We start from the raw sequence: 70953 nt of genomic DNA, 5'->3' as shown, positions 1-70953 counted from the left end.
CTTTGCAAATGGTGTTGCCAACATGAGCTTCCATATGATGATAAAACCGTGTTTTCAGCCTCAATCATCCCCAAATTGCACCTTGTAAACTAGAAGATGGGTAATATACATATGCATATGTTTAAGAACTGTGGTTTGATAACTAAGATGTTAATACTACAGACTATAAGTGGATCAAACTTAAGAACTATAGACTCATTTTAAGATGCTCTGTGGACCCCTGTTTCTCTGTTTACAAAAGCTTAACTGAATGTTTCATCTCAGCTCTGTTTCCCTATAGCCCCTGACTATGAGTGTTCGGGAGACTGATTCATGAATGAGAAAGAAGAGGAATTTTAGATATTCCCAAGGATCCATTTGCCCGACAAAGATATTTCTACATGAAAAGAACAGTGCTCCCCAAGGGCCTGGGAGACAGGTAAACAAAATCAGTTTGTGATTTCCACCAAGGGAGTTTCCCGGGATTCATGAAAACAGTAAATAGACCAGGTCTGATGGAACGGCAGCGGCGCAGTATATTTAAGATGATGATCTTTGGGGACCCTTTTCCAACAGAATTTGGTGTCAGTGCGTGCCTTTCACTGAGAGATTTGCTTCTCTGTGCAACTTTGTTTCTGGGCAGGGGGACGCCCAACCGAAGCTCAGGGAAGAAGATAGTTCGGTAGACTAAGAGAAGCATGACTGGGCAGGTTTGTTTTCGTTTTCAGTGTAAGGCGTTTCCTGCAGAGGGCAGAGGGCCAGCTCTGGGTTCGATGCCGTAACAGCACATGTCATCAAGGGACATTCAGCCTTGCAGTGAAGGCAAGTCAGAGAAAGAACCCAAGCAACTAAAACAATTCAGATGCACGAGAGAAGTAGAAGTGCTTTGGAGGTCAGAGGAAGATGCCGCATCTGGCTCTAGGGATCTAGAATGGCCTCAGAGGGAAGGGCGGAGCATGCATGTCCACGTGCAAGAGCTTTAGCAAAGACATGGAGAAAATGGTGGTGTTTAAAAGAAGGAGTCGAGAACGGCAGAGTTGGGGCAATTCGCTGGAGACATGTCATAGGGGTCTCAAGTGCTAGGCTCGAGGCGTTCTTATTTTCGTAGAAACAGAAATGCTCGAATAAGGGAAGGGCGTGAGCAAGAAGTCTGTTTTACAACTGCAGCCTGGGAGCAGCGAGTTTGAAATGGAAATATTAATTGAGCACTTACAGTGTGCCAGATATTTTAGGTACTTTACCCCAAGTACGCCCTCACGCCCTGAAGCAGGGAACATCCCTGCTTTGGTAATGGGGCCGGTTAAATTGAGAGAGCAAGAAATGAAAGTCACAGAGGCAATAAGCGGCAGAGGTGGGACTCAAACTCCACGGCCCCCTTTCCTTCTGCGGCCCCTTTCTACCTAGAAGGAAGGACTGGAGGTGGAAAGGCCATTCAGAAGGCTTTGCAATAACCCAAGCAATAGAGAATGACAGCCAGAATGAAGATTATAGCTTTGGAAATGGAAAGAAGGACAGAAATTGAATAGGCATCGAAGGGGAATGGCAAAGAAAGTCAATGCCAGGGAGTCTAAACACTTGCCTTTAAGCCCAGGCTCAGAAAACGATGATGCCGTGAACAGAGCCAAAGAGGACCCAGCCGTGTTGGAGAGAAAATGAAGTTCTGGGGTTTTCTTTGTTGTTGTCATTAAAGTTTATTTATTTATTTTGAGAGAGAGTGAGAGCAGGGGAGGGGAGGGGCAGAGAGAAGGGGAGAGACTGAATCCCAAGCAGGCCCCATGCCGCCAGCACAGAAGCCAGTGCGGGAGTCGAACTCATGAACCGCCAGATCATGACCTGTGCCTAAACCAAGAGTCAGATGCTCAACCGATTGAGCCACCCAGGTGTCCCAGGCTCAGAAAACGATGATGCTGTGAACAGAAACAAAGAGTCTGCAGAAGGACCCCACTGTGTTGGAAAGAAAGCGAAGTTCAGTTTTGACCAAGTCGATTTCAAGATAGCCGATAGGCAGACAGTCTCAATTCAAGGTGCAGTTGACCTCTGCACGGAAGTGAGAACCAAAGGCATCAGATAAATGGTTAACACAGAGAAAGATGCAAGAGAAAATTAGAAAATGCCCAAATCTTGGGAGTGAGAGCATAGAGGAGGCAGACTCTTAGAAGATCCTCAATGTGTAGCAGCCACCAGAATCAAAAGCGGCAGAGAACTTCAAGGGAGACCCACAGGGCTGGGAGCTGAGCTTGGACGCGCTGGTGGCCTCACACTGTGACGAGAGGGCATCCTGGGCAGGGGTTCCTGGGAGCCCAAGGGCACACACCAGACGGGGGCACGGTGAGTCTGGAGACAAGGAGAACAGGCAAGCAGCACTCCCAAGGTGATCATGTGTGTTGGTGATCAGAAGAAAGGAGCGCAGTGGAGACAAAGAAGGAAGATGCAGGGCGCCCGGGTGGATCGGTTGGTTGAGTGTCTGACTTTGTCTCTCAGGTCATAATCTCACAGTTCGTGAGTTCGAGTCCCGCATCGGGCTCTGTGCTGACAGCTCAGAGGCCGGAGCTTGCTTCTGATTCTGTGTCTCCGTTTCGCTCTGCCCTTCCCCCGCTCACGCCCTGTCTCTCTGTGTCTCCCAAAAAATGAATAAACGTTAAAAAAAATTAAAACAAAAAACAAAAAAAAGGAAGATGCTAGAGAGAGAACAGATCATTAGTGGAAGCAAAACCCACTGTTGGGGGTCCTGAGGGTGGAGGGAAACAAAAGTGATTTTTACTTTTTTTCCTTTCACAACCACAGAAAACCCTTTTTTGTATCTATTTGCTGCTTCTTTGGGGGGAGAGGGGCAGAAAGAGAGAGAAAGTGGGAGAAAGCACAAGCAGGGGAGGGGGAGAGAGAGGGAGAGAGAAACTCCCAAGCAGGTTCCATGCTCAGCACAGAGCCCCACGCAGGGCTCAATCCCACCATCCCGGGATCATGACCTGAGTCGACATCAAAAGTCAGACACTCAACTGACTGAGCCACCCAGGCGCCCCTGATTTGCCTCGTCTTAAAAACTAACATTTATAGTACCATGTACCCCCAACCTGGGAAGGAACCGGCAGGCCACAAGAAGTCACCATGAGCCCTTTTCTGAAACCTGTTTTAACAACAAAATGCTGCTGTTTGGCAGTGAGGTCTGCTTGCGTTTAAACTGGCAGGGGGGATGGCCTAGAACCCCTCCATTTGTAACCTGGCTGTGGAGTTTTATTATTCTTTAAAGCATCCCTTGCAGTGAACTATGAAACCAAAATGTATGCTGGCTACTGTCGTCTGCAAACAAAGTGGATGTTCAGTAGCTCTCCCTAGCCAATCCTAAGACTGGGAAGGATTTTTATTTTGGTCGTCCTGAGCTTACTGTAACTGGGGCGGCTGGGTTGCTATGGTGATTTCTTCCCCAAACAGCGCTTTGCCGCAATACACGGAAACAGCAGATAAATCTGCTTTATGTTGATTTGATCGCGACATTAATTCTGGTTGACACATCCCGCGTGCCCCCCATCAGGACTTGTGTGTAGGAATTTTCGATCGGGGCCGAGGAGGCCTTGTCTAAAAGAATAATAGAAACTTCGGTTTTTTGAACCTGGGCCTTCACAATTCATGCGGCTGAAGATGGCTGGCTCAGGGCCTAGAGCCCGACCACGGGGGTGGGAGGGATGGGGGTTGTAGCTGGAAGAAGGTCCATCGCTGAAGCAATTATGTGGTTAATCGCTCCAGTGTGGGCATAGGCTGAAGGTTGTGACTCACGCCCGACTCTGTCACTAATAATCGGGGGTTGGGCAGGATGCACAGAAAACTCAGCCGTTCCTTCCCGTTCCTCTTGAAAATCTGTAACTTCCTACAGGATCTGTCCGTCCTTGGAGTGGGGCGAGGAAGCAAGGCCTCAACTCCGGGACGCGGCGCTCCCTGTCTCCACCAGTAGGGGTCCCCATCGAGTCACAGCTCCTTAAACCAGCTTCGCTGGAGTCGCTGGACGCTTTAAGGCCGACCACACTTTGAATGGGGGTGTATCTGCCTCTGATTCTTGCCTAACCGTGACATGGGAGAGAAGAAAAGTAGCTGCCTGTTTCCAGCATGACTCATTATAAACAAACGGAGGACAGATCGACTGCCTCTTATCAGAGCCCGAGTATGTGCCCCAGGCCTGAGGGTGAGTCACACTGGAAGTCGCAAGTCTTTTGTTGGGTCGAAGTGATTTTTTTTCCCCCTTGCAGAAGAGGTGATTTCTTAAATACAATCAGTGACCCCCCACAGTGAGCCCTGGGCTTCTGGGTGAGGTCAAGTGCTCCCCCCACAAAAAACCAAAAAGGCTTCCAAATAAAACTGGCCGCCTGCACAAGGACCCATTTAGAGTTGATGATGGAAGCATTTGCAATCTGGCACCAATGGTTTCACAACATACACACCTGCCAATTAATCATCCAAGGGTGCACCTTAAGTATGTGCAGTTTATTGTATGTGAACTACACCTCAAAGATTTTTTTTAAGTTTTTTTTTTAATTTACTTATTTTGAGAGACAGAAAGAGAGAGAGCGTGCACAAGCTAGGGAGGGGCAGAGAGAGAGAGGGAAAAAGAGAATCCCAAGTAGGCCTTGCGCTATCGGCACAGAGCCCTACATGGGGGGTAGATCCCAGGAACCTTGAGATTATGACCTGAGCTGAAACCAAAAGTCAGAGGCTCAGCCGACTGAGCCACCCAGATGCCCCTTCACTGCAAAGATTTTTAAGAAGAAATACAGTTAACAAGTTAGTGAGGAGGGAAAAAAAAAAAACCTGGCCAACCCATTTTTATTGTGAATTATCATGAAGCTGCCTGCACACCCCCTCACTCCCTTATCCGTACCCTTCTGTTGCTTTGCATTTCGGCGCAAACCCAGACAGGGTGCCCGCACCTGAACGGAACCTCATGCTGGTAGGCCGATCCCAACCCTCAGAGTGTGTGTTGGTAGGCGAGTTATTTATTTCTCCCGAAGGAAGGCGGTAGGGAGAGGTAGCACTGGCAACAAATTTGGAGTCGGGGCAGATGGCGGGGAGCAAAAGGAGAAATAAGCACCCTCGATGTACCTGCCCCTCACCGCCTCCCCGGCTGCCAGCAGAACACAGGAGGCTGTTTATGCCCTGGGTGCCTTCATATTTCAGCCCATACAAGTCAGGTCAGGCCAGCTGCATGACTGCAGTCGGGAACTCCACGGACAGGCTGTGCCGACAGATCCCGCACACGTGAATGACCTAACATTTGGCCCCCAGCGCACGAGGGAATTCAGAGGGAAACGAACATGCATGTGCTTAGATGGTGGAAAAGAACCAAGTAGCCGGGCGGGTGGGGTGAAGCCAAAGAAAGCAGCGAGCAGAGGAGGGGTGGCCCCGATATAAAAGCCGACGACCTCAGCTAGGAAAATAGGGACACATGTTTGCTCGTGGGCTCGCTGATGAATTTCTTCCAAAAAGCAATTGACATTTTTCTCCTTTCAGATACTATGCTCTCAAGTGGGCAGGAAAAGTGACTCATCTTGCAAATACCTGCTTCTGACTGCTTAAGGAAAAGGCCTTACCTATTTCTTTCATGTTTCCGTACGTCTGTTCCTGTTGCTGTCTTTGGGTGAAGAAATTCAGGTTACACATCAAAGTCGGGGGATCCGGCTGTCATCTTTAACAAAAGGGTCATTAACGTTGGCAGGGGTTGTCTTCATTTTCTAATCTCTCAGTCAGTCGCTGTCACTAAATGTGTGTGTGAGAGACTGGGGGGGGTGGGGGAGAGTCGTGTGTGTGTGTGTGTGTGTGTGTGTGTGTGCATATGAGTGTGTACGAGATCATTTGAGTATGTGTGTGGGGGTCGTGGGTGGTGGACGGGTATGTGTGTGTGTGTTATTTTCTGACTCCCTGGATTCTGTGTATACTTTGAAGGTACGTCTTTGCCCACAGCAGCTGATCTCATATATAATGGCTATGTGTGTCCTTAATCTCCAAAGGCAGAACCAAATTCCAACAATTCGTTTTGCTCCCGTAATCCCATACTCCCATACATATGTTCATACCTTTTTAGATCTTTTTTGTTTTTGTTTTTGTTTTTGCTGGATAAATACAACCTGTAGGAAGAATGTTTCTCCCGACAGGTGTTTTCTCTTGACATCCAGGGTCTTCATGTTATGATTTGGCAAACAATGCCAGTTTCCTCAGCAAATGTTCCTGAAGGGCCTACTGTGTGCCAGGAAAGTGGAACGTGACCCATAGACTGGAGTTACGGGACGTTTTTTCCCCGGCTTGGAGTCCAAAAAGCAGAGCCAGATTTTGTATTTATAACAATGGAATTACGGTAAAGTGTTACTTTTATTAAAAACAAAAACCAAAACCCGCTCATTGCCTGGAAATGACCGAACCTTCAAAGCGCTGTGATATGCATTACCGAGTTCTGGGCTGTGGGGAGCACGGGTTCCAGAAGTGGTAAGACTATACATCGTGGCACGTTGCCAGGCAAAAGGCCTTATTTCACATTTAATGCCTTGTAGGAATGAGATAGCGTGAGACGAGTCTTTCGAGCAGGCAGGCGAGAGACTTTAGTTGTCTTGAAAAGCCAAGGACCCGCGTCCGCATTGTTTGGGATCTTTCCGGCTAGATACTGGTGTCGCTGAGTGGTGCCAGAGGGTACTTTTGAAATGGGAGAGAATTGTTACAAAAGGAAAGACGTTCTCCAGGTAGGTCTGTTTAACCTTTTACTCCTTACGGCCCTTTAGAAGATACCTTGGTAATGCGGCTCTTAGTAGGTGCTCCTAGCCTTTGCTCTCTGTCCCTTCCAATGGCATCTTCAGTCTGTCATCCCAATCCAAGCTTTGTGGGATTTCTCTAATTAATAATCTTGTTTCTCTTACCACATTCTAACTTTTGTTTAAAATAGATGGTTTTTTTTTTCTTAACTGGATTCTCGCTACCCAGAATTGGAGTAATCATAATCTTGGTTTATGAAACACACTCACCACCGATCCATGCACAACTTGCTTTGACTTAGATTGTTATTTAAAAAAAAAATTTTTTTTTAACATTTACTTATTTTTGAGACAGAGAGAGACAGAGCATGAACAGGGGAGGGTCAGAGAGAGAGGGAGACACAGAATCTGAAACAGGCTCCAGGCTCTGAGCAGTCAACACAGAGCCCGACACGGGGCTCGAACTCACGGACCGCGAGATCATGACCTGAGCCAAAGTCGGATGCTTAACTGACTGAACCACCCAGGCGCCCCTAGATTGTTATTTTTAATGTTTATTTGTTTTTGAGAGAAAGAGACAGATTGTAAGTGGGAGAAGGGCAGAGACACACACACACACACACACACACACACACACACACACACACGGAATTGGAAACAGGCTCCAGGCTCTGAGCTGTCAGCCCAGAGCCCGACGCAGGGCTCGAACTCACCAGTGGTGAGATCATGACCTGAGCTGAAGTCGGACGCTTAACCCACTGAACCACCCAGGTGCCCCGACTGTTATTCTTAATAATGCAGAAAAGTACTCACGAAGCTACCGTCCCTCTTGCAAAATGCTAGAGCTTTGATGAGATTATAACCTACGTCTAACCCTATAAGGTCCACCCTCCTGACTCTATGACCCTGCTCCTCCGAAACCAAAATGAACCCTCATCCTGATTTCTGCGTTCAGTATTCCCTTGCTTTTCTTAAATTTAGTTTCAGAACTAAACTAAATTTCTCATGTGCATTATATGTATTCCTAAAAGTGTGGTGTGTGTGTGTGATTCTTAACTTCATTAAAAAAAAAAAAAAAGATACCATGTCGTATGTAACTTGGTGGGACCTATGTTGGTAAGATCCAACCTGCTGTGCATGTTACTGTCATTCACTTGTTTCTGGCCTCTCTGTGGTATTGCATTCTCTGAATATACCCCAGTCGACCCCACCGATCCTCTCGGTACTCGTCGTTTGGACTGTGCACCGATGCTCCATATTGTAAACAGTTCTTTTACGAACATCCTCGTACCTGGTCTTACACGGGTACAAACATTCCTCTTGGGTACGTACCTCGGAGCAAAACCGCCACGTCGGACAGTATATGTATGCTCAGCTTTAGGGCACAATGCCAACCTGTGTACTGAAGGTGTGCGGACCCACACTTTGTGTCAGCAATGTGTATGCCAGTGGGTGGACCCTCACCCTCCCTGACACACTGGACTGTCACTGCTGGAGTGCATATGAAAAAGAACCTCATAGGGTCCTGACTGGCATTTTCAACTACTATGCGATCTGCCAAATATGTCTCATATCTCCTGAGAAATATCCATATTTTTTCGCTCATTTTTCTCCCATTGTATGCGTTCTTCTCATTAAAGGAGCCCTTCATATAATCTCATGCTGAGCCTTTGTACTTCTTTTCACTTTCTTTTTTTTTTAATTAATTAATTTATTTATTTTTAATTTAGATCTTTTCACTTTCTTTAAGGTATCTCTTAATGAATCCAAGTTCTTAATATAGGAAAACTATATCAGTCTCCTATAATGAATGCCTTTCACTTAAGTCCTTTAAGGGGCACCCGGGTGGTTCAGTGGGTCAAGCATCCGACTTCAGCTCAGGTCATGATCTCACGGTTCTTGAGTCGGAGCTCCGCATCGGGCTTTGCACTGACAGCATGGAGCCTGCTTGGGATTCTCTGTTTCTTCCCTCTCTCTTTGCCCCTCTCCCACTCCCACTCTCTCCCTGTCTTCTAAGAATAAATAAACATTAAAAAAAAATACAATGAACTTCTGCTAACAAAATTATACTTAGAGTCTTGTGCAGTTACTAGGAAGTAAGGGTAGGCAAAATGATGTCTAATTTGACTAGCCAGAATTATGATTTCTAGCATTTTGATGTGTATTCTAGACTTTTTATATCTTTCCTTACATATGTATTATATTCCATTAAAAATGGAATCTTCTTGTAGATGCTATTTTTTAAGGGTTTTTTTTTGGGGGGGGGGATTGGTTATTTTGCTTAACATCGTATCCCATTTTCCCAGTGTAAGAAACATTTTTCCACACCATGATCTGAGGGGTACAGAGTATCTCCTTTTGGGGGTAAAATCGAGAATATTCACCAAGTGTGCCTCACAGCCACCAACCAATCCTAACGGATGCTGGCTAGTGCTCTCACACACTCCTTTCACCCTTGGGCATTATTAAACCAGTTCCATACTGTTGACCCTTACATTTCCAATTACTCGCTATAAGAAGCAATGCTGAAATGAGCATCTTTTAATTACACTAAAACTTTGCACACATCCATGATCATGTTCTCAGGATAAATTCTGTAAGTGGGAATTCCTAATGAGTAAGAACATGTTTTTACTTCATGATACTTACAGCTGAATTGATCTCCAAAAAGGTTTTATTCACTTATATTCACATTAGCAGAATATAAGATGACCTATTCTCTCCCACAACCTCACTAACAATAGTATTGTTGTGCCTTTTATCATCAGTACGCCAAGTTCAAGTGCCATTTTACTTAGTGCATATTTCTTCAGTGACGATGAGGTTCAGTTTTTTCATGTTTTCTGGCCATTTGTTCTTGAGTATGTATTTGTGTGTGTGTGTGTGTGTGTGTGTGTGTGTGTGTGTGTGTGTGAATTGTGTATTGGTGTCGATTCCCCCTTTTATCCATCAAATGTTCTTTCTCTTATTTATTTGTGCAAGTTCTATCTGTGGAGGGTTTTAATGTTCATGAGCATTGCGTACATTTTTCTAAATTTGTCTTTTGTCCTTTTTTCTATGCTTTTTTGCCTTTCAGATTTTCAAAATTGCCTATCTTGTCAAATCTTTCAGTATTTTCAAAATTCCCTTTTCATTGGAGAATATATATCCCAATATATAGGCTTTTCAACTGAAAGCCTAAATTTTCTTCTGGTATTCTTCTTTCTTTCTTTCTGTCTTTCTGTTTTTCTTTCTTTCTTCCTCTCTTTCTCTCTTTCTTTACATTTCCATCTCTGTTCCATTGACAACTCATGTCAGGTGGTGATGGAGCTAACTTTGTTCTAAATGGCTAGCCAGCTGCCAGCACCATTTGTTGAAAGAATATTTTCTTGCTAGTGCAAATTAGCACCTTTGTCCTCCTGTATTTATGTTTATATTTGAATATGGTCTGTGTTTCTAATTCTGTTCCTGTTATGAGGATTGTGCCTATATAGGACCTTGTGAGTTTAATTATCGTTTCATAATAAGTTTGGATATACATTTTTGGACAGATACCTCCCTAACATTATGCTCTTTGGAATTTTTATTGGCTAACTGGCCATCCATAAGCACTTATCCTTCCGGATGGACATTTGGGGTCAAGTTTCCAACAAATGCCATGTTTTGATTTTTATTAGAATTACGTTACACTTATGTTCTTTGGGTGATAATAGACACCCTTACAATGTTGGGAAAATGGCTCGTTTTACTTTACTTGTGTCGAAGTCGGGGTTTTTATGGTTCTTTGGTAGGATTTGGTGGTTTGAGTCCTATAAATCCTTGACGCATTTCTTGCCAAGTTAATTCAAAGTTATTTGTTGCCATTGCAGACTGTGATTATACTCCCTTTCCTCCCCCCAGCCTCTCATCATTCTGCGGCATTAACGTTTACGGCTTTTATAACTGGCTACCTCGCAGAGCTCTAACTCATCTTAACGTTTTCTCGGCTGGTTCCTTTGGATAATACAGGTAGGCCATCATTGCATTCAAAAATAATAATAGTAGGGTGCCTGGGTGGCTCGATCAGTTAAGCAGCCAGGTCTTGACGTTGGTCATAACATTGAGCCCTGTATCGTTCTCTGCCCTGAGTGTGGAGCCTCCTTGGGATTCTCTCTCCCCCTCTCTCTGCCCCTCCCTTACTCATGCACTCTCTCTTTCTCTCTCTTTCTCTCACTCTCAAGATAAATAAACTTAAAAAAAAAATTGCAACCCCACCCAAGAGGAAGGCGCTGGGGTGGGTTTAAAAAATAATAATAATAATGGTAATTTTTTCCCCTTTTCAATATTTATGCCTCCTTCTCTATTTCTTATCTCTATTTCTCTATTTCTTATTCTTACCCATTCTCCAGCATGGGTTGGAGAATTCAGATGCCCATGGGCCCAGGCAAGTAACATTAATGCGTGAATTGGGCCAAACTGAGGCCTTTGGCAAACAGAACACAGATCTTTTCTCAAGGGGGAAGTCCATACTTGGCTCCGGCCAATTTTTGCTGTTTGGGGAATAGCTCTCATGTTGACAGATGGTCAGATTTAAAAAAAAAAAAAAAAAAAAAAAGTATGCCAAAGATCATTTCTAATGTGAAATCTGTAAGAATCTTAAATGTTGAAAATGAATTCAACGTTTTTAAACATCAGGCAAGTCAAATGTAGACTGACAGTTAGGTTCAACCCAGGCTCACAATGTGCCCCACTTTAGCTGAAGCTTCCAGAATTTAAGAATATATTGAGTTGGACTACTAGACGTTCTTGCCTTATCTTTTATTAAATTAGCAAAAGTGCCTCCAGTTATTTGACCAATTAGCCTTTTCGTAGTCTCTTGGGTTTATTATTCTTCATATTAAGCCTCTGACTCTGTCCAATTAAAATTTTTTTTAATGTTTATTTTATTCTTGAGAGAGAGAGAGAGAGACAGAGCACGAGTGGGGAAGGGGCAGAGAGAGAGAGAGAGAGAGACAGAATCCGAAGCAGGTTCCAGGCTCTGAGCTGTCAGCACAGAACCCAACATGGGGCTCGAACTCACAAGCTGTGAAATCATGACCTCAACCAAAGTCAGACACTTAACTGACGGAACCACCCAAGCACTCTAACCTCTGTCCGGTTTAATAGGAGTATTGCAAGAAGAAAGAAAGTTGACTTCTGTTAGCTGATATGGTTTTCTTCTGTGACCTGTGTGATGAATCCATACATTTTCTACTATTGAACTATCCTTGCATTTGTGACTGATGGAACTAAACTGTACTCAGTCATGTTATATCATTCTTTTAAATATACAGTCGTGTTCCATCTTCTGTTTTATTTAATGATTACGAAATAGGAGGCACTCAACTGTTTTTTTTTTTTAGCAGCAAGATTCACCTATTGCCCCTCTGTCTCATACTGCCACTGTCCCCTCCTTGATTTCCTCTGGTAAATAGTGTAATATGCTGTTTTGAGGGAAGGGAGGGGCCGTCACACTTTATCACACCCACTAGATATGCTTGTGCATTGATAGATGATGGCTTGGATTTTGTTTTGCTGGGGGAATGAGGTTAAAGCTAGATTGTTCTCCATAAAGAAATCTTATTTTGGGGGTGCCTGGGTGGCTCAGTCAGTTAAGCGTCCAGCTTCGGCTCAGGTCATGATCTCACGGTCTATGGGTTCAAGCCCCACGTCGGGCTCTGTGCTGACAGCTCAGAGCCTGGAGCTTGCTTCGGATTCTGTGTCTCCCTCTCTCTCTGCCCCTCCCCGACTCATGCTCTGCCTCTCTCTCTCTTTGTCTCTCTCTCTGTCTCTCTCAAAAATAAGTAAATGTTAAGAAATCTTGTTTTTTAGAGGCTCTGTGATTGGGAGAAGACCTTAAACAACAGGACAGAGACCTGTAAGAGTATCTGCTGTGGCTTGAAACGTGGTTCCTTTCTCTGATGTCCCACCAAACTATTAATGAATTATCTACTTGTCTTCAATGTGCTGTTGGGTTGGATCTTTTGGGGCAGTGTGACAAAGTGCTAAGCAGCCACTCCCTTAGACCCGGGCCCCGGGCGGCTTTACAAGGCTTTGCTCCATCCCTCTTTTCGCCACACTCCTCCCCAGCAGGTGGGGACACCACAGGCCCTGCAAGTAAGCGCAGACCTATCTGGGTGGGGAATTCTGGGGGCCTGCATGTCCCCTGCCTTCTAGACCATGTTCTGAATAGCCAGGACCCAGAATTTTCTACCTAAATGGTGCTAGCCTGTACCCAGCACTGGTGCCGGCCTCTTTCCTAGGTCCATCCTCCCCAGGGAGAACCACAGTACAGACATTTGCACCCCTGGGCCTGACCAGTGACCAAGCACAGTGGGTTGTGTGGAGTACAGACGAAGCCCGGACACGCGGGCTGGAGTGTCCGCAGTATTCCCACAAGGCCCGTTATGATGTAGGAAGGAGCCAGGAGCCATGAGGAAAGGGCATTCAAGTGTCTTTACAACAATAATATTTCAGACCACCAAGGAGCTTGAAAGAATTATAAATCCAAGCTTGGCTCCCCAAGTGGTTAGGAAAATACATTCATCAACGGAGAAGTAGAACAATTTTTTTTTAAGTTCTTATTTATTTTTGAGAGGAAGAGGGAGCGCATGTGCAGGAGGGGAAGGGGGAGCGGCAGAGAGGAGGGGAGGGGCAAAGAGAGAGGGGGAGGGGCAGAGAATCTGAAGAAGGTTCCACACTGCCGACAACAGAGAGCCCAAAGCGGGGCTTAAACTCAACGAATCGTGACCTGAGCCACAGTCAGACACTTAACTGACTGACTGAGCCACCCAGGCACCCGGTTTAATAATTTTTAAACACAGTTTTATTTATAGCTTTAAATACTTTAGCCATATGGCATATGGCCCCCTGGCCCCACAGTTGCTTGGGGGAAGCCCACTGCTGAGGCTACCCTTCGAGGCCATCTGGGCGAGACCTCAACAGGAAGCAGTGCTGGGACTTTTGTAACACAAATAGACTGAACTCACCAAAGATAGGGGAATCCTTACCTCCCTATCTATACGGGTCTCCTAGCGCTGCCATAACAAAATACCACAAACTGGGGAGCAAATATATGCTTTGACAGCTCTCCACAGTTTGAAGGCCAGCAGTCCAAAATCAGGCCGTCACCAGGGCCGTGTGCCTTCCAGAAGCTCTAAGGGAGAACCTTCCTTGCTTCTTCCAGCTTCTGGTGGCTGCCAGAAATGCCTGAAGTTCCTGCCACATGTCTGTGTCACTCCAATCTCTGCCTCAGCATTCACATGGCCTCTTTCTTCTGTCCCCGTGTGTCCTCTCCTCTTCTTAGAAGGACACCAGTCATTGTGTTTAGGCCTACCCTAATCCAGTAGGAGCTCATCTTAATAACTATGTCTGGTGGGGGGGGGGGGCTCCTGGGCCCCCCCCCCTCGGTTAAGCATCTGACTCTTGATCTTGGCTCAGGTCATGATCTCACGGTTCGTGAGTTCGAGCCCTGCATCAGTCTCTGCACTGACATTACAGAGCCTGCTTAGGATTCTTGCTCTATCCCTCTCTCTCTCTGCCCCTCCCCCTCCCAAAATAAAAGACCCTATTTCTAAATAAGGTCACATTCTGAGATTCCGAGTGGATGTGGATGGGGGGGGGGATGGACACCAGGCAGTGCAGCCCGCTATCCCTACGTAGGTTTGGTCTATAATGTTCTCGTTCTCCATAGCGTTTCTGTCTCTCTCTTCCTCTCTTCTCAGTATTTGTTTATCAGGGTTGGGTTAGATTTGTAGAACTAATTAGGACACTTTTAAACTTTCTCAGTCCCTAGGAACAACTAAGTCACGTAGAAATTATCTCTTACCTTGAGGTTTGCCGGAATTTGCCCCCCACCCCCCAAATCATGGGAGCGCACACGTTCCATCACAGTGCCCAAGACTTCTTTAGCAGTCTCCTCTATGCCTTTTTGTCTACTTGGGTTTTCTCTGCCTGCTCTTGAGTGAATTATGTGGTCTTATTTTGGCTAATATTTTATCAGCATAAATTTCAACATAGCAGGCTCTTCGTTAGCTTTAATCTCCTTCCATGTCTTTGTTTCTAGTCCCTTTTAGACTCAATCTAGCACTATTTATTTGTATTTTGTTTTCCTTATGCAACCTTGCCAGAAGTTTGTCTCTTTTATTGTCTTTTAAAAGAATTAGGTCTTTGATTTTTCTTACCAACCCCTATTGTTTTTCTGTTTTCTAACTTACTTACATCTGCTTTTTTTACTTTTCATTCTTTCCTTCTGCCATCTGTAGATTTATTTTCTTCGTTTTTTTTTAATTTTTTAAGGTTTATTTAATTTTGAGAGAGAGAGAGAGAGAAAGACAGAGCGTGAGCAGGGGAGGGGCAGAGAGAGAGGGAGACACAGAATCCAAAGCGGGATCCAGGCTCTGAGCCATCAGCCCAGAGCCTGACGTGGGGCTCAAACTCATGAACTGTGAGATCATGAACTGGGCCGAAGTCGGACGCTCAACTGACAGAGCCACCCGGGCGCCCCTATTTCCTTAGTTTTTATCTCAGGGCTTAATCGCTCACTTTTAAACATTGTTTTATTTAATTACAAAATCATTCAAGCTTTCTCTTTTCTCCAAGGAGTAGCCAGAGAGATGAACACACTGTGAGAATGTTGTAGGTGGGGAGAAGCGCCTGGAAATAGAAACGACCACGCGCGCACTTCTCTGATGGGGACCTGGCTGTGCATCCAGAAAGCCGGGTGAGCAGATAATGCATCACTGCTTTTGTGCTGGTGCTTCCTGCTAACCAGAGGGCCCACATGGTCCCTAATTGCTATAGATTGAATGTTTGTGTCCCTTAAAATTCATAACTTGAAAACTAATCCCCAGGGTGCCTGAGTGGCTCAGTCCGTTAAGCGTCCAGCTGTTGATTTCGGCTCAGATCGTGATCTCACGACTCGTGGGATTGAGCCCCCGCCTTGGGCTCTGGACAGACAGCACAAAGCCTGCTTGAGATTCTCTCTCTCCCTCTCTCTTTTGGCCCCTCCGCCACTCATGATTTCTCTCTGTGTTGTCTTTTAATTAATTGATTGATTGATTGATTGATTGATTGATTTTTTTAAATAAAGAAAGAAAACGAATCCCCAGTGTGATGTAGCCCAGATGGGATCTTTGGGAGGAGTCTAGGTCATGAGGGTAGAGCCCTCATGAATGGGATTAGTGCCCTTAGAAAAGGGACCCCAGAGAGCTTTCTCACCCCTTCTGCCATGGGAGGATACAGAGAGGATGACCATATATGAACCAGGAAGTAGGCCCTCACCTTACACTAAATCTATCAGCACCTTGACCTTGGACTTCCAAGCTCCAGAACTATGAACAGTAAGTTTCCATTATTTATAAATCACCCAACTGTGATACTCTGTTATAGCAGCCTGAACAGACTAAGAGTCTAGTCAAGGACGGGACTCCCATCTTTCCAGCAGTTGGTACTGTAAATATCCCCTACGCCTTTTGCAGGTAGTGGTCAGTGTAGGGGAAATACAAAGTTTGGGGGTGGAAACACAAAGGTCAACTGCCAGACCTCCCTTCTTCAGTGGATGTAGATCTTTACTCCTCATCAGTTCATTGCAGAGTCTCAGACCTAGACTCCCGTTCCTAAAATGATACATAATAACAAACGTCTACTGATCTTTCCCTATGTGCCAGATACCGCCGCTTAGTTCATTTTTTTTTTAACAGCTTTATTGGAGTAGAATTTATATACCGTTAGATTGGCCCATTGTGAGTGTACAACTCACTGATTTTCAGAACATGTATAGAGTTGTGCAGTCACTATCACAATCCGGTTCTAGAACATTCTGTCACTTCCCAACACCACCTCAAACCTAATTGCAGTCAATTCCCACTCTCCCTCTCAGTCCCAGGTGACCACGGAACTGCTTGCCGTGTTTACAAAATTGTCTTCTCTGTACACGTCAGAGAAATTGAATCTTTCAATCCATGATCTTACATCTGGATTCTTTTCACTCCATATGTTGCCGAGGTTTGTCTATGTGGTAGCATGTATTGGCATTTTGTTCCTTTTTTATTGCTGAGTAGTATGACCTTGTAAGGATAGACCGCGTGTTGTGTATCTAGGTACCGGATGATGGCCATCTGGTTTGCTCCAGCTTCGTAGCTACCATGAATGACACTGCTGGGAACACACACACATCCAAGCCTGTGCGTGGACATACCTTTCATTTCTTTGGGGCAGATACTTTGTTGAAGTGCCGGGTGGTACGTGAGCTTATGTTTCACTTTTTAAGAAACTGTCAAGCTGTTTTCCAAAGTGGCTGCGCTATTTTACATTCCCGCCAGCAATATAGGAGGCACCGGCTTTCTCCATATCTTTGCTAACACTTGCCGTTGTCTGTTTTCCTGATTACAGCCATTCTTGTGGGTGCATGGCAGTATCTTAGTTGTGCTTGCTTTTTTTTTGTTGTTTTTAATTGAATCCTCCCTCCCACCAACAGTGTATTAGTCAGGATAGGCTAGGTGGTGGCAGTAAGAAACAACCCCCAAACCTCATTGGCTTAAAACAACAAAGATGTGTTTCTCACTCATGCTACGTATCCAGTGATGATTAGAACCAGGGAGGAGGGGTGGTGCTCATCACAGACACTCAGGGACCCAGGCTGCTAGGAACCCCTGAAGTTAAAAAGCAAACCGCACACCAGCTTGCAAAGCTTCCCCCTGGTGGCAGGAAATCACTGTCATCATTTCACTGGCAGGCAAGTCACATGGGTGTGGCTCGCTTCAAAGTGCATAAAAAGTATAATACTGATTTTATCACATACCTAGAGAGGAAGGGGAATTGGAATATCTGTGAACAGATTGATGGCTTTTCACAAATACTAAGAGGAAGATACTATTATCACTATTTTACCAACCTCAAAGGTCAGAAATGAAGTGCGTGGGGGGAGGATTCATAGCTAATAAATGGAACCAAGGCACTCCGACTCCCAAGCCTGCATTCGCAACTACTACATTAGTTTCCATTGAGATACTGTTAATTATGGATAGATTTTTGAGACATCCCCATTGGGGGAGGAGGTGAAAAATTTAGGCACAGGCTTTACTTGATGTCACAGTGGGATAGATCACAGGTCTAGAGAGATCCATACTGTGGTCACCAAGTTCTTTTTTTTTTTTTTTTTTTTTAATGTTTATTTAGTTCTGAGACAGAGACAGAGCGTGAACAGGGGAGGGTCAGAGAGAGAGGGAGACACAGAATCTGAAACAGGCTCCAGGCTCTGAGCTGTCAGCATGGAGCCCCACATGGGGCTCGAACCCACGAACTGTGAGATCATGACCCGAGCTAAAGTCAGACGCTTAACCGACTGAGCCACCCAGGCGCCCCTGTGGTCACCAAGTTCTATTGGATATTGGCTTCTGCTTCAGACTGGGGCCCATGTATTCCCATCTCAAATGGTAGAGAAGACCCATATCCTGTCACTACCCTTATAACCACAGGTCGTATCCTTCTGCCCACGCCCCAAGCAAGTTCCATGTTTTGCTCCAGAAAAATCAAGACCCAAGAGCCCTGTGTGATTGGATCCAATCGAATAAACTTCTTGGAAACCAACAGAAATGCTGATAGAGGGTCCGTTTTAGTGAGTAGGCATAGAATCAGGTAACTCCTGGCAGGCTTGGTGCGAAGGTGGCTGGGGGGGTTCTAGGCATGTGCTGAGTGCCTTATGATGCCCAGGCATGCAGGCTGTAGGCTCAGACCTCTGTTGGCTGGCCATGAAACCTGTGCAAGGTGCTCCAAGCCTCAGTTGCCTCCTGTGTAAACAGGAATAATGCGCAGAAGGATCCTTTCCACAGGGCTGCAAGGATTTAATCAGAAAACGTATCAAAAGTATTTAGCATGGGGCCTGGAACTTAGTAAGGTTCAATGTTGTGTTAATAATACCAATAGCGTCTTGGGGCGCCTGGGTGGTTCAGACGGTTAAGCGTCTGACATCGGCTTAGGTCATGATCTCACGGTTCATGGGTTCGAGTCCCACATCGGGCTCTGTGCTGACGGCTCAGCCTGGAGCCTGCTTCAGATTCTGTGTGTCCCTTTCTCTCTGCCCCTCCCCGCTCATGCTCACTCTCTCTCTCTCTCTCAAAAATAAATAAACATTAAAAATTAAAAAAAATAATATACCAATAGTGTCTTAAGTCATCATCAAAGCTTTGAGGTAGATGGAGACAGGAAATTCTCCAGATGTGGTGCTCAGGGATTCGCTGGTCTTTGAAGCATGTTCCTGACTGACGTCATCCTTGGATAACCTTACCCACCTCTGATCATACCCTGCTTCTGTCAACACTGGTCCAGGGCCATGTATGATACATGGAGGCAAAGGGAGGTAATTTGAGAAAAATAAGATAAGAATAGGCAGGAGAGACAGTAATTTCCTGGAGTGTAGAAACAGCATAGCACTGTGGTTAAGAACGCAGTTCTGCCTTTTTACTAGCTCTGTGACCCCGAGCAGGTCACTTACCCCGTCTGGCCTTCTATCTAGGAGAGCTCATGAGGTGAGGCCATCAAGGCAACTTTACTTTTGTCGCGTCTTAGCTCTTTCAGATTTCAGTGGGGTACATCCTTGTCCTGGCCGTGCATGAAAACTTCAGGCAGGCACCATGACTTTGCTTTTCATGCCTAATTTTTTAATTAAAGTCCTATGATTTCTAGGTCACAGATTAGTCTCATTTCCCAAATCAGAGTGTCGTGTCCAGTACGTTAATCAACACTTCAAACTTTATTTAAAAATAAGCCTCCTCTCCTCTTCCTCCACCTGAGGCCCACCATAATGGGCCACTGGCCTTCAGGAAGAAGGAAATAGACACTGTCTTCCCCTAAAATGTACACACAAGAGGTTGCAAGAGAGAAGATGTAAGGCAAAATGAGGGTGGGTGAGTGGGTGGAGTACCTACTTGACTATTAGAACCCAAAGATGGTGTCGCCCCCTCTCGGTATGCTCAAGTATCACATGGGGTAATGGGCGGGTGCTGGACAGTCCCCAGCATTGACAGGGTAACTCACACCAGGGACTCAATAACACTCCTCCGAGTCTGATGATCCGCCTCCAGCCTCTGTGTGATGAGGGCTCAAGGCCCTTCTAGGCTGCCCTGCGAGACACTCTCTAAGGTGAACCATTAGGCAGCTTGCTCACGTGAGGCCGCAGGAAAACATGTACAGTCTTCGCCAGCATGAGCGTTGGGCTCGTAAACTTCCTGGCCATGTCTCTCACCCTCGGGACTTCTCAGCAGTGAGTCAGGCACGGTTCCCTGTGTCTCCATCTCTGCAGCAACAGGAAGGCTCATCAGACTCTCCATAGTATCTCAAAGAAGCCACTCTCCCCAGGCTTGAGATGCACAAATAGGTTAAACACCCCCACCTTGCTCACATACGTGTGTGTGTGTGTGTGTGTGTGTGTGTGTGTGTTAGGAGGTGGATGACAGCATGGTATTTGTAAAAAAAAAAAAAAAAGTAGTAAAATCCTCTCTTCATACCTATTGAGTCTTTTACATCTTCTTTGTGGTTTAGGGGTTTGTGAAGGAGGGATTAGTATTTGAAACTGGTCGTCAAGTCTTTGCTGGGAAAAACCTACATCCACATCTGGCCACTCGCTTTGCAATTTCTGTTCAAATCTCCGAGTACCATCCTATTATGTGTCCAGTGGGGATCTCATTCGTAGCTGCCCTGTAGGGTTTTTTTTAGGAGACGCAGCCACATAAATGCTCAGTGCCAAGCGCTGAGCGGAGTGCCCGACGCTTGGAAAAGAGCTCAGCTACGTGCTGATGGTCTTGGCTCTGAACCCCCCTCGCCGAGCTGAGCGCGTGCGTTCAATGAATGTTAATGATGACTTGTAAATAACTATCTCAAGGCAGAATAGGGTAAGGGCTAAGTAAGCACCTAAGTTCCATACTGTGGTAACCAAATGAAGCGGTAGGTGATTCTGATGGATACCGTGGGGGAGGCCTCAGCAGAGTGTTTGGGATTTCAGTAAACAGAGAAAGGAGCCATTGTGCAAGTGCACAGAAGCAGGCTGGTACGTGTTTCTGGAAGATTCCAACAGGGCGAGGAAAGAGCTCTCACTTGTGGGTGGGGCTGGGCTGTTGGTTTGGCCAAATCATGCTTTATTAGGGGCCGGCCGGCTCGGTTAGGGACTCTGTCAGCTGCACATGATAGGAAATCAGCCTTGACTGGCTTACAACAGCAGAGGGGAGATACTGGCTCCTGAAAGCTCAAGGCTGAAGGGCTGGTCCGCAGCTGGACTCAGGGTTCGAAGACCATCACCAGGACCTGTTTTTCTCAGTGCTGATTTCGTTCTCAGCCACGTTCCTCCTGGAGCGGCCAGATGGCTGTGGCCCTTGCGAGGTGCCCACCTCCCCTGCTGATCCGCAGGGAAGGTCCGTGTGTCTTGTGCCTAGCATTCCCAGAAGAAGTCCTGAGATTCAGGGTCATTGGCCCGACCTCGATCCCATGCTGACAGGGAGTTCCGGGCGTGGTCCGGACCCAGGCGATAAAACTGACAGATACAGACTCTGTGCACTTAATTTTGACTCCAGGAGGCTGCTCTTGAGCTCAACTGCCTGACTCCCCATCCTGACTCACCAGCCGTCTGACCTCGAGCAAGGTAATACTCAACCGGTGCCTCACTTTCTTCATCTGTAAAATAGAGATCATCATGGTCCTTAAGTCATAGGGGTTTTTAGAAAGATTAAGTGAGCTGTTGCGATGTTCTAGAACAGTGCTTGGAATGAGCCGGCCAAGTGCCGATTCGGTGATCACTGTTGTCCCTCCGGTGATTTGACTTGGTTGCCCCGTTGCTTGATGTCTCTTCACAGTTGTTCCAGGTCTTTCCACCCCAACTTGTCTGTCACGGTGATGTGATCACTGCACAGCTCGAGCGCACTACCCAGTGAGAGGCAAAGCAAAGCCATAGCAGGCTTGGAACACAGGCTGCCTTGCTCCCTACCAGACAGGTCCCCATGCCTGAGGACAGTCCTTTTAATTCGTAGCTCCAGGTCTGCCATGGAAACCCTAGCCATCTCTGTGTTTGGCAGCATGGGAGAAACCAAGAGGAAAGTCTACCATTTGGTCCCTTCCCTTAGGGAGTTTGCAATCTAATCTAAACGACCAGAACACTCTGTCAAATACAACCTGAGCCAGGACCCATTCCCCGAGGGAAATGCCAAATTGTCCAGCCAGGGCGTTTATAGAGTGACATCCTTCCTCTCCGGCTCCCTCTCAGTTATAACGTGAATGAGAGTTTAGAAAAAAAGAAACGAAGGAGACAGAATCAGGCCAAATCCCAATGTCTGACTCACCTGCTTCGCTCCTGGACCACACTTAACAAGAAAAAGGACAACCCTTTTTCACGTAGTACCAGCGGGGTAACCTGAGAACATCCATTTAGCGCATCTGTCCCTGTGAAAAGGACCTTTCAGTGACACTGAGCTGAGTGTATCCTGCTCTATTTATAGGCACTGTTTGTTTAATTTGAGTCCGGTCTCTAAGAATAAATAATGAACTCATCCTGGGGACAAGCCAGAACCTACAACTCTGAGGCGACCCGTAAATCCCTTATTCCTTTCCTCCTGGTTCTAGAAGGGAGTTTGTAGTTCAAAAGTGAGCCACCTTTTGCTAGCTGGGGGGGGGGGGGGGGGGGCTTGACACACAGGCATGTTTGGAGATTTGGTTTTATGGAGGTTTTTCATGGTGGGTTGGGAAGGAGATTTTTTGGTATTTGATTTGGGGTTGGCGATTGAAGAATGAGGTCTTGGAATCTCTGTCACCTCCGAAGAGGGACAAAGACCAAATAGCTTGAGCCCTTGGTTGGTTAAATGTCAGATGCAAAACTACCCATTGGGACCCAGTTGTCCACTGCAGACCCCAAAAATCAAAGTCAGAACCTCAACGTGCTGGTGACTCAGAAGAACCCACATGTTCTTAATTGGAGACAAACTCCTCGAAGCTACCGCTGAGTCTGAAGGGGATGACCTAAATTAAACCATTGGGTTTGATTCAGCACATTTGCATACTATGGCTCTCTGCCCCGCCCCACCCCCCATTCTCCCTTTCCAGGAATTTATCCTTAAGAAGGTAACCAGCTTCTTTGGGAAGGGAAAGAACAGTGTCCATTCATTGATTTATTCTTCCACCGTCTGCAGACTCTCTATCCTGTGGTAGATACTATTCTAGGCACGGGAGATGCCTTGAAGGAGAGGACAGGGTGGTCAGCCAGTGACGAGGTCTGATTCACTTTGAAAGATCCAGCCTCTTTGCTGTCTTCCAGCTGAGTCAGGCCGGCTGTAACGTGCTTTCCCAGCAGACCCCGAGTTCCATTCGCTTTTCCCCCCTCCCATTCAAAAACTGTTTACGAGGCTCACTCTACAAGTTGGGCAAGGGGTTGGTTTACTTACACCACTGGACACGGTAGTGAGGTAATGAGATCATCCCCGCCTTTCAGAAGTTTGGAGTCCAGTGGGGAAGATGAGTCTTACTCAAATTATCACCTAAATATAGATATTATTACAAATGTTGGGGAGTCCAGGAGAACGAAGTTCAGAGTGTCTTGTGAGGGCCTAACAGAGGAATGATGGATCTGTTTGGGTGAGCGGAAAACCATCAACAGCAGAATACTTGAGATGCTCCAGAAGGCATGCTGTCTGCGGAGTACAGGAACAACCGAGGTCTGTCTGCCGATGTGCTTTTGAGTTCCCGTTCTCTGGGCTGAGCCATCCACACTCACCGGACTGTCCTGAGGACTGTCACAGACGAGCAGGTCTCGGTAGCCTCGAGGAGCGTTTGTGTCCATCAAGAACATGCGGGTTCTTCTGAGTCACCAGCACGTTGAGGTTCTGACTTTGATTTTTGGGGTCTGCAGTGGACCAGGCGAGACATTCTTCTTCTTCGGGGACATTCTTCTCTCTCTGCCTCAGTGGGGAAAGGAGGAAACAATTCCACCCCACGCTGTTTTGTGCTTTTACTTGTGAATGGTGGTGTTGCCACCATACTTAGACACCTGGATGGACAGGTGGCCCCAGGTGCCTCTCTACAGTTTCATGCCCTCAGATGGAAAGAAGCCATTGGTGCTACCCAGGTCCCTTTCCCTACTAATTAGGGTGCGACTTTGAACACATCGCTTCTGCTGCCACGTTTTGGCAGGCACCAAGTTAAAGCCAGGACAAATGTAACAAGTTGCCCTGCTCTGGAAACATTTACAAGGTCATTCAGAAAAGACTTCTCCTTCATTGACCCAGCAAATATGTATTGAGTCCCTCCACTATGGCAGACACAGAAGGAGGAATTACGAGGGACACACATCAGTAGGACCAGCGCAGTGCCTGCTCTGTGGAGCTTACAGTCTAACAAAGGGGGAGAGATACTCAAGCCATCAAGGAACACGGTAATTTCAGATGGTTTTTACGCCCCAGGTGGGTCAGAGAAGGCTTCCAAGAAGGTGTGATGTTCAAGCAGAGTCCTGAATGATGAGATGGGGCCAACTCTGAAAAGACTTAAAGGAATTCTAGATCCAAGAGAAAGAGCAAGTGGAAAGGCTCTGTAGGAATAAGGTGACTGATTGACTTGTCTAAGGAATGATCGATAAGAAGCCTGGAATGGCTGAATGTGCGGTGAGTGATAGGGAAGCCAGCGTGTAGAGTGTGAGTTTTATTTTGAATGCAGAGGAAGCTGGGGCACCTGGGTGGCTCAGTCAGTTAAGCGTCCAACTTCGGCTCAGGTCCTGATCTCACGGTCTGTGAGTTCGAGCCCCACGTCAGGCAGCTCGGAGCCTGGAGCCTGCTTCGGATTCTGTGTCTCCCTCTCTCTGCCCCTCCCCCGCTCATGCTCTGTCTCTCTTTCTGTCAAAAATAAATAAACATTAAAAAAAAATTTTGAATGCAGAGGAAGACTTTGGCAGGTAAACAGATGACCCTTCAGCCTGTACCTCCCCGTCTACCTGGGGGAGAGTCTGTTGCCTTGGTGCAATTTTGGGAATGATGGACCCAGGATTCGTAGAACTCAGAACCTCAGGTAAACGTACAGACAGAAAGAGATGTTGTTGTTGGCCTCTTTCTGGATAGGAAAGAACTGTCACGTCTAACCTCAGGGGCCTTCCTGAGTAGGGAAGGATCAAACAAAATGAATAAAGTGCAGAACAGCCTCCTGCTTGCTGCTCAGCAGATCCATTCCGTCGCCTTTTGGGTCCAGTGCTTGAAATCTCCTGTGGGAAACCACCGCTTCCCTGTTCTTGGGAATCTGGTTTGGCTTAATCGGATCAATGTGTATTTCACCTTCCTGCCCCATACCAAAATGATTGGCTTGGGGATGGTCATATAACCCAGTCGTAGCCAACGAAACACAGGAGGACACTTCTTGGTAACTTGTGGCAAAAAGAAGGTTCCTCTCTCTTCCTTGGGAGCCACCAGTATGAGGATGTGAGGTCTAGACCCACTGCTGCAGCCATTTGTGATCACGGGGGAAGATTCTAGAAGTGTTAAAGGTTGTTGGGGAGCACAGAGTGGTGCCCGAGGTTGAAGCCAACACCACAGAACACGGAGCCGAGAGAGGGAGAGAACCGAGTCTTTGGGACGGCACAAAAAACCCCAGGCTCGAACCCTACCCGAAGCCTGACCTTTTGCTAGGCCTTTCGGTGGCCTCAGCCAATTAAACAATCTTTATTATATAACCCCATGTAAGTAGGGATCTCTGAGTCTTGCACCATAAAGAACCGATTTGATGCAAACCTTAGAATAGGTACCCGACAGTTCCAAGGGCCTCCTCTGCGCCCCGGGGCCTCTAGGAGGAAGTGAGCCTGTTCCAGAACCCAAATAAAAGGTCTCACTTCCCACTTCTCTATTTCAGGGTTTCCATGCCTCCCGTCTCCATAGCGCTGTGACTCTCTTGGAGAGGCGGAGGAACCAGAGAAGGAGAATGGGGCCTGTTTCCAGGCTGCGCTGCCACGCTGAATGGCTGGGGAGGCTGGGGGGCTGGTGGGAGAGGCGGCTCCACGCTTGACATTTCAGGATAGAGATAACAGGGTAAAAATAAACCCCCAAGCGCCTGTAGCCGAGCTCTCGCTTCTCTCCTTCACAGTTCTCATCTCTCTTGGCTTTGGGGCCAGAAAGGTTCCTTTCAGGTCACGCTGGGCCTGTCTCTCCACAGCTCTGGGGTGGGGGGGGGGTGTGGAGGGGGAAGTACAGGGAGTCCGTTTACGCCCGTCCACACCTGCAAGGCCACCTCCGGGAAGTCCAGGGATTCCCTCCATCCTGAAGCCCCCCTTTCGATGTTTGCAAATGATAATCCTTGCCATCTTTGTCCTCATCTGATGCTCGGGTTGCTGGGTCACATGAGCAAGGCCAGGAGCCGGGGTCTCCATTTCCCGAGAGGCAAGAAGGGCTCGTCGTGAGCCCCACAGCCAATGAGTACTGATGGGTGCTGATGGAATCCCGGGGCCCTCTCTGCCTTTCTGTCCTCAGCCAGAGGTGCGAAGAGCTGGAGCCCTTTCTGCAGGCCTGTGTGCACCCCGTGACTGCCGGTGTTGGGGGCAGATGGAGGCATTCGTGCCACCTGCTCCGTAAGTATCACCCTGTGCCGCCTGACAGCCCCGCCCATTGGCCCCTTCCCTGTCCCACATCCCCAGAGTCTTGTATGTAGCAGTGAGTCATTTCCTTGTTTACTGTAGAGACACGGCTGGGACGATACGGCGCTAAGTGGCAAGCCTTGGTTCTGCCCTGAAGGTCCACAGAGACCCCCTGGACCTCAGTCTTCTCATCTGTAAAATGGTGCCGAAAGCGGACAGCCGTGTAGGACTGTTTCCCGGATGAAATAAGCCGTTTCGTGCAACACACTCAGCCTGTGGCTACTACTTGTTCCTCTGAACTTCGGAGCTTTCATAACTTTTCCTGTGCCCATGTTTGCGTAGGGTGACGATGCCACTCACCTACGTGGGTACTGCAAACCCCTTGGGTTCTTGCTCTCCCAGCGGCCAGGGATTTGCACTGAGCCATTGCATCAGTTAAGACTCGTGGTTGCAAGTGACCGAAGCATTGATCCTTACTAGATTACATGAAAGGGGAATTCGTTGGCTCCGTGGGGAGCTCTAAAGGCGGCCAAGGGTAGAGGCTGGCTTCAGGCACTGCTGGATCCAGGGATGGAACTGATACCATCAGGATCGGGTTTCTCTCTCTCTTCATTTCTCACCGCCCCCCTTCCCTCGTTGTTGGCTCCCTCCCCGTGGTGGCAGAAATGGCTCTAGTCTCATCTTCTCAGGATCAAGGCCAGGGGGAAAGAGCCAGCCAGCCCCAGAATTCCCAGCAAGAGTCTCCATGCATCTCTCTGCCCTTCCCGGAGCCCATCCATCGCTGTGGCCAGAAGAATGGGATGCCCAGGGGAAGCCAGGCTCAGATGGCATGCCAGCCCTAAAGCCACCGGGTAGGTCTGCTCTGCTCAAACCCCAGATCCAAGAGGACAGATCGGTGGTTGTCCAGAGGGAAATCAGGTATGGCAGCCACCCACACTCTATGGCCGTGTGTCCCCAAGTGGACCTTGAGGAGCTGACTTCTCGAATCTCAAGAAACAGAATGGGCTGCGAGTGGGTGCCAAGCCAGGCTGAGTGGCTCCGAAAAAAAATTAAAAACTCCCATCTGAGCTTCCTTGGGGGGCCAGCTGCTGACCAACTCGACCAGCTGACCTTGAACGGGATCCTTCCCTCAACTTGACCCACAGCCTGCCAGGGGGAAAGCTGGCCTCCTGGATGGAGGGGCTGACAGGCTGGAGACTTTTCCAAAGCGTTTGTCATTCGGCAGGGTCCAGCAATCACTTTATTAGTTACTAATTATTTGTCTTTCCTGTAAAAAGGAACCAGCCTTTAGTGCAAAGTCCCCCTCCCCCACCGCCCCCAGGGCTCACAAAAAAATAATCACAATGGGGGCGCCTTGGGTGGCGCAGTCTGCTAAGGGTCAGACTTCAGCTCAGGTCATGGTCTGGTGGTTTGTGGGTTCGAGCCCAGCATCGGGACCTGTGCTGACCGCTCAGAGCCTGAAGCCTGCTTCGGATTCTGTGTCTCCCTCTCTCTCTGCCCCTGCTCCGTTCGAGCTCGCTCTCTCTCTCTCTCTCTCTCTCTCTCAAAAATAAATAAACCTTAAACAAAATTTTTTTAAATAATCACAATGAAAAACAGCCCTAGTAAATTGCAGGTAGTCGCTCTTACTTGTTCTCAGCCTGGGGATTGCCGTTTGCCCCGGTCAGAAGGAAGGTTAGCAAGTTTCCGGGAATGTTAAGGACAGACCCAGCCCCAGCTTGAGACTTGATGGACTCAAGACAAGTAACACCAATTAGAAAGGGAGTAACTTCCCACCAGGCCAGTCGGGTGTTTAGCGCTAGCGAACTGCCTTTTGCATTTGTTGTCTGCACCATCTAGAGCCCTGTCACGTGCCAGAAGCCGGTGGCGTGTGGGTCCCACACTTCGCCTGCGAGAACACGGCTCATGCAGTTAAACCCTGCGACCACACAGACACCCTAGCCGCTTCCCTCTCGCCTGCCCTCTCCAAGCCTGCCGCAGAGATGGAAAAGAAACGGAGAAAGACTCCTTTTTAAATAATTATGGTCATTATGTATGCATTTCCAGGGGGCGATTCTGGGAATTATTCCTAAAAGGCTGCAAAGAATTTCTTCTTTTGATCTCGATTCTGAGCCGGAGAAAACCAAATTAAGAAAGCAAAGCAACTGAGAATTCTCAGTGGGGAGGAAGCTGGGGGGGTGGGGGGGCTGCCAGCAGGGTCCTGGGACAGAAGAAAGGGAAGGGAGAATCCCCAGCACCTTCCAGAGAGGAGGCTGAGGTTGCATCGCTGGTGGTGTTTCCTGCGAGGCTGGCTTCCTTCCCTTCCTTCCCTTCCTTCCAGGGCCCAGAGGAGAGGTCCCCTTGGAGTTGCTGAGAGCCTGGTGTCCGCACACGTGGCGGGGCAGCCTGCCCCAGCGATGGCCCTGACTTGCGGGGAGCCTCCCCCCCCCCCCTTCTAATCCGCGTTCTGAGCCGCCACAACAAGATCCGCCAGTGTAGGCGGCAGGCAGCTCTGGGGGGAAAAAAAAACGCTCCCTTTGAGGCGCGGGGAGAAATGGTCCTGTCACTTCCCTAAATCTTCTCCTGCCGTTGCTAAGCAGCACGCCTCTGCCCCTCCACTTCCCTCTGCTCCCTGTCTGCTCTCTCCACCCTCCACCCCCTCACGCCCTCGCTCGCAGTGCGCTTCCCGGCCTGGTTCCCAAAGCCCAGAAGGCTCCTGGGGCCACAGCAGGCCAGTGGCGGGGGCCTCGCAGCCCCTCTGCAGATCAGGCCCTTCCGTCCTGGCAGGAAAGACCTTGCGGAGCCGCTCTGGCCCCTCCCCCTCCCCCTCCCCACCCCCACCCCCACCCCCACCCCCATCGCAGAGCTGAGGCCGGCCTTCCCTCCCCCCCTTCCTATTTTCCTTCCTCCCTCTCTGTGTTCCAACCTCCTCCCCATCTTCCCCCCACAAATAACACTGAACACTTAGCCAGCACCAGGAGGCCTCGGGGAGCAGCTAGGCTCCGCAAGAGGCCACGGGAGCACCTCCGGGAGCACCGAGAGTCGGGCCCCTGAAAGCGCGCCTGTGCCCCCACGCCTGAGTGAGGGCTGTGGATTTTGTGGAGTGTGTCGCAGGAGCATTAAAGGGGGGGGGGGGAGTTTGCCGCTTCCCTGCCCAACATGCCTTGACCTTCTCCACCCAGCCCCGGGTCCCCGCTCTGATGCTCTCCTAACTGCCTCTCCGGGGCGCTCTCTGCTTCTTCCACCTAGTCCCCGCCTCTCCCCCCACCCCCCACCTCTCCCCTGTCTGGGTTTGCGCAGCTTTCCAGCTTTGCTTTTCCAGCTTTTGACTTCAAATTTGCAGCAAGTGTTGGGTGCTGCCACCAGGCTCTTATCGCCGTCACCCATCAGGAGAGGTCATCCAATGTTCTGGACCCAGCCTGGGCCGCCAGTGTGCATGCGGGGTGGGGGTGGGGGGGAGGGGGGAGCCTGCGGCCGCCGGCACAGGCAATCCAATGTCATTTAGGGCTGGATTCGAAGTATAAAGACACACACATGGTAACCCTAAAACTGATCGATTTAATAAATCGATCAGTCGTCTGCTGGGGAGCGTGGGGGGGACGATTTCAAGGAAGTGCTATACTCAGGCGTGGGAGGTGAGGAGGCCTGCAGGCGTGGGAGGTGATGAGGCCTGCACTGGTGTGACCCATCCTCCTGACTTGCCAGGGACTGAGGGGGTCCCCGGAGGGGACAACTTGGCCGCCCTAGCCTGTGATGCTTTATTATTATTATTATTTTTAATATTTATTCATTTTTGAGAGAGAGAGAGCACGAGAGAGGGAGGGGCAGAGAAAGGGGAACAGAGGATCCCAATGTAGTTTGAGCCCCGCTGCAGGGCTGGAACTCCTGAACCGTGATCACCACCTGGGCGGAAGTCTGCCGCTCAACCGACTGAGCCACCCAGGCGCCCCTGTGATGCTTTATCTTTTAAGGACGGGTGTGGGTCCATGGGACTTTGCTCCATTACTTCTGTATCCTTTTGCAGACTTAGAACGTTTCACTGAGAAGAGAGAGACAATCTCTCCCAAGAGGTGTGTTCTCTGGGGGCCCCCAAGAGAAAGTCACTGATTGTGTGGGGAGACGAGAAAAGACTCGTAGGAGGCACTATTCGAGGTGAAGCTGGAAGTGGAAGTGAGAATCCCTCCAGCTCTCACCCCTCAGTTTTGGAATTATTTTCCTGCCCCTCTGCGTGCCTCGCTAAGCTGCAGGCTTCGGGAGAAGGCCTCAGAGCCCGCAGATATTTGGTTCAGCGTTGGACCTGGGGAGTCTGTGAGGGTGTTTCTGGATGTGATTAACTTGTGCCTGGGTAGACTGAGTACAGCAGATGGGACAAAAGGCTGAATAAGAAAGGATGCTTCCCCTCTGCCTGCCTGTCTTAGAGCTGGGACATCCGTCTTCTGCCTTCAATCTCAGACTTGAACTTGCACCATCGGCGCTCCTGAGACTCAGCCCTGCAGACTCAGACTAGAAATATCAGCTCTCCTGAGGCTCCAGGTTGCCTCCCACAGATCTCGGACTTCTCAGCCTCTATAATCACATGAGCCATTGCCTTATGATTAGTATCTGTCTATCGACTGATCAATCAATCGATCGATCATCTATTCTATTGGGTCTGTTTCAGTGGAGAACCCAGACTCATACCCTGGGTCTTATACTTCCGTCCCCAGTACGTAGCCCAGACATGCATAGCAGGTGCTCTGCAGACGTCTGCTGCCCGAGGATACAGATGCAGATCCCGGCAACTGCACGAGGTGTGGACCCGTGTCGACATCCGGCTCGTTTGGTGAGCGGGCAGAGACTGGCGTGGCCCATGGGCCGAGAGGTAGGGGTGAGGGAGGGAGGGAGGGAGTGGAGGGGTGAGCAGGAACAAGGCTGGAAAGGCAGACAGAGGTCAGGTCACCTACTGCCCCCAAGCTGTGCTACGGGAGCCTTGGCCTCGAGACGAGAGTGGGAAACTCAAAAGCGGGCGGGTGCCAGCTGGTCGTGCGAGGAGGAAGGGAGGCTTGGCTCTAAGGCCAGGGGAACGAGTGGAAGCCGTTCCCCGAGGAACACATGCCTGGAGAGGTGTTGTGCTCAGCTGCAGCCAGCTGTGGCCACACAGGATCAGGGCTCCACGTCTCAAGAGAAGCTAGGAAAGTCAGCTTTCGTGCAAAACTTCGAGATTTTTAAAAAACTCAAGGCAGGCCAAGCAAAACCCCATCTGTGGGCCTCCAGTCCCTGGAGGGGAGCCAAGTAGGGTTTCCAAACAGGCCTATGACACAGTCCCATTTGAGTTTTGGACAAATGGCTTCAGTGACAGACTGAACAGGAAGAAGGCAGTGGCTGTGGGCAGCACGTTGCAGCTCCCCAAAGGCCTTCAGAGAAACCCAAGGGCTCGATGGCGGCCCCGGCCCTAACTTCCGGAGGACCCTTATTTGAGTGGGTGGGAGAGTGGGCCAGCTGGACCCCAGACACATGCTGGGGAGTGGGGGGAATGGAGTATCACTTTTCCCTTAGTTCCCAAAGCCACCCAGGCCATTGTGTCCACGCCCACCCTGGGCCGCAAAGACCACGGGTTACTAAGGGTCAGTCCCTGGACAGATGTGGCCACAGGCAATCCCAAAGGACCATGGGAGAAGCTGGAATGACACATCACACTCCAGGCTGGGTTGTGACCCCAGGGGATCACACTGGGGTAACTGCAGGTCATCGGAAATGGAGTAAACAGAGGCTGTGCTCTGACCTGCTTGGACCCTTTGGAGGTACCGCAACCAGGCTCTCCCCTCCCCGGCCGGGGCACAACCTCCCTGCTTCCTTTCCATTGGCCACAGACTCTGGACTGCAGCTCCCCTAAAAGAAACCAGCCATGTCCCAGAGGAAACAGAGGACTAGCCAGCCGTGCAGGGGGGACTGACACTCGGAGGCTGAAGGTGAGAGCCCAAAGCTCGGAGAACGCACTTTCCAGGTTCTGTTCGGTGACTGGAATTTCCTCCATGGGAGCAATTCCCCAGCAGCCCCTACATGAAGCCGGAGTCCCCTTCCACCCTGGGCAGCTACCAGCACAGACTCAGACCCTCTCTGTCTCCTGGTTTTCCCCCAGGTGCCGGGCTGCCATTGGCAGGGGTGCTGGGGTGCCCTTGGATTTCACCTGCCAAGGGCCCAGGGCCGAGGTGTCCAAACTTCCAGTCTCCAAGAACGGCTGAGCGAACCCGCCCAGCTGTATGGGGGAAAGCTACAGACAGATATACGCACCTTCAGTCTCTTCCCTCTGCCCTTGGGGCTGCCCTGCCCTGCCCTGCCAGCCTCCAGGAATTGGTGAACATTAGCTGGGAATACAAAAATGACCCGTGGAGAATGACGGAGCCAACTCACTTACACATTTCCTTGGTTTCAAGAGCAGTGAAGGGAGCTCTCTTCACAGAACTTTTTAAAATCATGAGGAAGAGAGGAACAAAGTATGGGATCTTTTTTTTTTAAGTTTATTTTATTTATTTTGAGACGTGGGGGAAGGGCAGAGGGAGAGGGATGGGGAGAGACAGAATCCCAAGCAGTCTCCGTGGTATCAGCACAGAGCCTAATGCAGGGCTCCATCCCTCGAACCTCTCGAACCTCTCATGAACCCTGAGGTCATGACCTGAGCCAAGATCAGAGTCGGCGGCGGGGGGGGGGGGGGGGGGGGGGGGCGCAGGTGGCTCAGTCTGTTAAGTGGCCGACTTTGGCTCAGGTCATGACCTCGAGGTTTGTGAGTTCGAGCTCCATGTCGGGCTCTGTGCTGACAGCTCAGAGCCTGGAGCCTGCTTCGAATTCTGGGTCTCCCTCTCTCTCTGCCCCCTACCCCCTCGCACTCTGTCTCTCTCTCAAAAATAAACGTTAAAAAAAAAAAGAGACAGATGCTTAACCGACTGAACCACCCAGGGGCACAGAAAGTGTGGGCTCTTAAAATCAATTCTACTCCATGAGTTTTGATTGCTGGCCGATCAAAGGAGTCCTGCAAAGGAGTGAAGGATTCAACAGGACAGGGGTCTCCTAGCAAGACTGGTTTGGGGGATGGGAGCGAGCTCAGACAAAAAGCCTTGCCAGTAGCAGGTGGGAAACCAGGAACCAGGTGAGGGTTGTGAATCTAGTCTTCACTAATTATGAGGAGTAGGTGGTATTATTGCCTCCGTATTGACAAATAATATTTCATTGTACGGTTATGCAGTAGCCCCGTCTCATCTGTGGTTTTGCCTTCCGCAGTTTCGGTGACCATGGTCGACCGAAGTCCTGAAGCAGATGACCCTCCTTCCGAAGTCTCATCAGGAGGTCATTGGTAGCATCGCGCTATGTCACAGGGCCTCCGTCACTCACCCGACTCACTTCATCTCATTACGCAGGCATTTTCTCATCTCCCGTCATCATAAGAAGAAGGGTGAGTGCAGGACAATCAATCAGATACTTTGAGATACAGAAGTTGTGGTGTGTATATAGATATGATGGCATACTTCTCAGCCATAAAAAAGAATGAAGTCTTGCCACGGGGGACACCGTGGATGGACCTAGAGGGCATTATGCAAAGTGAGATAAGTCAGACAGAGAAACACATGTACCATATCATTTCCCTTATATGTGGAATCTGAAAAACAAAATAAAAACAACAAACAAAAAGCAAAAACATACATGCATAAATACAGAGAACAAACTGGTGGTTGCTAGAAGGGAGGGGAGGGGGGTTAGATGGGCAAAATAAGTGAAGGAGAGTGAGAAATGGGTGAAGGTACGGGGTGGAATGCACAAGGCACAGAGATTAAAGGTACTGCATAAGGAAAATAATCAATGACACTATAATGGTGTTGAATGGTGACGAATGGTACCCACACTTGGGGTGAACACAGCATGAAGTACAGAGTTGTCAAATCAGTGTGTTGTATGCCTGAAACTAATAGGCATATAGTTGACGTTGTGTGTCAACTATATTTCAATTAAAAAAAAGAGAGAGGGATACAGGGGCGTGTGGGTGGCTCAGTCAGTCGAGTGTCCAACTTGATGTCGGCTCAAGTTGTGACCTCAGTCTTGGGATTGAGCCCCATGTAGGGATCCACGTTAAGCATGGAGCCTGCTTAGGATTCTCTCTCTCCCTCTCTTTCTGCCCTCTCCCCTGCTCATGCTCTGTCTCTCTCAAAATAAGTAAACGTTTAAAAAAAAGAGAGACACAAAAAAGAGACATTTAGAGAGAAAGAGACTACATTCACCTACCTTTTAGTACAGTATATTGTTATAATTATCCTAGTTTATTATTAGTTATCATTGTTAAACTCTTACTCGGCCTAATTTATAAATTTAGTATAAATGTATACTTTATCATAGGTATGTATGTATAGGAAAAACTATATAACATCTAGAGACTTCGGGACTATCCTCAGTTTCAGGCATCTGCTGGGGGTCTTGGAACCTATCCCTGCAGATGAGGGGTATCTACTGTACCACATTTTACTTACTCGGATTTCAGCTCATAAGACTTTTGGGTGGTTTCCACTTTTTAGCTATTATGAATAATGCTGCTCTGAAAATTCATGTAGAAGTTTTTGTGTGGACATGTTCTTTTTCTCTTCTATATACCTAGGAGTGGAATTGCTGAGTCATGGGGGAGCTCTAGGCCTAGCTTTTTGAGAAACTGCCAAACTGTCTTCAAACGCAGCTGCAATACTTTGCATTTCCACCACAACATGTGAGGGTTCCTATTTCTCTGAACCCTCACCAATACCTGTTATTATCTTATCTTTTTTATTCTGACCGCCCTCAGGGGTATGAGGTGGTATCTCATTGTGGTTTTGGTTCGCATTTCCTTGGTAGGTAATGATGGTCAACATCTCTTCATGTGTTTATTGGCCATTTGTTTATCTTCTTTGGAGAAATGTCTATCCAGATCCTTTGTCTGTTTTTTAATTGGGTTATTTGTCTTTTCATAATTGATTTGTGGGGTACCTGGGTGGCTCAGTTGATTAAGCATCCGACTTCAGCTCGGGTCATGATCCCACAGTCTGTGAATTCGAGCCCCACGTCAGGCTCTGTGCTGACAGCTCAGAGCCTAGAGCTTGCTTCAGATTCTGTGTCTCCTTCTCTCTCTGTCCCTCCCCTGCTTGGTCTCTCTCTCTCTCTCTCTCTCTCTCTCTCTCTCTCTCTCTCAAAAAAATAAATAAATAAACATTAAAAAATATTAAACAAAAATAATTGAGTTGTAATAGTTCTTTGTATATTCTAGATACAAGTCCTTTAGCAGATATATGATTTTTTCCCATTCTGTGGATTATCTTCACTAGTTTTTCATTTTGATAAGGTCCAACTTATCCATTTTTTTTTCATTGATGTTGTTGCTTGTGCTTTGGTTGTTATATCTGAGACCCTATTGCCTAATCCAAGGTCGTGAACTTTTACCCCTATGTTTTCTTTTCCTTTTTAAATGTGTCTTTATTTCTTTTGAGGGAGAGAAAGTACACACACTTGCATGAGCTGGGGAGGGGCAGAGGAAGAGGGGGAGAGAGAGAGAGAATCCCAAACAGGCTCCTCACTGTCAGCGCAAAGCCCAATTCAGGGCTCGATCTCATGAACCATTAGATCATGACCTGAGCCGGGGCGCCTGGGTGGCGCAGTCGGTTAAGCATCCGACTTCAGCCAGGTCACGATCTCGTGGTCCGTGAGTTCGAGCCCCGCGTCGGGCTCTGGGCTGATGGCTCAGAGCCTAGAGCCTGTTTCCGATTCTGTGTCTCCCTCTCTCTCTGCCCCTCCCCTGTTCATGCTCTGTCTCTCTCTGTCCCAAAAATAAATAAACGTTGAAAAAAAAAATTAAAAAAAAAAAAAAAAGATCATGACCTGAGCCAAAATCAAGAGTTGGACACATAACCAACTGAGCTGCCCAGGTGCCTCAACCCCTCTGTTTTCTTCTGAGAATTTTATAAGCTTAGCTTTTAAATTTAGTCTTTGATCCATTTTGAATTAATTTACTTATGATGTGAGTAAAGGGTCCACATTCATTCTCTCAAATGTGGCTATCCACTTGTCCCACTACCACTTGTAGAACGAATTGTCTTGGGTCCCTCGTCAAAAATCAATTGACCATAAATTGTGAGGGTTTATTTCTACATTCTCAATTCTATTCTATTGGTTGGTCTATGTGTCTATTCTTGTACCAGTTCCACACTTTCCTGTTACTGCTGCTTTGTAGTAACTTTTGATATCAGGAAGTGTGAGTCCTCCAACTTTGTTCTTTTTTTTTTCAAGATTATTTTACTATTTCAGGTCCTTGAATTTCCATATGAAGTTTAGGATCAGCTTGTCAATTTCCGCAAAAAAGTTTCTGGTATTTTGATATGGATTTCATTGAATCTGTAGATCAATTCAAGGAGTGTTGCCATCTTAACAGTATTAAATCTTGCAATCTATGAACATGGATGTCTTTCCATTTATTTGGGTCTTCTGTAATTTTGTAGTTTCCAGTTCAAAAGTCTTGTGTTTCTTTGGTTAGACTTACTCCTCAGTATTTATTCTTTTTGATGTTGTGGTAATAAAATTGTTTTCTTAACTTCATTCTTGATTTGCTCATTGTCAATATGTAGAAGAAATACAGCTACTTTTTGTATATTGATCTCATATTCTGCAACACTTCTGAATTTATTTAGAAGTTCTAATGTAGTTGGGTGGACTCGTTAGCATATTCTGTGTACAAGATTACATTATCTGGAAATGAGGATAGTTTTACTTCTCCCATTCCGATCTGGATGCCTTTTTTTTTTTCCTTGCCTAATTGTCTGGGATAGAATCTCCAGTAATATTGAATAGATGTGGCAAGAGTAGGCATCCTTGTCTTGTTACTGATCTTAGGGGGACTGAAGACTGATCTTCAGTCTTTCACCATCATGTATGATGTCAGCTCTGGGTTTTTCATAGATGACCTTTATCTGGTTGAGAAAATCCCCTCTTATTCCTAATATATTGGGTGTTTTGTTTGTGAAGCATGTGATTTCCTTTTCCCTCTCAACCTTGTGAGATTGATCCACGTGTCACTATAGATTGTAATACCTACTTTTACTGAAGATTTCTTAGGGTAGCTGGAAAAGCTTAAGTCACGCATTACCCATCTCTTTTAGGTACATCTTCCTTATCTCTCCCACACCACTCCCCAAATGCGCCTGCCACAACTCCCTCCCCCCAGGCAAACTCTCTCCCCTCTCATCCAGTTTCAAAACCAACACAAAAACTGTCTTCCTTTTCATCCCGCTGGGGACAATTATAGGACAGTGGGAGTTCCATGGAAGAATCTCTTCGCTGTGCTTGGTGGGAGGGAGGTAGATCAGCAAAAGCTTCCTGAAAGAGGGTGAATTTGAGCCTAGATTAGAATGATGGGTAAGATGTTGCCAAGGAAAGGAGGAAATTGGTTGAGCAAATGCATCTTTTGGGATAGGTTGTGCTCTATCATTAAATGAAACTGAATGCAGCCCCTAACAAGGTCTAGGCAGCTTAGACTCCATTGTTATTACAAGGATCTTCTGCTTCTGTGATAATTGCATCCGTGGGTCTATAGAATCAATATGCTTTCTGGTCTTCAGAGTTACCCTGTCTGATATGGTGGCTGGTCACGTGCAGCTATTTTAATGTATATTCATTAAAATGAAATGGCATGAGGGGCACTTGGGTGGCTTAGTTGGTTGAGTGTCTGACTTCGGCTCTGGTCGTGATCTCACCATCCATGAGTTTGAGCTCCGCATCACTCTCTGTGCTGACAACTCAGAGCCTGGAGCCTGCTTCAGATTCTGTGTCTCCTTCTCTCTCTGCCCCTACCCCGCTCGCACTTTGTCTCTCTCTCAAAGATAAATAAACATTAAAAAAATTTTTTCTTTTCAAAATGAAATGGTGTGAAAAGTTTAGTTTCTCATTTGCACTAGATTCATCTGTAGTGATCAACAGCTACATGTGGTTAGTGTTTATCGGAAGGGATGCCACAGCTATAGACGTTTCCACCCTCTTTCAGAAGGGTCTGTCGGGCAGCACTGATCTAGCCTTGGAGAGAGGGAAGATGTAATTGAAGAAGATGGCTGAGGAGTTTAAGCCAGACCCATGAATCCCAGGCGTAAGGTAAAGGCAGCTGAGCCTGGAGATTAGTAGGTTGGGTGCCACTTTCAACTCTGCCACCCCTAATTCTGGACAAATCACTCTCCCTCTATGGTTTTCTCCTTGCTACGAAGATGAAATTGTCAGGCAATGCAATCCGGTGAGCCTATCCAGTGATTTATAGATTCTGGGATTGTTTGGCAGAAAGGGATTTATTAAGCTATTTCTTCCAGATGTAGAGAAAAGAGCCCTGGACTCAAAGAGGGAGCAGGTGTTTCTGGTACTGCCCACTGGATCAGGATGTGCTAACCATTTAACCTTTCTGAACCCTATTTCTCTATTTGCGAAGGGGGATTATTTAGTTCATACTAAAAAGGGTGTAAAGGAAAGCACTTAAAGAAGGAACCACGGATAGCAGGACACCAGTAAATCAGATAAAGTGGGAAGGGTAAAGCAAACAAAGCTAAGTGGGGTTATTCATGGTAAGATTCCTCAGAGCCTTTAATATATGAATGTGTCCTATGAATCTCTGAGCATTTCCCAAACTGATATGACCACAGAATTCCATTTTGTTCCATCTCCCAAGGAATGCTCACAGGCCTTAGTTACTGTTGACACAGAGCACACTTGGGAATCGCCATTCATAAGGATGGAGCGCCTTCCTTGGCCGCAGCTTGTATTGATGGCTGTCACCCAGAGTTGCCCCTGAGAAATGTGTGACCTAAGGAAGAAGTTGAACGACCAGGGTTGGATGACATCATAGGGATTGCTTACAGTTGGGGCAGCCATATGAGAAAACCAGAGAAGAGAGGCAGGAGGGGAGATCTGGCGAATGCACAGAGTGGCAGAGGGAAGGTACCGTTACTGAATGCAGATGTAAACTACGTGCCGTTGACATTGTGCATGGCATTATCTTGCCAGTTCCATATGCATCATTTCCCATTTTCCAAGCAACTCCAGGCAAGTGGTGTCATGCCCTTTTCACAGATGAGGAAAGTGAAGCTCAGAGGTTGCATGGCTTATCTGCATTTCGACATATAGTGAATGATAGAGCTGGAATTTGAACCCGGGACTGCCTGAGTCAAAAGCCCCAGATCCTAACCCTTCTGCTTCAGGGAGCCTAACATGAAATGGCCCTAGAGCTTTCATCCTGTATGGAATGGGGGAGCAAATGCTCTGTGGTTTGTAAACCTAATGGTGTCATCATCTATCTTTTTGCTTGTATCTGAGTGAACTCTTTCAGATGGAATGATCTTAATCCATTATCCTCCCCCAGGACATCCAGCTTCCCAACATAGATGATTCAAGAGGCCCCCAAAGCAGAGCTAAAGTCAGCCTTTCATCCTGGCCACCCCACATCACTGACTGCCCTAAGAGGCGCCAGCACTTAAGAGGCCAGTGTTAAGCCTGGGATTTTTCTTACGCTCCTATCCAGGACCATCTAAGGGAAACGCAGAGGGCTTGGCTGGTAGGGTGGGAGCCTGGGTTCTTAGGCAAGGCTGAGGGGGCTTGGCGTGGAGCATCGACCTCTATGGGTGTAGCGAGTCTGATGGTAGATTGTGCAATCTCCATTTTGGGGCCTGGATATTGATCAATTGCGATCAAAAGCCATCGTACTGATTTATATTTTAAAAGATCTAATTTCTTTAGGGCATCGAGCCTTTGCCTCTGCAGAGATCCAGCCAAACAACAAATAGAAACTCTCATGTCACGTCACTAGGACTTCAGCATTTAAAAACAGGATGGCAGGTTGGGGCCCTTCAAGGAGAGAAGAGGGGAAAACATTGTAAAAAGCATGTACTTGTGACCATTTTGGCTGAACTTGAAAACTGTCTTCATTTGCAGTTAATTAGATTAACTCAGCTGTGATTACAAATGGAATCTCTTGCTCCAGCAACAACCAACGTTTGTTGGACATGTGTTGTAATCTTGCCTTTAAATACAACCATATGTATGACATATTTTGTTTTCTCTTGGCCACTGGACTGGAAAACTATTAAGACAACATCTGCTTTGCTTTCTGATTGAATCAGGGGCAAAGAGCAGGTCTCTCTAGTGTCCTTCAGATTATGCCTGGGATATCGAGTTACAGCTGCTAACCACTTTCCCACTCCCTGAGAGTCTGATCCTGAGCGTGAGTTTTCTACTGGAAACTCCGGTCTCACTCACTCAAAGACCAAACTGCCTTCTGATCTTGGCTCCAGTCTGTGAAGCCCCCCCCCCCCCCCCCCCCGTACATCTCATGCCTCTTCAACCTTCTCTTGTAACCCCTTGTTGGGTCTGTTGGGTTTTTGTAGGTAGTACCCAACCCAATTTGAAATTGTTTTCTTTTCCATTTCGTTGTTTGTCTCCACCAAGGGAATTGTCTGTCTGGGAGGGCAGGAACCATGTGTATTTTCCTTTCATCCCCATTATTCATCGATGCCCAAGAGCATTTAGTAGGTAACTCAATAGATATCTGTTAAATAAATCACAGTGTTCCCCGACAGGGTGAGGCATGAAGTTAAGTCTGAACCATTTGGTGAGGAAATTGTTGGCTTTGCAATCATTTCAACCCATCTGATAACATCAAAAGTTGCAGTTTGGTGTGAATGTGTGTCCAACATGCTATTCCTCTCCCCACCCTCTCTGCCCCCCTTTTAAAAACCTGCCCATCTATATATCTAATCGGAAAGAACATCTCTGGGCTCAGAGCACAGTTACCAAGGCTAGCTAGGATTCAATAACATTGTTTTGTTTTCTGAGTGTTTAATTTTTTTTTTCAAATAATCATCGTGGCTCTCTACTTTAAAAGAAAGTCCTCTTTTAAAAGAAAATTTTAACTTCAGGTGTATTGTTCTTGAGGAAAAATTGTCACAGTGTGGGAGGAACAAACCAAAAGCCTTGAAGGTGCCATCCATATGTTTGAAGTTTTGGACTGAACAGATGTGTGCGTGCTGTAGGGATATCCATGTATAGAGGAAGTTTGGCCAGTGCCTTCTGGAAGAGAACTTTATTTTTCTCTCTTCTCCAAATGGTTGAGGTTTGTGCTGTTAAGTCCCACCTCCTAATCTCTTCACCTTCCTCTTTTCCCCAAGGCTGCCCATGGCAGGCAGTGGGAGGGGTGAGGGTGGGGGTGGGGTTATTATTTGGAAAGAGACCAAGGAAGGCTAGGGGACCTGGGGACATTAGGCCTGGTGTGGGTAGCCCCTCAGGACATGGGGAGGAAGTAGGTAGAGCTGAGTCCTGAAATTGCAGACCAGTCGTGCCTTTTGCTGGAGGGAAGTTTGCCATCATTCATCAGGTGCTTAATGTGCCCTAAGAAGGTTTCAGAACTGCTGGCCTGGGGGCTCCACCAGGAACGAATTGTTGCCGTAGAGTTCTGACCCTTGGTTCTCTGCCACCCACAGCTGGTCAGTTAATAATGCAGCAAGTTAATAATTAAAATAGAGGTTATGTGATCCTTAAAGATGCACACTCCCTCACTCCTTGTCTTCACTTGAAAAGCAGTGTCGCCAGCAGAATCCGCGGGAGCTCCCAGGGGGCTCTGGGCTCACCTGTGTCATTAGCACAGGGAACAATCAGGGTCTGGTTTCTTGTCTGTGTCCACACGACGCTTTGTGCTTATGCACACAGAGACTGAGTCTGTCTGGTTTACCCTTCGTGCCTAAACGCCTGCATCGCCACTCTCTCCCCTAACTTGCCCATACTATCTTTTGCTAGTACCCCAGGATCAAGAGCGGACAACTTACAAGCCGGGAGGCAGGAAATCAGGGTTGGCTGTGTGACTTTAAGCAAGTGACTTAACTTCTCTGACTCCTAGGAGTATGGTTAAATGTAGATCAAATAAAGGAACAAATGTGGGAGCTCTGTAGAAAGTTAGAAGAGTCATAAGATGTCAAAGCGCTGTTCAGAGGGCAGCATTCAAATCACCCTCATGACTAATTCATAGAAGTCCCTGGAATAAGGTTCCTCCCAGCATTTTTAAGCATGGAGTGTTTGCGGCATTTTTAAGCATGATTCGTTTTTAGATGGGTTCCATGTAGATTCTTCAAAGCATAGTAAATACTCACAATCAGTAACTACCCGCTGTAGGTATTTGTGGTTGTTGGAGCCGACTTCTACCTGCGCTAAACCACCCCACCCTGAGGTTTTGAAGTGAAGTGTTTTGACTGGCTCCGAATGTGATCATGTGATTGAGCATTGGCCAATGAGATCATCGCATTCCTGCCAAGTTATCGGCTCAGGTAAGAGTACATCATTTAGATGGGGCCAATGAGATACCAAAAAGGTTTTATAGAAATTTCAAGATTGCGGTTGTGTTCCTTTCAAATAGACCAGAGACTATCAGGGCTGTAGCAGCTGCCCGCTTCTTGGCAGCCAGCTTCTTGGTAGCAGAAACAGAGAATTTGGGGCGCCTGGGTGGCTCAGTGGGTTAAGCGTCTGACCCTTGATTTTGGCTCAGTCCCGATCTCCTGGTTTGTGGGTTGAGCCCCCACTGGGGTCTGCATTGAGGGTGTCCCCTGCTCGGGCTCGCTCACACGCGCGCTCTCTGTCTCTCAAAATAAATAAATAAATCTTAAAAAAGAAAGAAAGAATTTGTCTGAGGATGATCAACAAAAATGTAACAGAAGATGGAGTTGGAGGTGTGATTTTGTTGCTTGAGTGCTTGTACCCAACTGGGCCTGAATCAAGCACTTTGACATGAAAGTTGTGTTTGTTTTCTGAAGCCACTTTGGCATGAGGCTAGTGTCCCTCGCAACCACAAGAGTCCTGGCTGACTACAGATAATCTTAACATCTTCCTCAAGAGCCGTTTCTTTCTTGATTTTGATGACTTACAACCCACGGCCTTGGGCCCCATGCGGCCCCCACTGAAATCATCAATCTTAACTTCCATTTGTATTTTGCTTCTGTTTGGTACCCCAAACGCGGTGAGAATCATCCATCACGTTTACTCAGCACTTCATAGTTGACACACCATTTGCGTGGGTGCCGTGTCATATAACACGTGTTACCCAACTTCACAGATGTGGAAACTGAGGATCAGAGAATGGAAGTGACCTTGTGCTCAAGGTCACCCAATTAACAGTTCGTGGTCTCCAGCCTAGGGCTTCTGATTCCCGGGAGCATGTACTTCCATACTGTGGCAAGGGGTTAAAGGGTTTGAGGAGATGCAGGTAATACCCCGACTTCAGGAACAAGATACTCTGCCAACTGAACCCAATGTTCCCCTCCCCACAGCCTTGCTGTGTGTCCCCAGTACTCCTAGTACTGTATGGAACAGCAGATACCCAACGTGCTGCGGGTCATAGCAGCAGCCCAGAGCTGTCCTGAGCTTGTTTTCTCCCAAGTTGAAGATGTGTCCTTCTCAGACTTGGGGAAAATTTGCTTCCTAACCTATTATGCTCCCTTGCCACATCGTACTGTTTTGCGCCCCTGTGCCTAAGCTCTGTCGCTCCCTTTTTCCTCTAATTACTTAGTCATCCTTCCTGCCTTTGTCAGGGTTCTCGGTTGAGAACAACAGAATCCATTTCAGTTACTTTGAAAAGAAAGGGAAAATGTTAGATGGTGTTAGGCAACTCGCGGGAGCCCCAGCAGGACCAGGTCATTGGGCTTAGAGGGTGCAGAGCCAGGAACAACACCTATGTCTTTGCTGCAAAGGAATCTAGTAAACAGAGCTTCTCATCTCCGCCTTGTAGAGAGGAGAATCTCAGGAAATTTCCCAAACCTAAGAATTGTATGCAAGAGGTGCGATCAAAAGCACCAGACGTTGTACACTAAACTTCCTAATTCTGCTCACTCATCCCTGAGGCCACTTACCCACCCTCCCCAGGAGCCTTCCTCCTGTGTGGGACCTGGTGTCTGCGGCTGTGATGGTGTGTGGTTGTCATTGACTACTCCTCCCCCATCCGAGAGCATTATTTCTCCATTCACAGTGCAGTTCGCCCTGCCTGAATTTGCCCTTCGCTGCCCAACCACCACCCTTGCGCCTTTTCCTCTAGTTAACTTTGATTTGGTCTTCATGAGTCATGTCAAAAGCAGCATCCTCAGAGAAGCCAGTGCTGACTCCTGTCCTGAGTTATCCACTGTCTTAGTCCATTCAAGCTGCTGTAACGAAACTATCACAGTCTGGGGGGCTTAAACAGCAGGCATTTATTTCCCATAGTTTTGGAGACTGGGAAGTCCGAGACCAAGGTGCCTGGCAGGTGGGGTGTCTGGTGAGGACCCACTTCCTGATTAATAGACAGCTGTCTTCTCTCTGTGTCTTCACATGGCAGAAGGGGTGAAGGAGTTCTCCAGGGTGTCTTTTTTTTTTTCCAATCTTTTTAAATGTTTATTCATTTTTGAGAGATGGAGAGAGACAGAGCATGAGTGGGGGAGGGGCAGAGAGAGAGGGAGAACAGAATCCAAAGCAGGCTCCGGGCTCTGAGCTGTCGGCACAGAGCCCGACACGGGGCTCAAACCCATGAACCGCGAGATCACGACCTGAGCCGAAGTCGGACGCTTAACCGACTGAGCCACCCAGGTGCCCCTCCAGGGTGTCTTTTATAAGGGCACTAATCCCATTCATGAGAGCACCACTCTCATGAACTAATCACCTCCAAAAGCCCTCCCCCCCCCCCACCAATACCATCACACTGGGGATTAGGTTTCAGCATATGAATATTGAGGGGACACAAACATTCTGTAGGTGGCATTCACTCATCGTCTCTTGTCCTTTTAAATTCATCTATTTATCATAGTTCATGTTTTTTAAAACCTGTCTCACCTACTGGGGAGAAATGAATCTGGAGTGATCGTTCAAACAAATCTGAGTGATAACGAGGCCAGAACAGAACATGGCAAGCAGGCGGACGGGGCTGTTTTTTCTTGGAGAATGCAAAGAGACGCGCACTGTCCCCTTTGCTGGCGGGAAGTCAAAGCTGGGTGGGTGTGTAAGAGACACACACTAGCAGATCCTGTGGGGCGCCCTGACCCCGGCTTTGCGGCACCAAGAAAGGGAGAGCAGGAAAGAGGTGGATGGGTAAGGAAGTTCTCGGGCTTCACTCCTGGGTTGGAGTGGGGCAGAGCATAGGAGAGAAGCTACTCCCATTTTGTGAAACCGTGGTTTAGTTCGACTTGTCCAGCCTTCTTGGGACCCTCGTGCTTGGGAGCCAAGGCATGGCCCTTTTCAAAGTGTCCTTGCTCTGTAAGAACCATACATGCTTCATTCTTTCCTTCTCCCTCGCCTCCTTCTCCAGCAGACGAAATGCCCAGATCTCTCTTATCTGTAGAAACTTCTCTTACCCCTGTTTTCTCTTTCTTCACTGCCAGTATTCTAGAAAGGGCTGACCCCCACCGTGTATAGCTTGCTATCTCTTTAACCCCTGGCCATTCAGCTTCTGCCCCTTAGTCTATGGGACTGGCTTGTCTGAAGCCAAGTTACTCATGATCCTAAATCAGTCACTCCGTCCTTTCTAGAGTCTCTTTGAGAGCTTTATGGAAGCTTTGGTCTTCCCTTCCAATGAAAACACACTCTTGCACCCAGGTAAAAAAAATGTAAATAGTTTCAGAAAACCACATGCCTCATAAGCTCTGCCTCAGTCCCTGGGATAACGCTGTTCCTGGGTGTAAAATCAGAGGTCTTCTCTAAACCAGCTTTGGGGATGAAGAACCCAGGTTCTGAAGTCAGTCTGCGTGGTATAAATCCTGGCTCCACGCTTCCTGGGTACATGAACATGAGCTCTCTGAGCCTCAGTTTCCCCATATATAAAAAAGGAATAATAATATCGAACTTTACAGGGTTGTGGTAGAAGCTTAACTTTCATTCGGGTAAGAACAGTTCTTGGCACATTAAATATTCACAAGTTTATCATCATTGTCTCTGTTATTATTTTCACCAACCTCATTCATTCTGGATCAAACATGGTTTCATATCTGACTCACAGATGCATCTTGTGGGCTACACATTATTCTAAAAAAAAAATTCACTGACAACATTTAGAAATTAAGAGTTCACATGAAAATCTGTCTTTTTGGCTTCCATTGGAAAATCAGATCTGACGATCCTGGGTCATTTCCACCTGGCATCATGGCCTGGAACTGGGTAGTGTGAGTAATTCTCCAATTTGCCACCGTCCCCACCCATCCCCAGCGCTGAGACCAAGAACCCACAGCCCGGGATCATTGCACATACGTAGTCTTGTTCCTTGACAGTCAAGAAATTGCTCTTGTATCAAGGAAAACGAAAGCACGGCCAAGGAAGCCTTGTGTGTTAAAAAAACGAAAAAAAGGAGTATAAATTAGTTCATGTAAGTCAAGATTAGCTTGTGAGTTTTGTGTTGCAAACACCTCTCCATCGCTTGCCGACTGCCCAGCCCCTGCAGGCATCTGGGTTCCCCATCTCTGGCTCTAAAAGATGTCTAAGCGTTGGCCATCACTTGCCTTCTTTTCATGTCTATCCTCTACCGGCTTCCTCGTCGCAGCCCCACTTCTTGGTGGTCTCGCTCATCCTGTGGTGGGTTTCAGAGCTGAATAGACTTGGATGCAATCCTCCCTCTTCTGAGCTTCAGGTGTGTGTCTGTGGGGAAGACACACGCGCTTACGTGGTAAGGCTGTTGGAGACTCAAACACCAGCATCCAGCCCTTAGCGCGATGGCTGGCAAAGCACGGCTGGTTCACACCGTCAGTTCCTTTTCTCTGCCTGCATGAGGGCTACCCTCAAGGTTCTTCTGGCCCCTTCCCGAGGTTCTGTCCGGCCCTCTGGTTTGGGGGAGCACTCCCCTTCCTCTGTCTTTGACTGTTGCCTCTCTGCCATTGACGTCCACAGCCATCAGTGCCAATATGCCTCTCTTCTTCTTCCTCTTTGCCTCTACGTCCAGCAGCGACTTTAAAATACCACTTTCTAGAGAACATGGAACAATCGTTCCATCTTTCCTACACCATGTTGACTGATTGAATTTGTTTTTCTATTCTTTTTTTTTTTTTTCATTTTCATTTTATGTTTTCAAAGAGAGAGAGAGACATAGCCTGAGCGGGGAGGGGCAGAGAGAGAGGGAGACACAGAGCCCAAAGCAGGCTCCAGGCTCTGAGCTGTCAACACAGAGCCTGATGCAGGGCTTGAACCCACGAGCCATGAGATCATGACCTGAGCCGAAGTGGGACGCTTAACCGACTGAGCCACCCCAGCACCCCTGTTTTCCTATTCTTGATAACTTATAAACTTTTCTTTCAGCCTTACAACTTTGTATTGGTAACAACATATGAAATTCTAGAAATGTTAAATTTGGAAAATTGCCATCAGGTTTCTTTCATATATGGGCTCAAAGGTTTGGAGTAATTTTCCACAGACCAGCTTCTGGCTCATGCACTTCAGACTTGTTTCTACTCCGTTACTCACATCCTCGGGGGTAGATTCATATCGTGACGTGTCTTTAAGTCATAATTCCAGGTGAATTGGCCCAGTGGGTAGTGAGAGGATTCCTGGAAACTATTCCTGCATGAAGATAGCTGGTAATTACTTAACTGTAGAGGAAGTGACTGTGAACTGCTTAAATACACCCCACTCAGCATAGAGGACAGCAGGTGCAAAGACGTGTACCACTCACCTGTAGTGTGGGGACACCAACACTGGGTGTGTTCGTTTTCCGTTGCTGCTGGGACACACAGCCACACGTTTGGTGGCTTACGTGGGACATATTTATTTACACAGCTGCCTGATGCATTCCCAACTCAGCTTCCTTTAGCTAGACCCAACAATCATCCACAGAAATCCCAGTGCCACCCGACGCAAAAGGAAGTGAGATGGAAGAGAAGCCAACCAACCGGAAGGAGAACTGGCCTTAACTGGTGGTGGGCGAACCATCCTATTCGTGCAAATCACATGGAAACACGTGACCCTGTGAGTACCTTGCTAGGGACTTGGGAGTGCCCGTGCAGGTGCTAAACCCTGATGCTTAAGCTTAACGCCTTTCACAGCACGTTCACCTGTGACTACACACTCTGCCTTCTGGCAAACTGGATTGACACCCATTGCCCAAGCACCCCTGCTGTCCCCCCATTGCCTTGCCTTTTCTTGCATGAGTCCACCCTCCTGCGGGCCAACTCCTATCTAAGTCAGACCCCTACCTCCCTTGCAAACATCCGGGCCTTTTCAATCAATTCTCTTCCGTTAGCCTCCCCACCCTTAGAGATTCTCATCCTTTGCGTCTTTGATTGCTGTTGGCAGACAGTACCTTGTATTTTAGTCTTCCTTTCATTCGGTGGGTATTTGCTGAATCCCCAGCCTGTCTCAGCCATCGTTTGGGCACTGGGGATACCAGAAGGGAGGCCAAGTCCCAGCATTCTTGGAGCCTATAGCTTAGTCGGGTGGGAATTATAAGTACCTGCAAATGCAGAGATCCTATCAGAGAGTGATAGGGCCATGGAGAGGACCAGAGTGGCCAGGGGAGAGCGATGCTGCTTTGGTAGGATGGTCATGGAAGGCCCTTCTGACGGGCCAACGGAAGGGCATTCTCCGCATGGAAAACAGCGGATTCCAAAGCCATAAGTCAGGACACCACAAGGCCATGGTGGCTCCAGATAAAATTATGTCGGGGGCCACTCTCCTTCCTGTCTCTAAGGAGCCCTTAGCCCCTGCGTGCTGTTCAGGGTCCTTTCACACCTGTTCCCTCCCCAGATCTTCCCTTCCAGAGAAGGGTCCTTTTCTGCTTGGAATTTCCGGCCTCTGTGTCAGAACATGCCTGTTCTACGTTCTGGGACAGGCAATGCCTCTGGTTGCATGTTAATCAGTGACAGGCTGCTAACGCATTATTTCATCTCAGATGGTGTCTGTGCTTATCAGCAAGGCTTTTTTTTTTTTTTGAGAGAGAGAGAAAGAGAGAGGGAGAGAGAGAGAGAGAGAGAGAATCTCGAGCAGGCTCCACACTCAGCACAGAGCCCACAGAGTCTCATAACCCGAAGATCCTGATGTGAGTCGAAATCAAGAGGTGGATGCTCAACAGAATGAGACCCCAGCTGCTCCCCCAACAAGACCTTTGAAGGGAAAAAAAATGCCTTAATTTCAAGGTGCACCTCTGACAGCAGGGGTGTAAGTCCGTGTGACAGGTCACTAGGACAGATATAGACTGTGGACGCAGTGAGCATGCAGGCAGGTCCTGCAAATCACATGCGGTATATTCGTTTTCTATCGCGACTGTAATGCACAGCCACGGGTTTGAAGGCTTAAAACAAAGTCTATTTACCCTTTCATGTGTCTGCAGGTCAGAAGTCCAAGTTCACCGTGCCCTGGTGGGTCCTTTGCTTAGAGTCTCCCAAGACTGAGACCAGAGTGGTCAGTGGGACCATGTTCCTTTCTGGAGGCTCTGGGGATGAATGTGTTTCCAAGCTCATTTCAGTAGTTAGCTGAATTCAGTTCCCCGTGGTTGTGGGACTGAGGAGCCCCTGCTTCCATTGGGGGGGGGGCTGGTCTTTGCAACTAGAGGCTGCCCACATTCCTTCTCGTGCTTTCCATGCACACCCTGCCAGCAGCACTGGGGCAAAACCCTCCCAGGCTTCAAGTCTCTGACATCTTCCGGCCCATTTCTCTGCCTACGGCCAGAGAAAGTTCTCTGCTTCTGAGGACTTTTCAGAATTATGTGATTATAGGGGCGCCTGGGTGGCTCCGTCGGTGAAACGGCAGTCTCTTGATTGCCGCTCAGGTCATGATCTCACAGTTTGGGAGTTCGAGCTCCACGTCGAGCTCTACACTGACAGCACAGAGCCCGCCTGGGATTCTCTCCCTCTCCCTTGCTCTCCGCCCCTCCCCGACTCACTCTCTCTCAAAAGTCAGTAAACATTAAAGAAATAAAATCAGATCGTGTGATTATGTGGGGCCCACCAGGAAAACCCAAAGCAATCTCCCTATTTTAAGGTCTCTAGCCTTAACCACGGCCGCAAAGCCCCCTTTGCCCTATAACATAGCGTCCTAACAGGTTCTGGGGACTGTGCCGTGGGCATCTTTGGAGGGGGGCGTTCTGCCCACCACGCTGAGCAAGGAGGCAGAGCGACAGGATTTACATCCTGGCGCTTGCATCACGTGGCACTACGATGGCTCTTACGGCCCCTTGTGCCACCTGCGGTAATTCTCCAGCAGGTAAGGGCCGCTGTCGCAGAGCTGGTGAGGAATCTGGGCTCCGGAGCCAGACTGCTCGTGCTCAAAGCCTGGTGCCTCTGTTCGCTGTGTGAGGCCGGAGAAGTTTTTAAGCTCCGTGCTTATTTCGTCGTCCACGCAGCGGAGACAGCGACCTCGGCCGCAGAGGGTAGTTACGAGGAGTAAACGAGTTGACACACGCAGGGGGCTGAGTACTGTGCCCGGCACACGGTGGCAGCAAGCTGTCACCACCATCAACCACCTTATCATCAGCAACCGCACTGCCACGTCCTGCCACGGTCCCCCACGGCCCTTTTTACCATTTGCAGGCATAACTTTTTTTTTTTTAAGTTTACTTATTTATTCTGGGAGAGAGAGACAGAGAGAGAGAGAGAAAGGGAGAATCCCAAGCAGGCTCCACACTGCCAGCACAGAGCCTGACTCGGGGCTCAAACCCATGAACCCTAAGAGCGTGAGCTGAGCTGAAAACAAGAGCCCGACGCTTAACCGACTGAGCCACCCAGGCTCAAGCCTAACTTTTGTCCATGTGTTTGCTCAGTGTGTATTACGCCCAACGAGATTGAAGTTCCGTAAGGGGTATGCCGTGGGAGGGAGTTGCGTCGGATTCATTTTCAGTTACCTAAGTTATCAAGAATACATTTTGAAAGCAGATCGAAAATTCGAGAACGAGGCCAAGGTCTCCGTTGGGCACCATGTTTCCTCCTGGTCCCTTCTCTCCCCCAGAGAGAGGCGGCCTGAAGTCGGATGATATCAAGTGTTGCTGTGGGTGTGAAGACATGGAAATGCCCAGACGATGTAAGTGGATACGGCCTCCACGGAGGGCAGCCTGGCGGCAGCGATTAAAATGAAAAACGGGCATTTCTCATGACTCGGCGGTTTCGCTTCTCCGGGATCCCTTACAGCCACACAGGAGCCGCAGAGAGGGATGCCCTTTGCTGTATTTTTTGTCACGGCAGAAACGAGACAAGTAAACCGTCATCCAAAGAGGAACGGTGAATTAAAACACAGCTTCTCCCGGAAGGCGGTGCAAGGAGTAAATGTGGGCCTTCTAGCTCTGTTTCAAAACTTCATATTCGTGTTTGTACTTCGCCTGTTCTAATAAGACCAGCAGCCTTGCTGGTTCTAGAAGGGGAAGGCGAGGCACAGACTTAGTTAAGTACCTTCCCCGAGGTTATCTAATGGGGCTGGAATCTGAACCCGGGCAGTCCGACGCCCAAGTAAGTGGGGTCAGTCCCGATGCGAGACAGCCTTTTCCTTTTCTTTTTTCGCAAGGCACGGAATATATTCATATCGTTCAAGTCTTCGTGTGTACAAAAGCAATGGGCAACAAGTGAGAGTCACCGAAAGTTCAGAACTTTAAGGGCGCCTGGTCACCGAACTTTCGAGATAGCTGGAGAGCAGTGGACAGCCACAGAAAGGAACAAGTGGGTCTTTATGGCCACTTCCGTCTTGTTTACTTTTGTTTTCCCAGGGCTTCCCAAGGCAGCTCGCGCATGGTAAGAACGCATCAAGTATTAAGGAATAAATACATAACCTTAGTGCAAGGCCTGCCCTCCGGTCTGACCGAAGGCAGGAAAACAGAGCCCGGACCTAGGTCTTCATGTTCCTTGTACCCCGCCCCCCAGGCCCTGTGTCCCTGGGATCCTGGCTGGGCAGCTGCAAGAAGTTTCGGGTTTGCTGGAGCGTAGAGCTGGAGGTCTTTGAGGCTAAGTGACGAACTGGACATTCCTGGAAGAGCATTAGGGAACCTCAAAGAAAACAACAAAACAAAACCAAAAATGGCTCCTAGACCTACTAATTGAGTATCGTAAGGTTGCAGGATGCAAAGTCAGCACCAAAAAAATGGATTATTTTCTACATCTTAGCGATGAACAGTTGGATCCAAACTTCAAAACACAGTATCGCTTACAGTCGCTTCTCCCAAGGAAATTTTTTAATGTTTATTTATTAATTTTGGGAGAGAGTGAGCGTGCACACACACACATATGCGTGCAAGCGGGGAAGGAGCAGAGAGAGAGAGAGAGAGAGAGGGAGAGAGGATCCCATGCAGGCTCCACACTCAGTGCAGAGCCCCACAGACTCGACCCCACAAGCGCAAGATCGTGACCTGAGTCAAAACCAAGAGTCGGATGCTCAACGGACTGAGCCACCCAGGTGCCCTGATGAAGGAAATTTTTAAAAAGACCTAAGTAAATGGAGAGACACGCTGCGTTCATGAATTGCAAGACTCAGCATTGCGTACTCCCCGCACTGATTTGTAGGTTTAACCCATTGCTTCTCAGAATCCCCGCAGTGTTTTTTGGAGATACAGACAATATGATTCTAAAATTTACATGTAAAGGCAAGGGGACTAGAATAGCTAAAACAGTGTTGGAAAAGAAGAAAGCGGGAGATTATAGGTTCACTCTGGTGTGAAGGCTCATTATATAGTTAAGGTAATGGAAACTGTGGTATTGCAGCGGGACAGACACGTAGATCAATGTGAACAGGATAGAAAACTCAAAAGCAGACCCACGCAAGTGTGCCCCACTGATTTTTGATAAAGGTGCAAACACAATTGGCCATCCATAAGCAAAATATGACCCCCAAACTAGTCTCACATCATGCACAAAAATTAACTTGAAGTGGATCATAGCTCTGTGTGTGAAGCATTAGAATACAAGACTAGCAAAAAACAAAACAAAACAAAACAAAACAAAAAAACACATAGAAGGAGATCTTTGTGACCTAGGGTTAGGAGAAGAGTTCAATATAAGGCATCAAGAGCACAATCCATAAAAGAGAAAATACTGTTAAGTTGGACAGTATCACAATGTGAAACTTTAGTCCAACTTCAGCTCAGGTCTTGATCTCATGGTTCGTGGGTTCGAGCCCCACATTGGGTTCTGTGCTGACAGCTCAGAGTCTGGAGCCTGCTTCGGATTCTGTGTCTCCCTCTCTCTCTACGTCTTCCCGTTTGTGCTCTTTTAGCCTCTCTCTCTCAAAAATAAATAAACATTAAAAAAAATTTTTTTAAGGAAATGGTCAAAAGTAGATGTGAACAGACATTTCACTGAAGAAGAAATACAGATAGCAGATATGTACGTGGAAAGGTGTGGCCATTGTGGAAGTGAAACACAGAGCTACGACGAAGGATAACTGTGCACCTTTTGGAAAGGCTCACTTGAAAAACTACTGACATACTAAGTGTTGGTAGGGATTTAGAGCACACAACGTCTCCTACTGCTGGGGGAAATGTGACATTCCCAAGCAGTGGTACAGTCAGTCCAGAAAAGAATTTGTCTATTTCTTGTAGTTAAACAGGCATTCACCATATGACCCAGCAATTGTGCCCCTGCACATTTAAAAACCTACGTCCACACAAAAACCGGTGCATGATTGTTCAGAGCAGCTTTATTTGTAAAAGCCTTGAACAGGAACCAGCCCGATGTCCTTCAGTAGGCAAATGGATAAACCAATTACTTCTCAGCCGCAAAGAGGAATGAAGTATTGATAAGATCCAACACCTTGGATGGATCTCAAGGGTGTTATGTTGAATAAAAATTACAACAGCAACCCAGTCTCAAAAGGTTACATGCTGTATGCTTCCGTGTACAAGTATCTTGAAATAACAACATTATAGAGATAGAGAACAGATCGGTGGTTACCAGGGGTTTGGGGAGGTGTGGATGTAACTACAAAGGGGTAACATGAGGGAGTTTCTTTGTGGTGATAGAACAATCCTGTGTCCCGATTGTGATGGCGGTTACACAAATCCAAACCTTTGCTGAAATTTGTACGCTGGAGATAATAATAATAAAAAGGAGCACGGGTAAAAACTGCCGAACTCTGGATAAGTGGTACAGTGTAATGAATTCGATTGTATCATTGTCAGTTTCCAAGTCTTGAAAATGTACGTGGTTACGCGAAATGTTATCCCTGGGGAAAGTCCAGTGAAGGTACATAAGGACTCTGTACTAATTTTGCAACTTTTTGTGAGTCTAAAGTTATTTCAGAATAAAAAGTTTTAAAAAAAAACAAACTTTAAAGGGGGGCTTACTCGTAAGAGTTGGAGTTGGCGACAGAACCGTATACAGTCGTAAAAAGGATGACGTATCTTTCTGGAGCCATCCAACTTGTACGCTCTGATTTTCCCAGGACTTACAGTAGTGCATAGCAAAGTGCCTAGCAAACAAGTGACCAGGGAATAAGCGAACACACATAGTGCAATGTCTGTCCTCGTCTGACTCTGTGGGTCTTTGTACTCCTTGCTACCCCTCCCCCAGCCTGGTGTCCTAGGATCAGGGCTAGGCAGGTGTAGGGAGGCTTGGGTTTCCTGGAGCTGGGAAATGGATGTCTGTGACACTGAGTGACAGAGCCGTGGATTCTTGGAAAAGCAGCAAGCAGGTGGGCTGAGGGCAGCAGTACTGGCCCAGGCCTGGCAGGGGACACAGTCTTGTCAGGACTCCCTTCTGGCCATTTGGTTGGGCAGATGGCCCTGGGGAGGAGGAGCCCCTTGTCCTGGCACGAACTTGGGCTCTGAGCTGCTTTGAGCTGCCTGCCTACAGCTCTCTGAATTTTACTCTCTTCCTTTGAAGCTCTTAGGCCTGGGTTTCAATCCCCGCTGTGGCTTCCTAGGTGTATAATCTTGAGACAAGACACCTCAGTGTTTCCAGCTGTAAAATGGGAATGACACCCCCCCCCCCCCCCCCCCCCCCCGCTTACTAGACTCTTGTGTGGGTTTTGAGATTACTCAGGCCAAGGGCTTAGGGCTAGACAGGTTCATTGTAGTCAGGGAACCCCACGCCTTTCACCTTCCTCTTTGTGACGGCATCGGGCACCAATGGAAGGGGTTGGGCCCACCCTTCCGGGTGGGTTCGTTCTTCCCACTGATCCACTTGCCTGAATTTTCCTTTGTATCCAGCTGAGGGTAAGTTAAAGCAAGCACCCAGGGCAATCTCAAGGGGGTGTGGAAGGCTTGAAAGGGCAGCCAGGGAGGCAGGGGTGTGGTAAGGCCTTTGATCAGGGTGGCAAGATGGTATGCACCTGGGGTTCGAATCCCAGGTCTGCCCTTTCCAACCCTCGGGCACCATATGTAAGGTCTTAGAATCTTGGTTTTCCCATGCCAGAGTGGGGCCCAAGACTCCTGACTCAGGGCTGTGTGAGCATTAGTCGTTTTAAAAGGAAAAAGTACCACGTGGAAAGCCGTTAGCACCCTGCCCCACACCTGGTGGGTGCACCCTGAATGGCAGGGAGACGAAATCGTGATCTTCACCGCGCACGTGGGGAATGGCGGTGTGGAATTTGCAGCTCTAAGGGGCTGCTTGAACTGCCCCCTCCTCTATCTATCCCTGTGGCTGTCGTGAGGAATCAGTGTCCCGCCATCAAAATGGAGCCGAGGCAGCTGCCCCCGCGTGCTGTCCCCTGGGTGCAGCGGGTCTCACGGGCAGCCTCCTCTGGGGACCGCGCGGAGAGCGGTTATCTGGGTTACCTGCCGCCTCACCTGACTCAATCCCTGGAAACTGGGCCCCAGCGTTCTGGGCCAGATAACATCCTCCACGTCCTCAGATGCCCTGAGCTTCGTGGAGTAGGTGCCTGGGCATGGAGAGGGGAGGGCACAGGGCGAAAGCCTGTCTGGGATCAGCCACCAGTGGCCTCAGGGCGCACAAGGAGGAGGGGAGCTCAGTGCCCTGGAGGGCTGGCTCCTGCTGACTCCCCCCTCTGGCCCAGCTGGGTTGTCACAGAAGCGACAGGTCTCAGAGTCAGCAGGAGTCTCAAAGCAATCAATCCAAAGCCTTTATTTCCTGATGAGGAAACAGAGGTCCATGGAGGGTTGGTGACCTCCCTGCAGAGGCAGGAACCCAAAGTCTCCCCAGACCTGGTCTCCTGGTTCCCAGCTCGTGCTCACCTCCTCTCCGCCCTCACCACATTGCTACAGAGTAAGACGGAATCGGGTTCAGCCCCTGGTCCCGTTACTGATTTGCTGCAGGAGGGAAAGGTACGGAGGCCGCCGTCCTACGCCTCCATTTTATCATCTGTGAAATGGAATCATCATATGAGCCTCCTCGAACTGCTTTAAGGATGAAAGAAGGCGTGCAAGGTGCCTGGGCTGGAACTCAGCAGACAATGAAAGTGGTGGTGGTGGGGGGGGGGGATATTGTTTTAAGTTGACCCCAACTGCTCTCTGTGTGCTAGACACCGTGTAGATGGTCTGCACGCATTAACTCCCTTCCTCTTCCCAGCAGGCAGGTGCTAGTTGAAAGTCGCTCTTCAGAGGGGAGGGGGACAGCCACATCAGGCAGTCTGGGGCCGGGCTCTGTGCTTTTAGGAACCACACCCTAGCGCGGGCAGGAGACCCCGTGAGCATGTCCCTGGGGATTAGAGCTGATTATCTAAGGTCACGTCACGCTGTGCTAAAAAAAAAAAAAAGTTATTTAAAAGAAACATCCAGAGAACAGGGGACCATCTTGTGAGGACAGACCCAAGGGTAAGCCTCTGATGGGAAGAGACATCGGGGGAGGGATATCCAGGGCGCCTGCAGGACGGGGCAAGTCTCATGTAGCCCTGGGCCTCTCTTCAATCATATCGAGGCGGGGGAAAGAAAAAGAAAAAAGTCTGGGACTAAATGAGGTCAGCGTTTCCCAAACCTTGGTGCGTGGAACAACATTTATCATTTTAATGTGTATGTTTTAACATGTACTAGAGAAGTAGCTGGCGTTATCAGAGCCATCCTGAAATGAGTATCATTATTTAAGTTGAACGTACAGGAAGGATGTAAGTTTGTTTTCTGGATAGAGAATGTGAAGTAAGGGCAAAAATGAGGGGCGGTGGAGATCGGCAACTGGGGGAGGGGGGGCGGTGGGCCTGGGACAGTAGGGCCCTCCTTCCCACTCACTGACACAGGCCAGTTACGGCCTGAACTGTGTCCCCCTCCCCCCAGAGATGTTGAGGACCCCAGTGCCTGTGGATGTGACTTATTTGGAAACAGAGTCTTTGCGAACGATCAAGTTAAGGTGCAGTTGTACTTGATTAGAGGGGTCCCGAATCCGGTAAGACCGGCGTCCTTATAAAAACAACAACACTGGGCCCGGAGACAGTCACCTGCAGAGGGAAGACGATGTGAAGACACAGAGAGAACACACCAAGGGGTGCCCGAGGCTCCCCGAAGCTGGGAGACAGGCATGGAACAGATCCTCCTTTCCAGCCTCACAAGTTACCAACCCTGCTGACATTTTGATCTTGGACTTACAGCCTCCGGAATGGAGAGACAGTAAATTTCTGCCATTTGAGTCACCCCAGCTGGTGGTGGGAGCCCTGGGAAAGGCAAAGCCTGAGTGTCAAAACACCGCAGTTTCCCCGCTGGGTCAACCTTGCCTTTGGGTCCTGGAAGGGCATGCTTTCCTATAGTCAGGAAGTACCCGGCCTTGACTCTTTGGAGATTTCACTTCCGGGGTGGCTGCCCTCCAGATGTGTGGCCCCAAACCTAGGAGGAGTCGAAGCCACCAAGCCATGCTCAGGTACACCCTAAACTACTGGACCCGCCCTGAACGTGACCTTGTGGAGAGTGCATTAGAATGTGCCCCTCCCTGAGCCCGCGTGATTGTCCTCGTCCCATAAACCAGGAGGCTGAGGTTCAGAGGCGTCGTGTGACAGCGGGGGACACGGTCCGCAGGTGGCAGACCCCTCCCCAAGTACCGCTGCTGTTATTACTCCTACTATTACTAACACACTTAGATCGTGCTTCCAAAAATGTGTGCCAGGTACTCTTCTAAGTGTTGATCGTATATAAACCCTCGGGGACTCAGTGGCGTAGGTATTACCCCTTTCACACTTCCCTGACTCCAGGGTGACTTGCCTGAGGCCACAGAACACATCTGGGGGCAGAATGAGACCTGGCCTGTGCTCTGTTCACTGTGTCACAGTCTCCCACATACGTGTCTGTCTGACTCATGGACCCAACTGTATCTGATCGGTATCCAATTTTTTTTTTACTATTATTATGCTGCTGTGAATTTCCCCAGACATGTGTGATCCCTGCTCTCCTGTGAATATATCTTTTGCATAAATGCCTCTGGGTGGAAGTGTGGGCTCAAAGGGTGTGTGTATGTGTTCGTTTATTTTCGCCCGGATTCTTTTCTTCTACCGGGGAGAGGAGAGACAACCAGGCTCTGAACGAACCTCGCCATCGTCACTAATTCTTATTCAGCGTGACCCAGCAAACATGTTCTGGAAGCTTCTGGGGAGACGGAGACAGGAGTGACTCTGGGAGGCTCTTCTCACCATCTTGCGGGGGACACGGACCGATCCCTGAGTAACCAGTACCCGGATTACCTAAATCTGTCCTCACCCAGGGTTTCACAGGCCTTGTGTTTTGGAGTCTGGCCTCGGAACACTCCCCTGGCCCATGAAAAGTATACATTGAACCCTAGCCATTACCACCATCGTGACACTTTGGGCCAGCCCCCACCCCACCGCCAAACACTCTCTAGAGCTGAGTAGCAGCTGTGCCCTTTTTATGATCCCTACTAGGTCCAGAGAAGTTGATGATCCTCTCAGTGTTATGTCAGATTATCCCTTTTTGTGTGTTTTCTGGAAGTTCTAGAAACCTGGCTTTTTATGTGAAATGTCCTGGCTTTTTAACGTTAGCGACTAATTAGGCTTAAAAACAAAAAGCAACAAAAACCCACTCCTGCGGTCAGAGAAACCCCATCTGCGGACCAGATGTGGCTCGCCAGTTTGCCCTGGAGTCGGGCAGACGTGGGTCTGTGTCCCAGCTCTGCCACTTACAAGATCTGTGACCACGTCGTCGTCGGAAGCCTGGGCATCCTCACCTGGAGAAGCACAGTGATAAGCCCCACTCTGCGTGATTGGCTTTTGAGTGACTGACAGTTTGGGTAAAGGACCTGGCGTCTTCCTGGCAACTCATCGCAAGGTAGATCACTGCTATTGTGACGGCAATTTCATTAAATGAAGTCTGAGCCATGGTAGGCGGAGATGTCGGAGGGAAGCTGAGTCCATCTGGGGCTTGTCAAGATTTAGTTGTTGAGGAAACACCCAGATGGAGTTGACCAGTGGCTTTTGGAATTACACGCGCAGAGACAGATTTTCATCGGAAGGAGGGCTGTCTTCCACCAAGAGTGTCTCTTTACATAGAGGAAAGATTTTTTTTTTTTTTTTTTTTTTTTTTTTACCCTTTATGTACTTATGTGAGCCATGAAAGTTCATGGGCTTCTGGCCATCACTTCCACGTTGGATGCTCTGAAGGCTTTGCTGTCTTTGCTTCCTAGAAAGTAGCATAATTCCCTGATGACTGCTTTTCTAATGGGAGGTGAACCTGGAAGGAGGAAATCAAACCTGGGCTGGTTCTTAAAAATTGCAGTGTGTTGGGGTGCCTGAGGGGTTCACTCAGTTAAGCGTCCGACTTTGCCTCAGGTCATGATCTCACAGTTCGTGGGTTCGAGCCCCCCATCGGTTTCTGCATGGACAGCTCCGAGCCTGGAGCCTGCTTCGGATTCTGTGTTCCCTCCCCCCCACCGCCCCCGTCCCTTCTCTGCTTGTGCTTGCTGTCTCTCTCTCTCTCTCTCTCTCTCTCTCTCTCAAATATAAATAAAGAAACATATTTTTTATTTTTATTTTTTTAAAAATTTTTTTTCAACGTTTATTTATTTTTGGGACAGAGAGAGACAGAGCATGAACGGGGGAGGGACAGAGAGAGAGGGAGACACAGAATCGGAAACAGGCTCCAGGCTCTGAGCCATCAGCCCAGAGCCCGACGCGGGGCTCGAACTCACGGACCGCGAGATCGTGACCTGGCTGAAGTCGGACGCTTAACCGACTGCGCCACCCAGGCGCCCCAAGAAACATATTTTTTAAATACTTGAAAAAATTTCAATGCCTGAGGCAGAGAAGGTGATGGGGCTGTGAGCAGAGGCCACTCACTCGCCATCTTGAACAAGGAACAAGGAACTCAAATGTCATCTGTAAGCATTTTCTGAGAATTCTTCTCCACTGGGGGGACTTGGCCTCACTTATTAGAAGAACCGCTGGACTCCAGTGAGGAGAGAGGGGCTTTCACTGCTCTGCTGCTCTGTCTTCTCTCTGTGACCTTGGCCAAGTCACTTCTGCCCTTTGGATGTAAGGCCATGATTTGTAAAGCAAGTGTGTTAGACTATGTGTTAGTTTGCTGGGAGAACCAACACGAAACACCACAGATGGGTGGTTTAAGCAACATAGATTTATTCTGTCACAATTGTGGAGGCTCAAAGTCCAAGCTCACGTTGCCAGCATGGCTGGGTTCTGGTGAGAGCGCTCTCCTTGGCTTGTGGATGGTCGACTTCTCCCTGTGTCTGCACATGGCTGTCCCTCTATGTGTGTGTCTGTGGCCTCACCTTCTTATAAGGATACCAGTCCTATTGAATGAGGGTTCACCCTAATGAACTCATTTCAACTTAATGACCTCTTTAAAGGCCCTGTCTTCAAATACAGTCCCATTCTGAGGAAGTGAGGATGAGGACTTCAACATATGAATTTGAGGGGTGGGGGACCCAGCCGAGCCCACAACTGGCCAGTTCAGTGCTTCTCACCGTATGGGTTCTTGCTTCTAGTGGAATTGACTTTACATCAAATGCAGAAATAAGCCTTGAAGAACAGCCAGTCCTTCCGATTACTTGAAGAACAAAAGTTTTGGTTCAGTCCTAACGTGACTTTCTGATGTTACCTTTCTGACACCTGCCGAGCAAGAGGAGAACAGACCGCAGGCCCAGAGCATTAAGGAGACAACTATAACTGCATCAGTTACCTATTACCCTCAAATCTAGTGGCTTAAAACCCTTCATATTTATTATATCACAGTGCCCATGGGTCGGGAATTCAGAAGCAACTTAGTTGGGTGGTTCGGGTTTAAGGTGTCTCAAGAGGTGCAATCAGTCACCTAAAGGCTTGACTGGGAGTAGGTAGGTATGTCAAAGGTGGATCGAGCCGGTGCTGGCTGTCAGAGGGACCTGTTAGTTCCTTGTCACACGGCTTGAGTGTCCTCACAATATGGTGGCTGGCTTCTTCCAGAATGAGAAATTGGAGAAAACAAGAGAGCAAGAAGGAAACCACAATGTCTTTTATATCCTAGTCTTAGAAGTCCTAAAGTGTGATTTCCACAGTGTTCTACTGGGGACTCTGGGATGAATAGAGCACAGGTCAGCCCCATTTACTGCGGGAGGGAACCCCACAAGGGAATGAATCCAACAGGTAGGGATCACTGGGGGCTAGTTCAGAGATTGACACGGGAGGAGGTAATAAGAGTTTTATTTAGTGATTAACTATTTTTTGGTTACCTTGTCTATATTTGTATATGCAAAAAAATATATACTAGTATTTTGTGTTCTTTTAATTATATATGCACATATATACAAGTGATATGCTATATATAAATATCTAATCTGCTTTCTTCCCTGCTCAATAATACATTTTTGAGATCAATCTGTGTTCAAGCTGATTCTTTCTCTGAAATTATAAACATTTGCCATTTTTATGGATCCATTCGCCTACTAATGGCCATTTCGATTCTTTCTAATTTTTTGCATTTATAACACCGATGACTGAAACATCCTTGTACATGTCTTAGGATAGATGATGAGGGGAGCCTGAGTGGTTCAGTCGGTTAAGCGTCTGACTTCGGCTCAGGTCATGACCTCACGGTTCGTGAGCTTGAGCCCCGCGTCGGGCTCTGGGCCGACAGCTCAGAGCCTGGAGCCTGCTTTGGATTCTGTGTCTCCCTTTCTCTCTGGCCCTCCTCTCTCTCTCTCTCCACCCCCCCCCCCAAATAAATAAACATTAAACATTTTTTAAAAGAACAGTAGTTATCCTAATTTCCCTCCCCCCACGTCATAGAAATGTCTCCGTTTCTCCACACTATTACTAACTTCTTGATGTTGCCCAAAACTTTGAGTTGAGACAACTTTCAGGTAGAGAAATGGTATCTCGATATTCTGATTTTTTTTTTAACTGGGGTAAAGACCAGATCACATACGACTGACCATCTTGACCATTTTTAAGTGTGCAGCTATGTCACGTCAAGTACATACACGTTGCTGTCCAGCAGCTCCCCAGAACTTTTTCATCTCGCAAAACGGAAGCTCTGTACCCACTGAACAAGAACCCCCCACCCCTCCTCCCCGCCGCCCCTGGCAACCAGCATTCGACCTTGCGTTCCTATGAATTTGACTACTTCAGACAACACGTATGGGTGGAAACATACCATTTTGTCTTTTTACGCCCGGCTCGTTTCACTTAGCGCACTGTCCTCGGGGGTCATCCACGCTGTAGCAGGGTGACATGATCTCCCTCATTTCTGAGGCTGAAGCATAGTCCGTGGAATGGATAGACCACATTTTCCTTAGCAGTGCATTCATAGATGGATATTTGGGTCGCTTCCATTTCTTGGCTATTCTGAACAATGTTGCTGGGAGCACAGCATTCTTCTGGGTATGGACCTAGAAGCGGGATTGCTGGGCCACATGGTAATTTTGTTTTTGATTTCCAAGGAACCGTCACCCTATTCTCCGGCTGCATCATCTTACACCGCTTCCAAGGGTGTACAACCACATCCTTGCCGACATGGGTTATTTTCTGCGGGTTTTGTTTTTTTTTTTTTTGATAGTGGCCATTCGATATTTTAATTTTACGTCCCCCTGAGTACGAGTGAGTTTGGGCATCTTTACACCATCCCCCTTGAACCATGGGGAAATTACACTTCTAGGAGATTAAGTCACTTGCCCCAAAGCTCAGGGCCGGGCAGGGGTGGCGCGGAATCACGACCCAGGGTTAGATGCTCTGTGCACCCCTGTTCTTTCCAGATGTGACCCTGCCTCCAAACCCACAGGGCTTCTTTAAGAAAAGAAAGGAGGGGGAAGGCTCAGCTCCCTGCCTCTGAATTCCTGCTCACCATGCCTCGGACGGGTGGGGGGGGGGGGAGCTGGGGATCTACGGAGCATTATTGTTCTTGGATCCGCGGGCCAAGTGGCGTTACCTCCACCTAGGAGGAAGCGGTGTCTACGCTAATACCCCGGACGGGAAATGTGTGCCCAGAAGATTAGCTCCATTGTGTGGGGCTGGACGCTTTCCACCGACTTTGTTTATGGGACAGATTGTTTTTGTCAAGTTGTTTGCCCCCGTGAGTCTCCCGGCTCTTGAGGCCCGCTGGCCGTGGACAGGGTTAGATTTACGGGTAGCCCAGAGCGTGGGCAGGAAAGGCCACAAAGGAAAGCCCCCCCCCCCCCCCCGGGGGACTTCAAGAGTCTGTCCCGAGATGGGGGGGGGGGTCCTCCCGGAACAGCAGAACCAGGGCCCTATTTTATTCATCTCTAAAGTGGGAGGCGCGGCAGAGGGGGGGGGGGCGGGATCTTCTTCCCCGTTGGGCCTTCGGGCTGGTATTTGGACGTCACCGTCCGCATCCCCCGTCCGCTCCCCTCTGCACACGTCCAGATGTGTGGCTGGGGTTTTGAGGTCGGTGCTTTTTGTGCCCGATTCCTTCCGCCAGAAGCTTTCAGGCGCCTACCGCCACCGGCTGCCTTGCGCCCGTCGGTGCCAAATCCGTTCGCAGACGGCACCGACAGCGGGCGCCCTTCACGCTCCCTGCTCCGAGGCCACGGGGCCCGGCTCCTCGGGTGGTCTAGGCACAGAGGCCAATTGCTACCATGTGCCGGCTCTCCATTGTTCCGTCTTCGTCCCCACCCACCCGGCCAGCCACCACCCAGGCGGACAGCCCCGTCGCCCTGAGCTTCCGTGCTGTTCCCAAACCTCAAGAATTTAGGCCAGGCGCTCTGGAAGAGAAGGATGCAGAAATTAAAAGAGAGAGAGAGAGAGAGAGAGAGAGAGAGAAAGCTTCTTAGCGGCTCTTGGCGTCAGCTTTCTTACCTGTACCGTGGCATCATCAGGCCACCCCGGCTCCTGAGCTTACCGAGCCGGTGGAAGGCACTGGTAGCTAAAGCGCTTAGCACAGAGCCTGGGACTTGGGGAGCGCTCGGTGAACGGCTCCTCTTATTTCTCGCATGCCCACCGGGGGCCAGACCCAGTGCTCGGGACACGGGAAACTCAAATGGGACACCACCTTGACTCTCAGCACTCACCTTCAAGGCAGAACCGCGATGAGCAGACTGTTCTAGGTAAGGGGTCCGTAGAGAGAAGCACAGAGTAGGCATCTCAACCTGGCGGGCGGCTATCCGGGAAGGCTTCCGGGAGGCGGTGACATCTGAACGGGGACTGAAAAGTGACTCCCTTCTGCTGTTTTGGTGATCCTGCCAAAAGCAGGCCAGAGCCTCACGTGACACCAGTTGGTGGGCCTTCGTCTGTGCTCCAGCTCTGGCTGTCCCCTCTTGAATCCCCTCGGTGCTGCGCTAAAAAAAGAAATCTGCAGGCAACTGTTTCCTCCCTCCTGTAATACACACGTCTTCATTCTCTAACAGGAGGGTATTGCCGGAAAGGTTTCCAAGACTCCCAAAGTCCCTGGGAAAGGCCTTCATCACTCATTCATTTGGTCATTGACTTACTACATATCAATAAACACCGACTGCTGGTTAGGCGAGGCTCACCTTAAAAAACCAGGTCCAGGTTGCGGACAAGCATTAAAATGAGGCCTGTTTGTCTCTTTCCTGTCCCTAAGCCACCACCCAGGTCCCCACGGCTCTAGGCATCGCTCACGGCAGCGGCTGTGGCAAGACAGCAGGATGGAAGAAAGGGTGAGGTCCGAAGTCCCGTGTCTAGCGTCTGACCTCTGTCACACGCCCTCACGGCTCCTACTGTACCCTCATAATCCTGGGAGGTGGCCTCTATTACTCCTGTTGTCCTGCTCGTGTCCCAGCAGGTCGCACTTGCTGGGTCTACAACTGGTGGACAGCTAGACAGCTGGCGGTTCGCTCGGTCCACTCAGGGTGCCTCCCAGCTGGCCAGCCCTACCTCAGCTCTTTCCGGTGCCCAGTTTCCCCCTGTGGTCTGGCTGCCACACCCACTTTGCCCATGGTCGTCTCTGGTCACCCTGTGGCCACTTCACCGTTCCCAGAGCAACTCCCATTAATGCCACCCATCAACACCGTCAGCTGTTTTCTCTATCCGTCCACAGGGCACATGGAACCTTCCAGATGCAAAATTCAAGCCCTCCCTCTGCCTAACCGCGTTGTGTACTGATTTTATTTGAATGTCTCTTCGTAGAATCCCATATGGGAAATGATGCAAAATCTTCTCTGCCTTTGGCTTTTCCCACACCGTAACAATCTTCTCCTGGGAGTCCTGCCTAGATGGGCATCCAGACGCAGCTGACTGCTTCCCCACCTCTCTCTCTCTCTCTCTCTCTCTCGCTCTTCTTTTAGGCTCTTCACTCCACTGACCTGGAAGGGATTAGCTTTAGGAGTGGGGAGGAAGGTGGTTCAAGGAAGGAAGCCAGCTGGCTGATTAAGGAACGTATGTCCCCAGATATTTGAAGATCTTACCCATTACACTCCCTGCCGAGGCTCCTGGGAGGGTTAAATGGGAGAGCTGTACATGTGCTTTCTGTGTGCCTGAGAATACACCAAAAGAATAAAAAGCGTGGGTTCTGGAACCAAGCTACCACCAGCTAGAAGCCCTATGGCCTTTGGCAAATCATTTAAACTCTCTGACCCTTGGTTTGCTCACCTGTGAGATGAGGATGATATTAATCCCTACCTCACTGTGCTCCTTGGGATGTGTGGTTGGCTGCTAATCATAAAGATTGGTGCCAGTTTTATTTGGGGATACGGTCTCTTTGGTGTGACCCTGAATAAAAGGGAGGTTTGTTTTTGTTTTTGTTCTGTTTGTAAAGAAAAAGGAAACGAATGCTGGAGAGATGCCTAGCAAATGGTCTCCACCATGGTTGGTAAAGGGGTGTCAACGTAGCACCTCGTACAGAGTAAATACTGGGAAATGATAGTAGCGGTAAGATTAGTCAAGAGCTATGTCACGTGGGATCTGAAATGTGGAGTGGCATCTACTTGGTTGCAAGGCAACTAGGGAAAAATGATTGTGGGGTCCCTTAGAACCACCCGATCGTTTCAGACAAGGCGGACGCTCGCTGTTTCCCCTGCCGGATCCCTCTTTGCACGACACATCGCAGCTGTTCCATAAATATTGTGTTGAGTGAATGAATGAATGAACCCCTTTCCCCCGACGCCTCCCAACACGTGGTGACTCTCTGTCCCCATAACCTCCAACTTACCTCTAAGTGGCTTTAGCCAAGCGTGAGTTATAACACACAGTTCCGTTCTCCCACGGCGTGCAACAGCACAATCCTATATTAGGTTTCGTTTCCAGCGTTCGTTGGCCTGAACTTTGGAATATACCAGGCTTTATTCGCTCTACCCTTTTGTGTCCCGGTGTCTGTCTTTCTCTCCACTCCCTCAAGGTGCTAATCCAACAGCTCACTGTAAAAGGCGTGGATTTCTTCCAACCACAGTGGTCACGTTTCTTAACCGATAGCCTGACTTGTCAGCACCAAGTAAACACAGCTTTGATTTGAAGAGAAGGGGGGAAAGCCAAGGGCCACTGCTGCAAAATCACAGAGAGAAGGAATCCTTTCTTCCACACGTTAATGAGGTCATTAAGTCAACTCTGAGCCGTGACTCTGTGCTGTAAACACTATGCATGCACTGACTCATCTTGTCCTTACAATCTGTTAGGGTGCTGTGACTGTCCCTATTTGATGTGTGAGAGAACTGGGGAGCACACCGGTTAATAGTGATGGGGCTCTCACCTGAGTCAGGCCCCATGCCCAGGCCCTGAAAATGTAATCGTGAATAAGACAGACATGAATCCCTGTCTCACGGCCCTTCAAGCGGATGTTAGGGACAAAAAGCAAACACCTAAATTAACAGAGTAATTTCAGTCACGGGTGGTTTTGGCCGCAAATACCCGATAGCCCGATCCTGGTGGTGTAAACCCTTGGGATTGATTTCCCTCCATGGAACAGACAGTGAGGATGCTGGTGCTGGTCCTCCGGCTCAGGAATCGCTATTCGCATTGTCTTTTCCTCCTGGTCACAGAATGGCTGCACAGCTCCAGCCATCGGCCCTGTGATCCAGCAGACGGTGGAAGAGGGAGAGGGGTGATGCCAGGACCTGTCGTTGGCCAGATGGGGGTCCAATGGGCACCTCTGCCTGGATGGCCGTGAAGGAGAAGGGAGCTGATATTGAAAGTCAGGTCAGCTGGCCAACAGTGCCTGCCACAGAAAGTGCAAAGAGGACCCTGGGAGAGAGGGCTTCTGTGTATGGCACGCTAGGGGGAGGTGACAGCTGAACTGAGACCTGATGACAGGAGGCCAGCCCTACCAAGATCTGAGGACACCGCATGCCACACAGGGGACACAGCAATGCAAGAGTTTCGTTCAGAAATGAACATGGTGAGACTTTGGAGAGAGAGGGGTCCAGAGCGGCTGCAGAAGACAGTGATGGGGAGCAGGTCGAGTGGACCCCAAGGGAAAGAGAGGCGCGAGATCACCCTGCGGGGTCCACTTGGTCCTTGGCTCTTACTCAGCATGTGATAGGAAGTTACTGGAGGCTTTTAATCAGGGAACTGAAATGATCCAATTCGTGTCTTAAAAGGAATTATCGGGGCAGGAGAACTTCTGTGAGGGGTCACAAAGCTTAAGGAGACTTAATTCCTGGTGACAGTATGATTTTCCTAGCTCCTTCCCGGTTTACGTTTTTCTGCCTCTTAGATCACCCCCACCTCCCTTTGCTTTGCTGTGGCTCCCGGAGCGCCAGACGAGGCCCAAGCGGGAGGTAAGCGTCACTTACCCTGAATGGACAGAGGCAAGTGTCCCACTACAGGTTCCCAAACTTCAGCTCCTCACCCTCCTCTCTCATGCCTGGGGCTACATCAGTGGCTCTCAACCAAGCGAGTTTGCCTCCCTGTGGATAGGGGCCGCTTGGCCGCTTGTCTGGAGACATTTTGGGTTGTCGCGACCAGAGGGGGAACAGAGGGCACTACTGGCATCCAATGGGCAGAGCCCTGGGATGCCACTAAGCATCCTACGTTGCGCAGGACAGCCCCCAAAAGCCAGAATTATCGGGCCCCAAATGGCAATAGTGCTGAGCTCGGGAAGACCTGGGCTAGATCGACATGCCTGTTTTGTTATTTCCTTAGTTATATTTCCCTTTACACTCACTCACTCTCTAAATTAAACACACACGCACACATGCACACACACACACACACACACACACACATCACTACCATAAATAAGAAATGAGTGTCACTTGCCGTAAACAGAAGTTGACCAGAAAGATAAATAGGCAGAAGACAAAAGTCGACTGCATTCCAGCTGGATAGTGCCATTAGCTCTAGGCTCTGAGTTTCCCGAGGTTAAAGAGGGAGTTTGGGCAATGTCATGGAAGGCTAAGAAAGACTGAGGACCTGCTTTAGATTAAATAAGAGGAAAGAGAAAAGACATGTAAATGCAACATGATTCTGGACTGGATCCTGGATCACAAAAGCTACAATTACTGGAATGACTTTATTGGGACAGTTCGCAAACTTCTGAATATGGATTTAATATTAGATGCTGGCTTGGTGTCACTGTGAAATTTCTCGAGGTAGTGATTATGCTCTGGTTATGTAAGCAAACGTCCTTTCTTGCTCTTAGGAGATACATGAAGTATTTAGGGATAAAGGGTGATGATAGTGGCAATTGATTCCCACTATTTTTCTTCTGAGAAAAAAGCGTTTTCAAGATTGAGAGGTGAGTGTAATGGCTTACCTTTAAGAAAAAGATGGGACAGTGGTTCTCACTGTTGGCTGCACTTTTGAATCCTCCTGGGAGCTACTAACATTCTGAAGCCTAAACCTCACTCCACCTGAATTCTATCAGCACCTGTGGGGGTGGCATTTTGTAAAAGTCTCCCCAAATGTGCAGAGACGTTTGAGAACCATTGCCCCGGAAAATGAAGAGTATAGGGCTGATTCCATTGTAAATCTTTCCTGTTTTATTTTTTAAAAGTGTGTGTATGTGCAAGGTGCGTGGGCGGCTCATTCGGTTAAGCGTCCGACTTCGGCTCAGGTCGTGATCTCACGGTTTGTGGGTTCGCGTGGGGCTCTGTGCTGACAGCTCAGAGCCTGAGGCTGCTTTGGATTCTGTGTCTGCCTCTGTCTCTGCCCCTCCCCTGCTCCCACTCCGTCTCTTTCTCAAAAATAAATAAACATTAAAAAAAATTTTAACACGTGTGTATGTGTGTGTGTGTGTATACACACATGTGTCTTCATGTGTATGTGTGCATATTACACATGTGTGTATATATGTGTACCTACACACACAGAAAGAAAGCAAATGTGCCAACATGTAAACAGTTGGTAACTCTAGGTGAAGAGTATGAGAGTTTATTGTACACTTCTTGTAAGTTTTCCGTGGGTTTGGATTTTCTTTTCAAAATAAAAATTCAAAGCAAGAAAATGAACAAAAGCTCTCCTGAATGTACCTATGATATCACAAAAGTCTCCATTTTTTTTAAGTTTATTTATTTTGAGAGGGAGAGCAAGCACGTGGGAGGGGCAGAGAGAGAGAGAGAGAGAGAGAGAGAGAGAAAGAGAGAGAGAGAGAATCTCAAGCAGGCTCCACACTGTCAGCGCAGAACCCGATTCCGGGCTAGAATCCATGAACCGTGAGATCATGACCTGAGCAGAAATCAAGAGTCGGACACCCCGCTGGCTGAGCCACCCGGGCGCCCCTCGAGCTGTATTTCTGTATATCCATGAGAGACTGTGTTCCAACCATTGTGCCTTAGGCTGGGGTGCTCTTGATTGATACTAAAGAAAAAAGATTTTCTTTCGAAAAAGGTAAACAAAAGAGGTGTTAAAGAGAGAGCAGTGCCAACCACAGGCTGTCTCAGCAGAGAGATTGAAAGTGATAGAAAGGGATGATTTTCTCAGTGTGGGATGATTCGGTGTTTTCAGGGCCTCTGGAAGCCCAGCGATTGAGGGTTCCTCTTCCGTCTTAAGAAAGTCTTGACCGAGAGACTCCGTTTTCTCTGCTGCAAGATGAGGATACGATGCTGGGAGCCGGGGCCCAATTTGGGGGCTGGCCCTCCTGCCCTTTGAGGTCTTTAGATATTTATCCACCGACTTCCCACTCCCACTGCATTCCAAGCCCCGGGGGAAATTCCAAGGTCCTTGCCAGGATGTCACTGAACTCCTGGGGCCTTTCTCACTGTCACCTGGGCCCCGACTTCCTCCTGGCTCCGCCAGCTTCTCCCTCTGCCTCTCAAGGCGATTCATCTGCCTTCCCTCTGGCAGCCATTCAGCCCCTTGCTGCCTTTTCCAACACACACAACACACCCAGGCACGGACACACAGAGACGCGGACACACACAGACTTAGAAACAGAAGCACATAAAAACAAAGACATGGCCAAGCCTGGACAGGCACCGCGATCCGCACAGGCTCAGACCGACACAAACAGTCCTTCACGGGCACACACAGACACGGGCACAGACAGACAGACACACGTGC

The 70953-nt window shown here is 48.5% G+C and overlaps 3 long non-coding RNA genes across 7 annotated transcripts; 2 read left to right on the top strand and 1 right to left on the bottom strand.

The window, feature by feature from the left end:
* Nucleotides 1-19985: 19985 nt before the first annotated feature.
* On the top strand, nucleotides 19986-27693 carry LOC111558269. Its single transcript, XR_002738958.2, has 3 exons — nucleotides 19986-21333; nucleotides 26180-26277; nucleotides 26386-27693. It is a non-coding gene; the product is annotated as an uncharacterized LOC111558269 (long non-coding RNA).
* A 2041-nt stretch (nucleotides 27694-29734) lies between these two features.
* Nucleotides 29735-52231, top strand: LOC109495276. 3 transcript variants are annotated; one of them, XR_002738951.2, is made up of 4 exons: nucleotides 29735-31084; nucleotides 33517-33688; nucleotides 42436-42587; nucleotides 48034-52231. It is a non-coding gene; the product is annotated as an uncharacterized LOC109495276 (long non-coding RNA). The 3 variants fall into 3 exon arrangements; XR_002738952.2 differs by having other exon boundaries at nucleotides 29735-31123; XR_002738953.2 differs by lacking the exon at nucleotides 29735-31084 and adding an exon at nucleotides 31158-32210.
* Nucleotides 52232-60287: 8056 nt separating this feature from the next.
* Nucleotides 60288-69498, bottom strand: LOC123382556. 3 transcript variants are annotated; one of them, XR_006591090.1, is made up of 4 exons: nucleotides 65034-69496; nucleotides 64572-64838; nucleotides 62702-64265; nucleotides 60289-61505 (listed from the first exon to the last, which is right to left on the bottom strand). It is a non-coding gene; the product is annotated as an uncharacterized LOC123382556 (long non-coding RNA). The 3 variants fall into 3 exon arrangements; XR_006591089.1 differs by having other exon boundaries at nucleotides 60288-61505; nucleotides 64572-69498; XR_006591091.1 differs by having other exon boundaries at nucleotides 60288-61179; nucleotides 64572-69498.
* Between the last annotated feature and the right edge of the window lie 1455 nt (nucleotides 69499-70953).

This window comes from Felis catus, chromosome E3 (assembly GCF_018350175.1).
Source record: "Felis catus isolate Fca126 chromosome E3, F.catus_Fca126_mat1.0, whole genome shotgun sequence".
Taxonomy (NCBI): Eukaryota; Metazoa; Chordata; class Mammalia; order Carnivora; family Felidae; genus Felis; species Felis catus.
Note: the sequence above shows the minus strand (reverse complement) of the source record. Positions and strands in the feature narration are given on the sequence as shown.